This window comes from Coffea arabica, chromosome 3e, assembly GCF_036785885.1.
Source record: "Coffea arabica cultivar ET-39 chromosome 3e, Coffea Arabica ET-39 HiFi, whole genome shotgun sequence".
NCBI lineage: Eukaryota > Viridiplantae > Streptophyta > Magnoliopsida > Gentianales > Rubiaceae > Coffea > Coffea arabica.
The window spans coordinates 20,776,506-20,848,594 of NC_092315.1; the positions used below are offsets into that span (position 1 = coordinate 20,776,506).

At 35.1% G+C, this 72,089-nt stretch overlaps 2 protein-coding genes, 3 long non-coding RNA genes and 1 other non-coding gene across 6 annotated transcripts; 2 read left to right on the forward strand and 4 right to left on the reverse strand.

Annotated features, from left to right (window-relative positions):
• Window positions 1-6,103: 6,103 nt before the first annotated feature.
• LOC113736629 (uncharacterized) lies at window positions 6,104-7,460 on the reverse strand. Its single transcript, XR_011842048.1, has 3 exons — window positions 7,278-7,460; window positions 6,497-7,095; window positions 6,104-6,380 (listed from the first exon to the last, which is right to left on the reverse strand). It is a non-coding gene; the product is annotated as an uncharacterized lncRNA (long non-coding RNA).
• Window positions 7,461-8,179: 719 nt separating this feature from the next.
• On the forward strand, window positions 8,180-10,419 carry LOC113737451 (F-box/kelch-repeat protein At3g23880). Its single transcript, XM_027264681.2, has one exon. The coding sequence runs from the start codon at window positions 8,426-8,428 to the stop codon at window positions 9,581-9,583; it is 1,158 nt and encodes a 385-aa protein (XP_027120482.2). The 5' UTR covers window positions 8,180-8,425; the 3' UTR covers window positions 9,584-10,419.
• A 2,286-nt stretch (window positions 10,420-12,705) lies between these two features.
• LOC140038695 (uncharacterized) lies at window positions 12,706-15,069 on the reverse strand. Its single transcript, XR_011842259.1, has 2 exons — window positions 13,517-15,069; window positions 12,706-12,886 (listed from the first exon to the last, which is right to left on the reverse strand). It is a non-coding gene; the product is annotated as an uncharacterized lncRNA (long non-coding RNA).
• A 3,822-nt stretch (window positions 15,070-18,891) lies between these two features.
• Window positions 18,892-21,449, forward strand: LOC113736630 (F-box protein PP2-B10-like). Its single transcript, XM_027263688.2, has 3 exons — window positions 18,892-19,240; window positions 20,495-20,610; window positions 20,737-21,449. Exons 1-3 carry the CDS (start codon window positions 18,938-18,940, stop codon window positions 21,257-21,259), a joined length of 942 nt encoding a protein of 313 aa, XP_027119489.2. The 5' UTR covers window positions 18,892-18,937; the 3' UTR covers window positions 21,260-21,449.
• A 9,831-nt stretch (window positions 21,450-31,280) lies between these two features.
• LOC113703041 (uncharacterized) lies at window positions 31,281-33,193 on the reverse strand. The gene is made up of 3 exons (XR_011842260.1): window positions 32,925-33,193; window positions 32,706-32,819; window positions 31,281-31,590 (listed from the first exon to the last, which is right to left on the reverse strand). It is a non-coding gene; the product is annotated as an uncharacterized lncRNA (long non-coding RNA).
• A 22,472-nt stretch (window positions 33,194-55,665) lies between these two features.
• LOC113709183 (small nucleolar RNA R71) lies at window positions 55,666-55,772 on the reverse strand. The gene has a single exon (XR_003452604.2). It is a non-coding gene; the product is annotated as a small nucleolar RNA R71 (small nucleolar RNA).
• Window positions 55,773-72,089: the final 16,317 nt, after the last annotated feature.

Here is a 72,089-nt window from a genome sequence, read left to right on the forward strand (position 1 = left end):
TCCGTTTATCTGTGGGGCCCGCTCATCTTGTGGGGTCCTTTCATCCCCCGTGGGGCCCGCTTATCTCGTGGGGTCCGCTCACCCTGTGGGGCCCGCTCACGAGACTTGCATATTTGTTTGGCCAGTTTTTTGAGACAAACTTCACGTTACAGATTTTGTGGCAACAATGACGATAACAAAGACGGTTGTCGAGAAATTCGACAGGAATGTCAACTTCGGAATGTGGCAGCTCAAGATGGAGGCCATTCTTGTTCAAGACGGAGTTGACTTGGCAATTCAAGGAATTGAGAAAAAGCCAGAAGATGTGACAGATGCAAATTTCGCCGATATGGATAAGAAGGCCAGATTCAGCATAATCTTAAATCTCTCCGATGAGATATTGCGTGAGGTAGCAACGGAGACTTCGGCCAAGGCTATGTGGGATAAATTGAAAGCCTTGTATATGAAGAAGACAGTCGAGAATCGGCTATATTTGAAGCAGAGTTTGTACATGCTTCGGATGTCTGAAGGTACATCTATACTCTCCCATCTTGATAAATTTGATTCCATTATTATGGATTTGGGGAATATAGATTCGAAAATTGATGATGAAGATCAAGCCATATTACTTTTGTGTTCCCTTCCCCAATCTTTTAAGCATTTCCGTGATACTATGATTTATGGAAAGGAAACAATCTCGTATCGGGAAATTAAATCTGCATTAAAATCTAAAGAGCAGATAGATAGGGATATTACTGGGGAAACTAGTGGGAGTCAAGCCGATGGCTTGTTTGTTCGGGGTAGATCTGAAAAAAGAAACACAGAAAATAGAAGTAGATCCAAGTCCAGACATAAAAATGTGGTGTGCAATTATTGTAAAAAGAAGGGCCATGTTATCTCTGATTGCTTTAAATTGAAAAATAAAGAAAAGCAAAAAGGGAAATTTGTTGAGAAAAATACTGAATCCGCTGAAGCTAGTATAGCAGCTGATGAGAATGATGGAACCATTTTCTGTGCAACGGAAAATAATTTTAGGTCTAACAATGAGTGGATTTTAGATTCGGGTTGTTCATATCATATGTGTCCCAATAGGGACTGGTTTTCAACATATGAATCAGCTGAAGGTGGAGTTGTCTTAATGGGCAACAACGCTGTTTGTAAAGTTGTTGGCAAAGGCACAATCCGGATTAAAATGTACGATGGTATTGTGAGGACGCTCACAGATGTTAGACATGTTCCAGATTTGAAGAAAAATCTCATCTCTTTGGGCACTCTTGAGTCTATCGGGTGCAGGTATTCAGGTGGAGACGGAGTTCTCAAAATCACTCGAGGAGCTCTTGTTGTTATGAAGGCACACAGATCTGGTACTTTATATATTTTGCAGGGATCTACTGTTACAGGTGTTGCTGCTGTTTCAACATCATCTTTGTCAGATACAGACATCACAAAATTATGGCATATGCGTTTGGGGCACATGAGCGAAAAAGGCTTGGGCATACTAAGCAAAAGAGGACTTCTGTGTGGACAAAGTACCGGTCCATTGGAATTCTGTGAACATTGTATTTTTGGGAAGCAGAAAAGAGTCAGCTTCAGTTCACCAGCAATTCACAAAACAAAAGGTACTCTCGATTACATTCATTCCGATCTATGGGGTCCTTCTCGTGCTCCTTCTAAAGGTGGTGCCAGGTACATGTTGACTTTCATTGATGATTATTCAAGGAAAGTTTGGGTCTATTTTCTTAAGCATAAAAATGATGTTTTCCTAACTTTCAAGCAATGGAAAGTTTTGATTGAGAAGCAAACAGGAAAACACATTAAGCGGTTGAGAACAGATAATGGCATGGAATTTTGTGGAGGTGAATTTAATGAATTCTGCAAGAATGAAGGAATTGTTCGGCATCACACCGTCAGGATGACGCCTCAACAAAATGGTGTGGCCGAACGTATGAACAGAACTCTTTTGGAGAGAGCAAGATGTATGATCTCCAATGCAGGGTTGACAAACGACTTTTGGGTAGAGGCGATCAATATGGCCTGTTATATTGTCAACCGTTCTCCTTCTGCATCTCTTGATTTCAAAACTCCTGAGGAAGTTTGGTCAGGTACTCCTGCTGATTACTCCTATTTAAAAGTTTTTGGGTGTCCAGCATACATGCACGTGAATGATGGAAAATTGGAGCCTAGGGCTAAAAAGTGCATTTTTCTTGGGTATGCTTCTGGGGTGAAAGGATACAGATTATGGTGTTCTGATCCCAAATCCCCAAAATTTGTAATCAGTAGAGATGTTACTTTTGATGAATTGTCTATGTTATCTTCCAAGAAGGAGTCTTCTACTCCTTGTACTACTGATAGTACACAGAAGCAGGTGGAGCTTGATATTGGCAGTTCTGGTCCTTCTCAGACCAAATCTTCTATTCAACAAATGCCAGTAGATGCACCTGAGTCTACTGTGGAAGATAGTTCAGAAGGAGAGGAATATTCCATAGCCAGAGATAGACAAAGGAGAGACATTCGACCACCACAAAGATATGCAAATTTAGTTGCATATGCTTTGTCTATTGCAGAAGAAACTGATGCAGTTGGTGAGCCTTCCACCTATTCAGAAGCAGTTTCTTGTGATGATTCTGCAAAGTGGTTGATTGCGATGAATGAAGAAATTGAATCTCTTCATCGTAATGAAACTTGGGTTCTTGTAAAGCCGCCGTCAGCTAAGAAAATTGTTGGTTGCAAGTGGGTCTTCAAGAAAAAGGAAGGTATTCCAGGGGTTGAAGATGCAAGATATAAAGCACGATTAGTTGCAAAGGGCTATAGTCAGGTACAAGGTGTTGATTTTAATGATATATTCTCACCTGTTGTTAAACATAGCTCTATTCGTGTTTTGCTTGCTTTAGTAGCCATGTATAATTTGGAGTTAGAGCAGCTTGATGTTAAGACAGCTTTCTTACATGGCGAACTTGAAGAACAAATTTATATGAAACAACCCCAGGGTTTTGAGATTGAAGGTAAGGAAGACCATGTTTGCTTATTGAAGAAATCCTTATATGGATTGAAACAGTTTCCAAGACAATGGTATAAAAGGTTTGATTCCTTTATGTTGGGTCATGGTTATTTGAGGAGCATGTATGATAGTTGTGTTTACTTCCGGAAGTTAAATGATGGTTCTTTCATTTATTTGCTGCTTTATGTTGATGACATGCTCATTGCTGCCAAGAACTTGTCAGAAATTCACACTTTGAAACTGCAGTTAAATAGTGAATTTGAAATGAAAGATTTGGGAGCAGCTAAGAAAATTCTTGGCATGGATATCAAACGAGATCGAGGAGTAGGGAAGTTGTTCTTGACCCAGAAAAATTACCTTGAGAAAGTTTTGGAGCGTTTTGGCATGAAAGATGCTAAACCAGTATCTACTCCTCTTGCTAGCCATTTTCGGCTATCTGCTGCTCAATCACCAAAATCAGTTGAAGAGGAAGATTATATGGCACGGGTTCCTTATTCCAGTGCAGTCGGCAGTGTTATGTATGCAATGGTTTGTACTCGTCCAGATATCTCACATGCAGTCAGTGTTGTTAGCAGATATATGTCTTGCCCTGGTAAAGCACATTGGCAGGCTGTGAAATGGATTCTCAGATACTTGCGAGGTACTTCAAATGCATGTTTGGAGTTTGGAAGAACTAATGACACTTTGGTTGGTTTTGTAGACTCAGACTACGCTGGAGATCTTGACAGGAGAAGATCACTTTCAGGCTATGTATTTTGCATTGGCGGTTGTGCTGTTAGTTGGAAAGCTACTCTACAACCTGTCGTAGCTTTGTCTACTACTGAAGCAGAATATATGGCTGTGACCGAGGCAATCAAAGAAGCCTTGTGGTTGAAGAGTTTATTTAGCGAGCTAAGTCTATATCAAGGTGTTATTGATATTCACTGTGATAGTCAAAGTGCCATACACTTGACTAAAGATCAGATGTATCATGAGAGGACGAAGCATATTGATGTGAAGTATCATTTCATTCGGGATATCATTGCTGAGGGAAAAGTCCTTATTCAGAAAATCAATACTAAGGACAATCCAGCCGATATGTTTACGAAACCTCTTCCAGTTTACAAATTCAAGCAGTGCTTGGATTTGATTGGTGTTCATTGTTTGTGATTTACGCCCATTGGGGCTTATGTGGAGAAGGTGGAGAAATTTTACTATTGTCGATAGTGGTACTCAAAATTATGCCAAGGTGGAGATTTGTTAAAGTCCAGCCACAGCAGCAATTCTTGACTTCTTGCTGCAGCCGCAATTCTTGATTCTTGACTGTGGCAGAATTTTGTAATCCCACATCGCCAGAAGCTGAGGGAATAGCCTCCATTGTTTCCTATAAATAGAGAAGGCCTTTGAGAAGTTTAACTCGCACCACTTAAGAGAGTTATATGGGCTATTAGCTTCTTGAATCATTTAGCCCATTTAGTCAAATATTTTAGGCTCTCTTATTTTGAGTTTAGGAATATTTTCTAAACTCTTTTGTAAGTGCCTATTGGCCTAGGAACCACTTTCCTACGGTCTTTTGTATTTCTTCTTCATAGTAGAAATATTGCTCCTCCCTCGCCCGTGGACGTAGGTCAATTTGACCGAACCACGTAAATCTTCTGTGTCTTTTATTTGCTTTGTTATCTGTCTTTATATGGTCGGTTTTACCGCCTAATTATTATATGGCTGGTATCTACCGCCTATCTATTATATGGTCGGTTATACCGCCTACTTTGTGCTAACTTGAGTTTGTCTATTCCTGGCCCGGTCCTAACACGCATCAAAATATCCCTAGATAAGCATGATTGCGCCCATCTTAGGCTCATGTTTAGCAATTGCAGTCCAAGTGTTTGTTTTAAGGACTGTAGTAGTCTCCAGTCTTTACCAACTGAACCGTTCACCAATTTAATTGACACAAAGTTCTCGTCTTTTTGCTTGTGTTATTGTATTGGGTTGATTTTTGTTCTGGAATAGGGATGATTTATACCTTTGGGACCTGTGATTTTTGAAAATAATAGTTAGGATTCTTGTGCACTAGCTTTTGGTAAGTTTGCTAGGTGAGACGCAAAGGTGGCTAATTTTGGGACGAGGGTAAAGTGGTTTACAAGAGGGGTTCGGTTGTACTGCTCAGCCAATGTTTGCTTTAATTTGGTGCTACGTACATTGGTGTCAGGAAAGATACTTATGGAGAGTTCATGCTACCTAATTATGAAAAGGAGGATGGTAGCTGTGTTTCAGCATAGGAGTGTTGGGAGTAACTCGCTGCCTGCTTTAGATAATTATACAAGAAGTCAGATACATTGTTGATTGAGTATAAGATGAAATATTATGGAATGAAGTAATTGTTGTGCGCTATGAAATGGTTCTGGTGTTGAATGTTGGATCCCAGCATTTTGCCTTTTAGATTATGGTGAAGCATGTTTTATCCATTTATAATCCAGATGATGGATCATTCAGGTTTCTGAGATAACAAATTATTGATGTGTTAGGCGGCATATTTGTATTGAAAGCCTAGTTTCCTTTGCGGCTGATTATGGAACAGAGGATTAATTTACCAATGACTGGGTAAGAGAACTACATTAACGTAAGTGATTCCTGTGGCTTGCCCACACATACAACTTTGCTTCCTCTGTTGCATCAAAAGTGCCCTATAACATCAAATATTTCTTTTCGGTCATGAGGTATCAACTTTTTCACCTAAGAATATCTAACTCCAATATGACATGAACATTTGCACTATTATTCCAAAAATTCTCAGCATAGCTTTCTAGGAATTCTGTTGTCAGGAAGGCGATTAGTTGGAATCAGTATATATATCATCTGCTTATGTATAATTGTATCTGAACTACAATTTCTTTGTGCTCTACACTATTCAGTTTAATGTTTGGGTATCAATTATTAACTAACCCCAGGATTGGGCTGCATCAGACTTTGCATATATTCTATGTCTGTTGTTTGGCACGCGTTTGACCTTCTTGGGACTTAATCGCAGAAAGTGATTACCTTCTTGTCAAATTCCTAGTTAATTGATTGGCAGGCATGTTTCAAAAACTTTGCTAATTGCTAAGAGGCTTGTATGTCAATGGATTAAAAAGGAAACAGCATTCAAGAGTATTGAATTGAAGTGGTGCTCATTTTGATAATTCCTTCATTGTTCATTGAGTCACATTTGAATTTTCTTTTCTTCCTTGACCTGCATTTTTAGGGGGGAGTAGGGTGGTGTTAATGGGTACTTTTATGCCTTTGCAGTATTGGATTGAATTGCTGCTCATTTTGAAGATTCCTTCATTGTTCATTGAGTCGCATTTGTATTTTCTTTCCTTCCTTGTCCTGCGTTTTTTGGGGAGGAGTAGGGTGCTGTTAATGGGTACTGCTTTGCCTTGATTCTCTGTTAATATGAAAATAGAAGGGAACATAACACTCTCATTATACTGATAGCACGATTCATTTCCTTAAGTAAAGTCAATCATCGAATATTGAGAGAGAGAGCCATAAACAATTTACCAAGAAAAGGACGTCCAAGCATCCTGGAAGACCCTGAAATGTATTTGCACAAAGTTTATCACATGTTCTGCCTGTGGATTCAAGTCTGGAACTTCTTTTTGCTGAAGTAGTTGCCTTTCCAGTTGGTAAACAATCTGCTGTAGACCAGAACCGAAACACTAGATAAAGTTTATTAAAGGAAACACATCTTCATACTTGCGGAACATTGATGAGTAATAAGCCAAGGAGAACACTAACTGTACAGCGCATGGGATAAGTATTGGTCTATAGTGGGTACTGTGGCCTTGATTTGTATCTACCATCTTCTGCCTACCATCTTTTGCTTGACTAATGATGTTCCACTTATCATGAGAATGGTTTATACAATACCTAATACCTAATCCTAATCCTGGTGGGGAATTGAAGAACGCTAATCTGCTGACTAAGTCGTTTTAGGGGTAAATTGAGTTATGGTACTTCAGGTGCAAGCATGCTTTACAGAATGCCAAATGAGAGAGGTGTAACCAAACAGGAAAAAGAAAGAGATAAAACTCACGAGGGTAGATATGAAAACAGGAGGAAGAAAGGGCTCATAAAGGACTGCAATAAGCCACGCGTTCCTGCATCAAATAGGCTATTTAGTGTTTCCATTTTGAGAATCAAATTGATGGACAGAAAAATTTAAATACAAGATTTTGAAGGAAATGAATGTAAAGAATTTGAAGCATATAATGTAACTTCTGAATGTATTGACTTTTCCAAGATTCAAAGCATTGGCCGAATGTATAATCAATTTCATTACTCTAATATCAGATAGTTCTCTTTAGGTGGATTGAGTAACAATTCTGGTTCATGGCTGCAATTTCTGGATATTTTGCTATTTGACTTTGAATTTCTTCTGTTAAGCATTAGCATCAGCTGTATTTCTATCTACAAAACAAAAAAAAATGGAACATAGTAGACTTGAAATATTAACAGTTAGAATAAGTCTTACAAGAAACTAGTCCAAATTCATTGAGACGTGATTTTGAAGCTGGCATACCATGCTTGCTTGTCATCTTGCACCACCATGGAGATCATGGCGGTTTTACAAATTTATGCTAGAGGCATGAACGAATGTCTCTATACTGGAATCAATCTTCTCATTTCTGTTGGAAGCATCCGGAAAACTTGTATTACATTAAACATGAAATACTTAAAGGCTGCCTCCAGAAAGCTAATTATCTGAACCTCCCTATCTTTTGTATGCAAGAAGGCAGTGGGTGCTAGAACTAGCAGCAGACCCTACTCTATCAGATATTTGTAGCGAGCAGAGGCTTACTTGACGGTATTAATTTACCAGATGCCATGAGGTGGTGCTGAGATCATAAAGTTTGGTTGGCTTGATAGCAAAATTATTGCATTTGCTGGGTTAATACATATGTGAAAAAGTGTGAGCCTGAGAAGTTGTATCCCAGTAAAAAGAATTCAGCATTTTATCTGTTAATGACGTGAATTTATTGTGTATACGAGTAATCACCATGTCTAAGAAATCTATTTTCCAAAAACATGACTCTGTAAGTTGTTTCCACTTATATCTTGTACAGGACCAGGAGACCTCCCCCCAACACCTTACGGATTTCCAAACTTGTAAATCAAATTTTTTTGGAGCATGACATGAAATGATATGATCAACACTAAGTTGATGGATTTTGTTGAAATAAGGGCGTCTTATTCTCTCCTCAACCAGACAAGTGAACATAATATAGGATCTTGAAAGTTTAAAACCAATAATTGAGGTGGCTTAGGAATAAATATGAAGTCAACTAAAGTCAATCATAGACAAAGGGCTGAAGCGATAAACAACCACGTAATATTGGTTTCTGAGATAACATCCAGTACTCACCAAGAGCTCGAGCTATCCTCATCTGGCCTGCTGCTATTGATTGCCTTCGACTTCTTCAAGGTAAGATGAATAACGAAGAAAACCTTGAAGATCAAACTTCAAACGCTACCACGGACAGCCAGGTTGCTAGATCACAAGATTCAGACCAATCCATCCTCCCAAACCTCCCTTTTGAACTCATCACTGAGATCCTCCTAAGGCTACCAGTCAAGTCTCTCTTGAAATTCAGGTGTGTTTCGAAATCTTGGCTTTCTTTGACCTTTAGCTCACGATTCATCAAAGCCCACCTCAAGTTGTCTGATGATGATACGGAATACACTCATCACAAGGTCATTTTACTTGATTTATCACATGCTATTGTCAAGTCTTGTTCTCTTCAATCTTTTCTTGATACACCATCGGCTGATCTTGCAACTGATGTTTCACTCCCAGAGGAATTAGTCAAGCGTTCATTTTGTATGGTGGGCTCTTGTGATGGATTGATTTGCCTTGAGGCTAGGTATGATTTGTACTTGTGGAACCCTTGTACAAGAAAGTGCAAGAAATTGCCTGGGCCTACTTTTGAAGGGAGACCTGGATGGTTTTATTGTGTCTACGGGTTTGGATATGACAAGTCTAGTGATGATTATAAAGTAGTAGCCATCTTAGCAGAGAGATCAAAACTGGATGGTATATACCGTGTCACGCAAGTGAGGATTTACAGTATAAGCACTGATTCCTGGAGGAGTATCGGAAATTTTAGGGAAGGAGTAGAATTGGACAAACCAGGAAAGCTTTTTAATGGGAAGCTGCACTGGGTGGTACGTCCTTGCGTTGTTTCAATTAATTTAGAAAATGAGATGTGTGAGGAATTTGAGCTGCCTTATTACGGAGAACATGGAATTGATCCAGCATTAGGGGAATTCGAAGGAAAGTTTGCCGTGCTCTGTCATCATTACCTTACTGTTGATGTGTGGGTTATGAAGGAGTACGGAGTTAAAGAGTCCTGGACCAAGATCTTTAATGTCATAGATGGAGATGATCTTTGGTATAAATTTTATTCCCCACCACTATTTTTTCAAAAGAAAAATGGTGAAGTTGTTGTCTTACATGGATCGATTCTGATGGTATATGATCTGAAAAATTATCCTGACAATAACCCTCAACTTAATAGATTCCATGGATATGCTGAAGCAAATATGTATGTTGAAAGCTTGGTTCAACCGTGGCTTATGATGGACTAAGAGGATATAGCAGTGACAGTGGTCAAAGAGGCTAATTGAACTATTGAAGTAACTGCTTTAAGCAATCTTAATATGCAAGTAATCATTGTAAGGATCATTCCCACAGAACTAGTTGTTTGTTCAACTCCATAAAGTCGTCTTAGCAATCTGGTAGATAATGCTTCTTGTCCTGATCAGATTCTTCTTCTGGTAGTTTTGGTTGACTTGGCAAGTACATCCTATCTTGTTGCAAATTTCTTTCTTGGTTGTCTTATGTTTACAGGCTAATTTGAGCTATAATTTGGGGCATTCATCGCAACGCATAGATCCGACTTGATGCTCCTCTGTTGCTTGTGTTGTTACTCCCTGATGTAATACGCTACATCGGAGTTAAGAATAAAGTTGCTAGTGGTTAACAATCAGGTCAACAATGTCCCAAGAAGATGGTTAAAGTTCACCTCTGATGCACCTGTGCTGCTGTCTCACACATGGTCTTTTGGGGTATGCTGAATGCAGCATGTCCAACTCAATCTGCACCTTGTACCTGATGATTTCTGTTGGTCACTTGGAGAAGGTGATCAGAGTTTTATTGTATTGAGTTAGATAATTTTGCAATGCAGAAGAAAATGAAATCCCACTTGAGTCATTGTTTCAGTCCCTCAAAGTCTCAACTCTATGATCTTGTAGCTTGATAATCTGCTGGTCCATGTGAAGTTCCTAATACAGAACCCATAATAATGCTTCCAAATTGTTGCTGCAGATTCTTGTGGAGATTCCTGTCTCCAGCTTAAACATTTGTAGTACATTATGGTATCGAAACCATTGGGAATCAAAGATTTTAGTTTGAAGATTGGTAATTGACAGGAAGATACTTCATTGTATCTATTTTATGGTTTGCACATTATTGATATCTTAAATCAGAATTCTCTTTTTTTTTTATCAATGAACAATTATTAATCTTTGATTTATCACAAATTGATTTCCGTTTTTTGCATAATTTGCTAAAGGTTAGGGGAAGGGAATAATGAGGTTAAAATGTTCCACAAGCTCATTGAAATGTTCAATTCACCACATAGGCTAAAGTAGTTAAACAATTACAACCCTGATTTGTTAATAGAAATGAGAAATGATTCACTAGAAGAAATTCATTGCTGTGATCTACTTTTTAATGTGGCTTTGATTCTTAAATTAATTAAGAAATTGGCCAGGATGTAGGCCAGAATAGTACCATAGAATTTAACTATGAATTTTAAAATTCAACTTAAGAAGTAATTAAATGCTTTGAACAGATAAAATTATGCTTACTCTTTTTTATTTTTCAAATTATTGCTGTTGTAATTAAGTTTTTTTTTTTTTTTGACCTTTTTTCGTCTTGCCTTCCTACTGTATACCGGAGTTGGGGAGCTGCATGAAAGCCTAAGAGGAGAAGTTTGGAAGTTTCACAAGTTCGAACGGGAAAAGAGGTATTATTTTTGTGGGCCGATCCTGATTTGCCTGGACGTGTTTGTGCAATAACCATGGGAATGACCTTGGGCTGGCCCAAACATATATTGCTATGTGGAAAATTGAAATCAAGATGGCCTTGTAGTTTTAACAATTGCACCGACTTTTCCTGTTTGTACTATTTCAGTAACAATATAAACCCAGCAGCCTATAATGATCCTTAAAAATCCTAAAATATCCCATATGTTAGTGGGGGAAAAGCCACTCGTCACTTTCATCCTCGCTGCAACCATTGCAAATGGCAGATCCACCACGCTAACCAACTCATCAGCCACTAAAATTGGATTTTCAGATTCCCAAAATTTTTGACAATTCAAAACCATCCATTGTTACCCTAAAACTGCCAATTCAAATCAACTATAACTACTACCTCCAAAACTCAAATTTTGCCAACCACCTAATCCTTAGCCTCGATTTTTTGGCGACTGACATCAAAAGAAACTCTTCTGACATCCTAGAAAATCTTTGTTTTTTCACAAATTTGGATGATAGCGTAACTTCCAATTCCTCTTTCTACTTTTTGCCATCACTTTTGTTTTCTAATCTCTTTTATTATCATCCTTTTATCCGCACCAACAACTTGTAATTTGGGAATTTCAATTTGATAATTTTCCCAATTTATTTATAATGGAGAAGATCTGATGATATGATACAAAGATTGGGATGAAATGCACAATAGTGAAACAAACTGTGGTTATAGCTAAGGAAGGAAAAAATAGAGGAGTAGGAGGAAGAGAGAGCTGCCGTTCGTTAAGGATAGAAGACTGACCGTAGTTGCAAGGCATCAGTTATTCAATTTTTGCTGTATGAGATTATGTAAAAGTAAAGGTTATTGTAGTCATTTTACCGCTTGGAGGGCAGTCAGTGTAATTACTTAAACCTGAGGGCAGCTGAGCGAAATTGTCAAGAACCTTGGGAAAGGTTTCTAAAATTATCCCTTTTAAAATACTTGGGTACCTTTCTATTGAGTCCAATTTGCTCCCGAATAACTAACATTACTTAGTGAACGAATATTGCAATCATAAACCAACTGATTTTTCAATAACTTGAATGTGTATTCTCATTTTTCTTCCTTGTCTTTCTCCCTGAGAATTTGCTTTTTGATTCTGCAAGCTGGTAGACATGTTGATTGTCAAATATTTTTAATTAAGAAACAGAAGGGTTGAATGGAAATAAGATTTTTGGCACCATCGGTACTATTCTGCTGGTTATGATGAGAAGCAACTTCACAAATTCACGGCTTTTTTTGGGATTAGGGGCACAAATGATTGTCAGATCAACTATTTTTTATCAGTTTTGTCAACTTCTACAAGATGTCTATTCATTTCTTTAGGGTGTAATTCACTTTGAATATGAAATAAACATAGAACAAATTTTTGTGAATCTCACACATAACATTCAAAATGATATATATGCAGTGATCTAAGTGTTACATTTTTTCAGAGTTCACCTATAAAAAATGACAATAAATCATGATATTATTAAACGATAGACACTGTGACAGCCCCACCTCCCCCTAAGGCGAACCAGAGGGTTCGGCGGACCGCCTGCCCAACTCTCGCCGGAACTCAGTCGTTCACTTCAGTTCTCAATTAAAATCGAAATAAATCACAGGAATAAATATAACAACAACCTAAAACTTAACGCAAAACTTATGTACATTACTATCTCAAAAGGAAGTACAAACATCGAATATACAAAGGTTCTCAATTCACCACACCTCCAACCCGTGCCAAGCACTAGGGCGAGAACCATTACAAAAGAAACAAAAGAACTATACTGGCTAGTCTATATCGAGTTCACGTCCTTGCTCGCCTTCCCCTGTTAAGGAAAACAAACTAAAGGGGTGAGTTAAAAACTCAATGAGATTCCAAACACATAATCAACAACAAAGCCAATACATTAACCATCGATAATCAATAATTCAAGAAACATTTACAATGGAAAGCGATAATAACACATACATTAAAAGGATACGGGCTCACAGGGAGCCATTTGTTCGTTCATTCGTTCGTTTGTTCTCCTGTCATTCCCCTTATTCCTCCAATCATTTGAAAATGCATTTTTGTAAGTAAAACCCCCGTTTTTCGTTCATTTCATTCACCCCCTCCTGGACGTTGGCCAGGCTCCACCAACCTACAAGGTAATACTCGAGTATACCAACGTTCACACTCAGGGTCACCATATCGCCCGACCGAGTCCGCTTCTGGCTCGAGTCGATCGGTAACGAAGGGCAGGGCCCAGTTCAGCCAAAAAGCTTACATCATGCACAACTAATGTATCAATCATTAAATCGTTGAAAATTTCACGTTTCATTTAGGTCGAGCGCGATAAAATATACGCTCGCCTAGAAAATTCGTTTTGGAAATCATTGGAAACACTTAACACATTATCAAACAATAACAACAAGTCATGAAGTCAAGGAAAATATAACAAACAAGGAACACTCACCTATGTACGCAAAACAACGTGCAAAATATCCTTCCGGATATTATCTTTAATCACCGAGAAAACCTAAGATTAAACGAGAAGGAATATTACAACTCATCTAGCACAAACAATTACGTGAAATCAACGAAACTCGACAAATGATGAGTAGAACGTATAAAAAGACTTTAAAGTGAAACGAGGACATTTGGACCCGTGGACAAAAATAATTAGGGTTTCATAGACCAAACGTAAAACTAAACTCAAAAGGGTTATAAAATTTTTCAATGGAAACACTTGAACCAAAGACAAGTCGGAATCCAACTAGATAGGCTAAGAAATACTATTTTCGGGATCGTTTATATGGTTCAAAATCATCTCATATTCAAGTAGATATTATAGACTAAATGTCTTAATGAAATTCATGTAAAAGGGAGGACAAAATACTCAAGAAAACCCTAAACCACTCCTTTTTATTTGGGTAAGAGTAAGTAAACATTTGGAGTTTCCAATTGAAGAAGGATCATGTTTTAAGATGGAAAACGGTTATAGTATTTGCCAAACGAAAATATACAAGTTCAAATAGAAACTTAGCCCTCGAGCGAAAATTTGGGCAGCACGCCCTTTGTATTTACCTATTTTTTCAGCCATTTATGGCTTCATTGTTTTCCTCAATCAATCCCAAAGTCACACACAATATCATCTCATTTCAATAGCCATTCCATAGGCTCAAAGTCATACAAGTACAAAATCAAGCTAACGACATGTGCGGAAATGAAGTTTAGCAAAAGGACAGATTTGATGTGATTTTGCGTAATGGACATAACCGAGGCTACGCTTATCGGATTGAGGTGTAATTTATACCGTTTGAAGCTAAGACAAAGAGCTATAACTTTGATGAAGACTACTTAGTCCAGTTCTCACCCTAACTAGGTCAAATGTACCAAAACAACTCCAGATTTTCCAGTTCGAGGCTCACTGTGAAATTCAACTAGCAGTCCTGATTCATTCACTCATATCTCAGCACACACAACTCCAATTCAGGTAATTCCAAAGCCATTTGAAAGCTAAGACACAAGGCTATAATTCTTAAGTAGACATCAACAACCAATTCGGTAATATTCCTGGTCAAACTAACCACTTACATAAGCTGATTATCAGTTTCGGACAGAAACAGGGTAGCAGGGGTATTTTGGTCTTTTCACAGGCTACATTGCTCCAATTGAGCTGAAATTTTACAGGAAACTATAAAACATTATTTCCTACAACTTTTATGTTTTGGGCAAGAGCTGATTCGGCCTCCATCATGGCCTAACAGGTCCAGGCAGAACAGGGTAAAAATGAAACCCTAAACTGGAATTCATGCATTCAAGTGCTAATTTTCCACAAAACAACATCTAAAACAACTAAAAACCACTAATAAGCAATTAATTGAAGTAAAGAGGATGTTCTTGGTAAAATATCTTAAAATCACAAGAAAGGTAGGAGCTTAATCTTTCCTCCTCCAAAATAACTCCACCAACACCTTTAACCTTCCCTAATGATCACTTGTATGGTGTAGTTTGTGATTTGGTTGGTTGAGACTCAAGATTTGAGCAAATTTGGAAGCTAGAAATTGAAGAGCTCTCTCTTGTTTTCCTCCTCAAGAGGTTCGGCCAAGACACAAGAAAAATGAGAGAAAATTGAGTCAAAATTGACTTTAGGAAAGTTAAGAAGGTCTTGGTCAAATCCAACATCCAATGGGTTTGTGACACTTGGCACCTTGCTTGCTTAAGCTTATCTCTTTGTCTCTCTAATACTAATCCATATAGGCAACTTCTAATTATCTCTTAGCACCTTGTAAAATAATATCACTTAACCAAACTCCAACAAGTTGTCAAAAATATATCGCATTTACCGCACTAGCGGGTCCCACGTCCATAATACACTTCAAACTCAACGTACACTAATTCATACTAGGAAGATGATTTTAAAACTGTACTTACTTGTAAAAATGCATAGAAAATTTAATATTTCCAAGGAAAGTATAAAATATAGTCAAAGAAATAAAATAATGTTGAGAAAATGTGAAATTTTTTTGGGTCCTCACAGACACAAATATGAAAATCCCTAAAATCAACGAGATGGTTATCTATTAATTTGTTTCTATCTTTTAATTCATACGTCTTTTAATAGAATTTTTCTTTTTTTATTTAACCAATGATGGCTGTAAACCTTGACGGCCACTCTAATGACTGCCCTTGCCCCAAGCCATGATTTGGATTTGGATTTGAATTGACAGAGCATCGTGACTGGTAGGAATTTGAGAATATCTCCCAAAATTTCATTGGGCAAGTGGGAAAGCTATCCTTCAATACCTACCATAGACTTCAAAGCTTAAAATTCATACGTTAAGCACTAACAAGAGTTTTGGATAATCCATACCATGCTAACTAAAGTTTGTCCAAACATATTCACTCAAAAAATGTCTTAGCTATGGATCAGCGCTTTTACAATAAAAGAAAGAAACAAATCAAAAAGGATGCAAAGAACTAAGCTAGAGAATTCTAGTAAGCTAAAATTATATAACGAGCAAAACTATCCATGAATAGTTATCTATATATTACGTACAAACCAAGAAACAGTATGACAAAGAAACAGTGAACTAAGCCACAAAATTTTTCATATCCATACTTACTATTTGATAAACAACTATAATAATAATTTTATCAATATAATAGGATACTTTTGATGGTACTTCATTGTAGATTTAGATTTATAAGATAGAAAAAAAAAATGTTGAAATAATTCATTTAGAGTTTATAAAATTTTCAAATAGTGAAATTATCATAATTTAGTAGTGATTTTGGGTTATTTCTTTTTAATTTATTTTTAATCTTAGTACCAAAAAATAGAAAACAAAGATCAGTAAAAACATTAGATTACATATAAAATTAACTCGTTAAAAAAATCACTAATTCGACATTTGGTTACAATAGAAACTAGAATCAATAGTGGTAGTTCTACAATTTTATCGGCGAAAAATTAAAAAATAGGAATAAGAAGGAAAAAAAATGAAAAAAAATGAAAAAAAAATTTAAAACTCTTTCATTTTTTTTTTGGCGAAACCCCTTTTTACGGGGCCAGGTTGCCAATCCCTAATTTATTAATAAACTTGAAAAATTTACTTCTAAAACTCATTCTAAATATAAGAATACCAAATAAGAGAATTTCATGAAAATATTCAAGGGTAAAATTGTTATTTTAAATGAAAAAGGAGGTATATGTAATTTTTTAAATCTCAAGGGAATTTAGTGAAATTATCGAAAGCCTCAGGGAGGTTTCTGAAATTATCCCATTTTTCTATCATCATACGTGGAAGCTGGATCCGAGTATTCCAGGCTCCAGCAGCCTTCTCTGAGGCGGACCCCAGACGAGAGAAAAGAAAGTAGCGAAGAGAATCAAATCCCGGAAAGATCACAAGACGTGGCATTTTGTTCATCAAGTCATGTGTATGCAGACATTTCCCTTGAGAACGAATTAAATTCAGTCATGGATTACGAATTTCTGATGTGAAACTTTTTTTTTTTTTTTGACATAATCTGATGTGAAACTCAAATCTAAATCTAAGTGTTATTGATAACATTACTTTAGAGTATACGACAAAGCCATACGGTAACAATGACTTGGAAAATATAAATCACCATTGGCAACATTTGTTGTTATAGGTGCTGCTAATGTGTATGACAATTGAAGGCCCTAATATTATTGATAATATTAGCTCTTAATTACTATTACTATTATTATTATTATTATTGATAACATTAATTATTAATTACAAATTACAATGTGACATTTCGAGCACAGACTAATTGCCACCATTGGCAATATTATTTGTTAATTAGAAATTCTTAATGTGTAAGTCAATTCAAAGTCTTAATGTTATTGATGGCATTAGTTATTAATCACCAATATTATTAATAACGTTACAATCTTTTTTTTGTCTTGGAAGAGATTAGATTCCACAACTTTTAAGACATAAAGTTTCGAGTTTAACCATTAAACTAAAACTTTTTTGACATTATTGATAACATTACACATGAATTCGTAATTCATAATTTGACACTTGTACCAAAGAATAGCGTGTTTGGATATGTTTCTATTTGCAAAAAATTATTTGATTGCATCATAAACATCATTTTTAATCACCTTTTTATTTTTTTTAATCATCTTTTTATCTACATACATCGCATTATAAAAATTGCTATGATGTTATGCTAAAAATATGTTTCCAAATAATCTCCAATTTAAAAACTTAGTTTAAACTCACACCTCCCTAATGTGGTTCTCGATTCAAGGTTCGAGCTTTAGTATATTAATATATTACTATGAATTGGTAATTGAATTACGTTTATGCCATATTGGATTACTATCATGTATAGTTGTATACCCATTGGGCAACTAAATGGCACTAAGAAGTTCTAAACTGAAATCAATGTAAAGATTTTTTTTCCATTTGCAACATTTTTTTTTCTTTTTCAAAATAAGTGGAGTCCAGTACTTTTAATTTTGGGATAATTTCAAAAACCCTTTCTTGAGATTTTTAACAATTTCACTGAGCTCCTCTGAGGTTTACCTCCCTTAATTTGATAGTTTTAGTAACAAAACCTAAAATTAATATCGACTTGGTCAAATTTTTAAATGAATATCCAAAAATACCCCTGTGTAATGAGTTTTATTTACTTCCCTATAGAATTATAAGATTATCTAATGTAATTATAAGAAAAAGGTGCCGAATTTTTCCATGTCTATACCTGTTATTTGATAAACAATTATAATAATAATTTTATCACTATGATATGATACTTTTGATGGTATTTTATTATGGATTTAGATTTATAAGATAGGAAATAAAATGTTGAAATAATTGATTCAAAATTTATGAATTTTTTGAATAGTGGGATTATCATAATTTAGTAGTGATTTTGGGCAATTTTTTGATTTATTATTAATTTTAATACCAAAAAATAGAATACAAAAATTAGCAAAAAATATTGGATTATGTATAAAGTTAACTCATCAAAAAAATCACTAGTTCGACGTTTGGTTACAATAGAAACTAGAGATAATAATGGTAATTTTACAATTTTATTAGTGAAAAATTGAAATAAAAAGGAAAAAGAAGGAAAAAGAATGAAAAAAATAACTTTAAAGTCATTGTAAGTATAATTATCCCAAATAAAGGAATTTTATTAAAATATTTAAGAGTGGTATTGTCATTTTAAATAATAAGGGAGGTATGTATAATTTTTCAAATCTTAAGGAAGCTCAATGAAATTATTAAAAAACCTTGGTGAGGTTTCTGAAATTATCCCTTTAATTTTCGGTAGCATCTACCGCTGGATCCATATATACCTTGCCCTATAATATTCATTGTCATTGACATCAAGAAAACAAGAAAAAAAAATGGGTGAAGTTAATGATGGGATGCTTTCCCCTTTCCAATCCTTGCCGGAAGGCTGCAAATCACACATCATCTTTTACACATCTATTCAAGATGCATGCAGTGCATCACTCATTTCTAAGGAGTTCAACTCTGCTTCTAAGTCTGATACTGTTTGGGGAAAATTTCTTCCTCCAGATCTCAAAGAGATCATCTCAAATTTAGTTCCCTGGTTGAGCTCTAAAACGAAGAAAGAGCTCTACCGTTTGCTTTGTCACTTTTCAAACCCGATCGACAAGGGAATCCTGATCAACAAGGGAAACCGGGTAATCTCTCAACTCCTCATTTTTTTTATACAAAAAAAAAATTTATTTTTAAAAATTGTTGTTTTTCCTTTTTCTTGTTTTCATCTTTTCTTTTCTGGGCAATTTGGATTCACTATATGGAAAGAGAGTTATCTTTTGTCTCACCGATTCTCCCTCCCCTTTTTCCCTTCTAATGGAAATATTGGCAAATCAATGTTAACAAAATCAAGGAGTTGGTCTTACAGGTTGTAATGAAACTGTAGAATCTCCAAAAACGTTACATAAGTAAGTTACTTATGAAAAGGGGGATCTTGATTCACAGTTGATCACTGAAAGGATCAGGATCTAGGGTCTTGAATCGTTGTACACTGTACGATCTTTTAACCCAAAATGTTAGTACTAGTTATTATGCCATGAATTAGCTGAATCTGAATCTCTGTCAAGATTTCCACAGAGAGTAGGCTTGGCAGGTTTTTCCAAGAAGTTTTAATAGGAGAGGTTAGAAAAGGGGCGTTTGATTGCTATTTTTAAGAATTTTTGTTAAAAAAATGTACCATAACAGTATGACGTATGTAAAGTAAAAAAATGATTATAAAATATTTTCAAGAAAATATAAAAATTTGTCTGTACAAGACCACGATCCAAACAAGTTAGTGTTCCTGGACCTACTGGTACATGTTATTGTTTGTTATTGTACCAAATTTCAGCCCCTTGCCTATAAATGGGCTGCAAATTGAATCCACACTGTTGAAGATTCAATTTGAGAGCTCGTGGAGCTTTTTGGCCTGGACATATTGAATAGTCGGGATGGTTAATTTGTCGAATTGTTTTTGAGTGATGGACTTAGGATGAAGAAATACATGATGCATCTTACAGCCTTGGCATACTACGTGAATCTTATAATAGCAGAGACTAGAGCGTGACTGCTATTTTTTTTTTATTTTCCGCTATTCTAGTTCAAGAACATTTATTTGTCAGATTAACTTACTTTAATGCTGGCCTGACAATTCAAATCGCTTTGTTCATAGCATTTCCAACCTGTAACTTTTAATTTGTCTCATGATTTTCAGCGTTGCTTTCTAAATGTCTCTCTTTTTGTTGATGATACATTTCTCATGTTGACATTACCGGGATGCTTATGAAGTAGGCATAATCATAATTTTTCACAACCTTGTCTCTACGAAAAAAACAAATTAAAATCCGTCAAATGCTCTTTCCATATTGATCTCAAGCATATTATTGATTAACATAAAAGATGCGTCTGCTGTTGGACAGCGCTTCTGGCTAACTAAGTGCTCGAAAAAATGTTATATGCTGAGCGCGTGGGAGCTCTCCATTCATAAGAAAGAAGATCCTGAGTGCTGGAAGTGGTATGAGTTATCTGGATCAAGGTATGCATAAAAGGCTGAGACACCCTGCCTGAAATTTCAGTCTAATCTTGGCCAATCTGGATGAAAGCTCTATTCTTTGTGTTTCTTTGCTCATTGATTAATCTGGAAAAGAAATGATATATTCAGGTTTTCTGAGGTGGCTGAGCTGCAGCGAGTAGATATCCTTGATATACGAGTAAAAATGCCAGCTCGATCACTGTCACTGAAGACTAATTATGCGGCTTACCTTGTGTTCAAAACTAATAAAGAGTATTCCTATGGACTTGAAACTGTTGCCAAGGCTTCTGTTAGCTTTGCTGCTACTGCTGGCACTAGTGGTCTCTCTGAGCCTATGGAAGGCGACTCTGTCTACCTAAAAATACCTACAGACGTACATTATCTAACACCTACAGATGAATATGAAGATCTAAGATATGGATGGTGGGAGCCTGATATGCAGCGACGATTTGTTCGGGTGCCTCGGCCTGAGCATGAAATTGATGGCCGGGTTCCACGTGAGAGAAACGATGGATGGCAGGAGATTATGCTGGGAGAATTTTTTAACGATGAAGGTGTTGGCGATGTCGAGATAAAAATTTCAGAAATTCTCGATTGGAAAAAAGGCCTCATTCTCGAGGGAATTGAGCTTCGACCCAAGGAAGAAGCGTGATACTCTGAGTCAGTACTAAAACTTTGCGACTAATGATGCTACTTGGCAAGGATCGTTCTGTTAAGTCGTGAGGTGTGTTATATTAAACTAATGGCAGTTGATTGGGAACAGCCGGTTTGTTTTGCTACATTTCCAACTGAATTGATAAGATTGTTGTCTAATAAAATAATAAATTTCATAAGTTAATCCATATTCGTTCCTTGCCTTTTTCTCCACTGCTGTTTGTTTTTCTTAATTCCCTAGTAGTTCTTCTGGTTTCATTTTTGGTGGGGAGAAAGAATTTTGCTCTTGATGGGAAGAAACAACAGGAGGAGAACAACCCCTAACCAACGTTCAAATCGAGGATATTAAATGAGGGGAGAGAGAGAGACGGTCAGCAACCTTGTTCACCAGAAGAGTGTATGTTTGAAATATGATAGTCACATTAGGAAAAATATGCACACGAGATATTTTGTACCTTTGTGCCCGATTTAACGTGGGGCCATAAAGGAAAAAATGAAAAAAAAATTGTAATGAGGAACATTTTGGATGTTGATAGGGTGCATTTTGTTAGTAGTTTTGTGGATATTTTTTCCTTGAATTTTTATCAAATATTGTATTAATTAATAGATTTTAGTTATATTTAATTAATAGCGTTAATTGTAGAAAAGTAGATTAAAAAGTGGTTAAAGAGGCAATTTTACAGGAGATTGTGAACCAGTTTGATGTGAACGCGTTCAGGAATTGCTGTCAAATCCGAAAGACTCATCAGGATTTTTCTGTGCACGGAGGTTTCCTAGTTTGGGCTGAAGTTTTAAAAGCTATTTATTAGTAGAGTATTTAGTTAAGAAACAAAGGATGTTTCTTTTGTACTTTCCTGTTCCACTTGGAAGTTTATTTTTAATAGCTACAATTTAGGAGATAAAATAGGTAGACAAAGTACGGTTGCCTTTATTAGTAGTACTTTCGAGGGAAAACAATTTGGATCATCGTATCTTTTGTTTGCAAAGAAAGACAACTTTTGTTCTTCCTTCTTAACGATGTGTCTTTTGAGATGTTCCGTACTTTTGCGTCGGGAATTTTCTCAACAATGAACAACTAACTTTTTTATTCTAGGCTAGCCAAGGGATAAACGAAGGATTTGGTTCAATTATAACAGTGAGATTTAATTATTTTTATCTTCTTTTATTTGTTAGTATTTGTATATTTTCTAATTTAATTTCTTATGGTTGTTTTGTTGTTTGAATATCAAAGTCTGATATTTTAATTCAACCTAATAATCTAATGCCAATTAAGATAGTTAAATCCGTAATTGTTTAATTATTTTAAATTAGTGATAAATAACGTGATTGATTTTATATTAGGAAAATGCATGATCTAATTAAAATAAACCCTGGTAGTGAATATTATTGATTAGAACAGGATTTTTCCGAAATTTAATGCAAACGTGATTGGTTTCATGCTAGGGAAGTGTCTTATCTAATTTAAATAAACCCTGATAGTGAATTCTGATTGTGTGTTTATTGATTAGAACATGATTTTTCTAGATTTTAATGCTATCAAGAAATTAAATTTTATGGGCATACCTAGGGTTATTTCTTAGTTAGATGAGTAGTTAACAGGCGTAAAACTGATTATCGTCGCTTGTTTAGTAATTATAACATGTTTGTTAACAAATAGATGAAATTATTATTGTATCAATAAACAGTTGTATGAACCACTTCCGGAGTTTTTTCTTTGATTAGACTCATGTATTATTGATTTAATTTTAATTTTCTTCCATTTGATTATTTTTATTTATTTATGTCGATTATTTATTTTAATATTAATTTTTCAAAACCCCCCAGTTAATTCTCACTTGGAAAGGAGCAAATTACCTTTAATCCCTACGGAGAAAACCTTACTCACCGTTATATTCATCTTTATATTTTTGTGAATAAGAATTTATTATTGCATAGAATTGACACCTATCAAACATCATACACTGGAAGCAAAGGAAAAAGGACATGTTCAAGGAACAAGGTATAGCCTGATAGTAGTATTTTTGGCCAATACCCAATCAAATATATAAAAATTTCCCAATAGTTCAACTGATGCAAATAGATTATTAAGAAACTATAATGCAATGAAATTTAAATGCTTAAATATTGATATTAGATATTGATACACAATAAAATCTTTATAAATTAATATTTAATAAATTAATAATCTTTACTAAATAATAAATTTTTTGATCCTGACTTGGACAAATGAGTTCAATTAATAAGTTTCATGAAATTATAAGATAATAATTTTTTTTAAAACCTTACATAACTCTTTGGTCCCATTCATATCATAAATTAATAATTCACTAAAATTACATGTCATATTTTTCTAAAATAGGAGTTAATTAATGTTTTTCTTAAAATTTAAATATACCTGAAGTTTATTCATAATTTTTCTTATTGCATCTAAAAGTTTTGGACTCGAATTCTCATATTGCAATAAGAAATTATGAGGAGTTATTAGATGGTTTGAGTGCTTCCTTCCGCATAACTGGCTCTAGAACTACTATAGCATCCTTAGCTTCATCATTAGCAGATTTTTCAATGATGTTAGCAACAATTTCTTTAAATTTGAGACCTATAAACTTATGTCAATTTTACCCGAATAATCCAACAGGTAATTTATATTCATTTTATTATGGTAACCTAAATCATTGATTATTATCTGAAGTCATCGATATCTTCTTCATTTAAGGGATCATTTAAGTTTTATGAGCCCATTTCTTTCACAAAAAGAATTTTGGAAAAGGATATCAGTTACATACGTAAATATTCCTTAGAACTTTAGCTTCCTTTTATTAATAGCATAATTTATATTTCTATAAAACAAATAAATTTTTAATTAAATGAATGTTTCTTTGAATTGTAGATATGATTGATAAATTATTAAATTATTAAATTATCGAGCAATTAATATTTCTTTAAATTAATAGAATTTGTATATTCCTAAAGTTATTAATTTATAGAGATTTTACATCTAAGATTTCTTATTCTTTTCGTTCTTGACATTCATTAAACATATGGTATGGAATTTATTTAATAATAATCATACTAGATCTTCCAAAGGCCATAAGATTAGGTTGGTCAATAAAAAAAGAATAGAGAATAACTTACCTACCTTGACATTATGTATATAAGAAGAGACCTTCAACTACTCAAATATTACGATAGAAATTATTGTCAAGTTTTAGATGTTGTGAACATTTGTTTCTTATAGTTAGGAGTTTGTCAAGGAAAAAAAAAAAGATATGAAAAGGAAAAGAAAAACAAAAAGTAGAAAGATACAGAGGAAATTTGGGAAGAGATCCAAAGGGGATAGACAAGCAAAGCTTGCTTCTTTTTTCGGACGTGGTTGATAGGGAGTCTATGTGGAAAATTTTAAAAAAAAATTAGAAAAGCAATAAAATTTGAAATTGCATCAACTTGGGTGTATTTTTACAAAAGAGTATTATTTTGGAAATAAGCTCCAAAAACTTGTATATTGGTACTATCATTTAAACGGCAAATTTAGTGTTCATTTACAGATACAGAGAGAAAGCAATTTTAAGAAAGGGTTAATTACAAAAAAAAAACTCCTCATTTAGCATAGTCAATTTTGCAATTTCTACTCTGACATTATTTTTGTCTCATTTTATTCCCTAAACCGTTAGTCAAATGATGTGTGGTATAATGGAAATCAAAAAGACATTGATACCTGTAAGAGTTAAGTACAATAAAGTCACTTACAGTATAGTTTGTTTTGCGTTCCATCCTCTACATATACAAAATATCGGAGTTGACTAATGATTTTGGAAACAAGCAGACAAATAGAGAGAAAACTAATATTAGGTGATAAAGTGCAAAATGCACTATACCTTTCTGACATTCCCCCCCTCCCCCTGCCCCCCCAAAAGCAAAGTAAATCTCAACTAACGGTTTAGAGGGTAAAGTGAGAGAAAATTAATGCTAAGGGATAAAATGGAAAAGTGGTATAATCCTACCTTCAGTCATCTTGGAAGTAATAGGATTAAATTATAGGTAGGATCATAAGATCGTAGATCTTACTAAAGATCCAAAAAATTGACATATTATTTTATGTATGAGCTTATTAACACCAAAAACATATATATACTATATATAAAGGGGGAGCATTGGTTTTGTGTAAACTTTTTTGTCATCTTTTTAAATTTTCAACTTTATCCTCACAATCATTTAATCATATCTTTATCATTTGATTACATGGTGTCCATATAGCCAATTAGTGTAACCACAACCAAATTCCACCTGTGACCATCTACAAACATTGTAACTACCAATTTAATTAAAATTCTATTCAAACACTTTTAAAAGATTAAAGTTAATATTTTTTCCTTATGAAATTTTTTCATGTAAAAAGAGATTGTTCCTAAATAGCACACATATTGCGTGTGCCTTGTCACTGGTGTAAATAGATACAGACTCTATAAGGATTTAGACTTTTTTTCAAAAACTATTTTTGTATTTGAAATCTACGGTAATACTCCAAAAACACATGCAATTTCAAATATAATTTACAAAAATACCAAAAGAAATAAAAAACAAACCCTACCACATTTTCTTTTTCCATCCATCACCATCACTTGCCACGCACCACCACCCACAACCACCACCACCATCCCCCACCCCTCTCTCTTCCCCCTTCCTTCTTTCTCCTCCTTTTCCCTCCCTTTCCATTCCTTCTCCCACCTCCCCCCTCCCCCCATCTCTTACCCTGATACTCACAATGAAATAGAGATAAGATTCTGGGATAGATCCTCCACTTTATATGCATTGCCGGACTGACAAGTTGGATTCTTTGTGCCCTGCTGAAGCTTAAATGAGTAAATAATGTAGGAAAATCTCAAATATTTCCAAGAGGCCTCATCTGATCTCTTCTAATTCAATTGATTGGACTATAATGAAGAGAAAGTATTCATATTTCATACTGAATGATCTCCATATAGTTAATGAAATTGTTCTTTGGATTAGTTAGATGTATAATATAAGATGTTCGTTGGATCACTTAGATGTATGGTATACGTTGTTGTTTGCTAGTTGAATCGGTTAGATGCACAGGTGAGTTCACTCCGCGGGTCAAAGAAATTTGGGCAAAACTTAGAAAAGTCCCTTGAAGTTATACGAACATATAGAAAAACCCCTTCCAGTTTCAAAACATACACTTCGAACCTCATGGTTTGGACTAATTTAAAAAAATGACAAAAATCGTTTGAATTAACGAGTTTGAAATACACGCGCTTCTTTTGCAAGTATTTGTATTGGAAATAAACAAATTTTTAATTGATATATCTATTATACCCTTAGAGTTATAATACAGAAAAGCCCCCATAGTTAAACAAACATACAGAAAAAGTCCTTATAGTTTCAAATCATACAATCCAGTATCTCATGGTTTGAATTAATGTGAAAAATTGACAAAAATCATTCAAATTAATGAATTTGAGGTTGCTTGACGTTAAAAATAATTTTTTTAATTCAAAATTTTAGTTAATATACCTATTAAACTCCTTAGAACTCATAAAATTTTTAAAACAATCCAAAACTCCCAAATACAACTCACCTTATTTCTATACATAAAATAAATAAATAAAAATTTCCAAATAAAACTTACCTTATCTCTATACATAAAATACATAAATAAAAACTTCCAAATTCAAGTTATCTTATCCGTAAGTACAAAATAAATAAACAAAAGCAACATGTAACCATAAGGAGCTATTCGATAGGTTGACCTAACCATTGGAGATTTTTCCGTAAGTTTGCTTAATAGGATGGTTGTTAGAAGGTCTTTTATTACTTATATATATTAGGACAATTGTATTATTCGTCTGCCACCGTTAGTTTTGACAACTTTCGTTGATGTTTTAAATTAATTCAAATCATGAGGGTCTGAAATGTATAATTTGAAATTATAAGGGACTTTTCGTAAGTTGGTTTAATCAAAGGGGATTTTTTATACTTTACCCAAGAAATTTTAATTCAAATTTCAGGATGGACGGCCAAAATTACCTTGAGGTAAGAGGGAAAAATTGAAAATTGAAAATTGAATTCAATAGCCGTATCTGTATTTCTAATTGAAAGTCTGATATGTTCGGCTATATGGCCCCACATGTCTGAAAAAGCAGCTAGTAATCCTCGATCGATCACGTGTCAAAAGAGTACAGCGGTCCACGTGTGAAATTCAACCCAACCTGATAACATTATCCTATCCATTGCAAAACATCTGTATAATTGGATACATAGAGGTAAATTCTGTAGTGTATTCAGCTAATCCAAAACAGGTGTGGAAAGGTAAAGAATATGGCAAAGAAGCAGGAACGTGGAAAGGTAAAGAATATGGCAAAGAACCTGACATGTATGGAGGATGAAGGGAATATTTCTACAAAAGCAAGTGGTGACCTATAAACCCGTTGGGGGATGGGGAAATATTGCATACTGTAGAAGCTGGAAATGTATTGGGGTGTGACGGAATTAACATAAATATAATGGGTCTACGAATAAAACACCGAAAAGGAAGCGTAAGCAGTACTAAACACAGCCATACTTGACTTTGAAGCAACATATGGTCATTATTGAATAACGAGTTGAGAGCCTTTAAGAAGTGAAACTTAAGAAAATAAATGTTTAAAATATTAAGTTTTTTAATTATCTAATTTATTTTGATTATAGACGTTCTAATATATAGTCATTTAAAGGACTTCTAAAGCTGAAGTACTGAATCCTTTTTGGACTTTTAATAAATTTGAGTTATTTTTCTTTTGATTTCTCACTTTTCTAACAACTTTTATCTAACCTACTAAATTTGAATTATTAAAATTGATTTTAATTGTTATATTAGTAAAATATTAACATTTGTGAAAACTGGGTTTGTGGGAAGACAGATTGTTGCCTGTTTCACATTTAATTGAATACAAATATCTCTACTTTACATAAAGCGTCCAAGATTGAGGAACAGTGAATTCCAATTGATTCTCCCGATTATGGGCATTACATCAACAAAATACTATCTATTTATGGGCATTTTACTTTGAATCATTACATTTATGTAAAATACATAAATATTTATAACTAAAATTGAAAAACTGTTACACTAATATTTTTACGAAAGGAAAATTGGTTGTCCTGTATTTAACATAAACTAATTTTTGTGAAAGTAAAAAACATATTGCCCATAACATACCCCCTCTTTATGATTTTTTTGCATTACATCAACAAAATACTAGTTATTTATGGGCATTTTACTCTGAATCATTATATTTATGTAAAATACATAAATGTTTGTAACTAAAATTGAAAATGTGTTACACTAATATTTTTATGAAAGGGAAACTAGTAAATTTTGTATTTAACAAATTTTAAATATGTGAAAGTAAAAAAGTTTTGCCCATAACATACCAGCTCTTTATGAGTTTTTTGCATTACATCAACAAAATACTAACTATTTATGGGTATTTTACTCTGAATCATTACATTTATGTAAAATACATAAATGTTTGTAACTAAAATTGAAAAAGTATTATACTTATATTTTTACGAAAGGAAAACTAGTAGATTTTGCATTTAACAAATTTTAAATATGTGAAAGTAAAAAAGATTGCGCCGATAACATACCAGCTCTTTATGGATTTGTTTGCATTACATCAACAAAATACTAGTTATTTATGAGCATTTTACTTTGAATCACTACATTTATGTAAAATACATAAATGTTTGTAACTAAAATTGAAAAAGTTATACACTTATATTTTTACAAAAGAGAAACTGGTAAAATTTGTATTTAACATAAATTAAATATGTTAAAGCAATATTAAAGGTGATTTTATTAGTTACTTAATTTGTTGGTAAGAAACAAGGTTTCTTTTGCAAAATTTGTTCATTAGATTTTTTTAAATAATTAGGATATAAAGGTAAATTTTCACAATCTTTTGTTAGCAATAGACCCCAATTTCCTCCTAGGCAATGACGAAGCCAAGATTTTTTCCTTGGAGGGAGGGCCAAAATGATTGACAAATAAAATTATTTTAATATGTTATGTTCAAAATAATTTTCATCTATTTAAATATATGGCATCTTAAATATCAAATATTAACTTTAATTATAAAGGTATGTCTATTTAATAAATATGTAGTATAGTCATAACTAAAATTAAGACAAGAAATAACATTTCATTAAATATCTTATAGGAAAAAATGCACTTTTCATCCTCAAAGTTTGGGTGATTGGCCAATTTTATCCTCAAAGTTTCACCCCAAACATATTGCATCCTCAAAGTTTCGTAATTTTGGCCAATTAAGCACAATTAACGAGAAATGAAGAATTGATCGTTAGAACCAACGATTTTACCCAACAAAAAATGGGTAAAACCGAATGGAGCCATTTTTAATGGAATAATTGCAACGGACAAAAAGCTTAATTCTTCTCCTTCTTCCCTCTGCCTTTCTGCAACCCCAAAATTTTTTTTGCCAATCTCTGGAGTTTTAACTACTGTTATACAACTTTCAAAACAAATAAATTCATTCTAAATTTTTATTTGGGATTATTTCATAAACCAAATCGTGGTCACTTTCCGTAAAGTATCACTTTCCCATAAAGGCTAGCTCTTTATGGCTTTTCTCCATTATAAGAACAGAGTACCCATTTTTTCATAATTAAATTTATTTATCGAATAAAATAAAAATAAATTCATTTTCTAATAAAAGACCAGCTCTTTATGATTTTCCTCCATTATAAGAACAGAGTACCCATTTTCTCATAAATAAATTTATTTATCAGATAAAATAAAAATAAATCTATTTTTCAATAAAAGACCAACTCTTTATGGCTTTCCTCCATTATAAGAATAAAGTACCCATTTTCCCATAAATAAATTTATTTATCGAATAAAATAAAAATAAACCCTTTTTTTAATAAAAGACCAGCTCTTTATGACTTTCCTCCATTTTAAGAACAGAGTACCCATTTTTTCATAAACAAATTTATTTATCAGATAAAATAAAAATAAACCCGTTTTTTCAATAAAACACCAGCTCTTTATGACTTTCCTCCATTATAAGAACAGAGTACTCATTTTGAAGGCAAAAAGGAATTTGTTTATCGGATAAAATAAAAATAAACTCATTTTTCAATAAAACACTAACTCTTTATGGCTTTTCTCCATTATAAGAAAAGAGTGTCTATTTTGTCATAAACAAATTTATTTATCGAATAAAATAAAAGTATACCCATTTTTCTATAAACAACAGCTCTTTATGGCTTTCTTTCATTTTAAGAAAAAAACACGGTTCTATGGGCATGCAAGAGAGAAGGTTATTGTGTAAAGTTCTTATAGGAGAGGCTACGGTGCATGGACATACAACAAATGGAGGAGCTGACGGTGCAAGGATTCAGTGATTTGAATCAACTGCTGCTGGATTAATTTAGATTATGGTTAACAAACTCAATGATTTAGTCCGTCTAACTTAGAGGGAAAGTGGGTGATAGTTGGATGGTGTTCCGATAATGATAAGATTGGCGCCAGTGATTCTTGTTGGAGAAGATGCATCACTTGTACCTTTCTGTTCAGTTGGACGCTACTTCCACAGGTATTGAATGGTGTTGCTTCAATGGTGGCCCACATCTCAATGTGATTTTCAATGGTATAAGATTTGCACGGTACATGTAGCAAATTGTCATGGCCCCTGTTCCTTCACATGTGTGTAGGGGCGGTAATTGTTATGGATTGCTTACAACTTATTCCCTCCAAACCTTTTTTCATAATGGAGTTTCTGATTTTATCCAAGTAATAAATTACTTCAGTGAAAAAAGGAAAAATAGAAAATTTATAGAGGAAAGTCACAAAGAATTGGTGTTTTATTGGAAACCATCGACCCCTTAGCAAAGACGATCAAATGCAGCTAAATGATTTTCTTGCAAGAAAGTTGCCGAAAGCAGCTTTGTGACTGTAGTTGCTACTTTTTTTTTAACCATTTTTTTAGCAAGAAGTATCATTAATGTCAATATTGAGATATAGCAAAATTTGTATACGAAATAACAAACCAATTTTTCATTACAAATACAAAACGAGCAACAATATATTACAACCAATACTATCAATAGTACAAAGCACAAAGATACTCAAATCAAATCCTAATTAGGCTTTAATATGTATAACCAAAATTGCTAGGGATAAAAAATGCTAAGATAGACCCTGTGCCGATATACAATGAGCATCATGTTTGCATTAATTGGCGAAGTCCATAATCGAAGTAGCTTGTAAGAGCTTCATAGCCAGGTTTACTACAATCCACCATCAACCTACAAAGTCCAATGGAAAAAAAAATTATTAAACAGAAATTTACATTGGTAGTTAGATAAATTAAACCTGCATTAGCCTACATATATCAACTAAGACATTGATCCTCATATTGTTGCATGAAAAGAAATGAAAATGAGGGACTTTAAAAGAAATGCTAAGGATCACTTTTATTAACCACAAGTACAAAATGTGAACTGAATTTTAAACTACAAGTTGGTAGCATGTACTTAAAATGAATAAATCATTATGACCCCAATTGACAAGAAACCAATTGTAAAGTAACGCCAAGGCTGTTTCCTTTAACACAAAAAAAGAAATGCATTCACCCATTGCAGCTCATTCAAAATTGAGAAGTAGCTAAGTAACATTCGGACTTGGAAAGCATGAAATGAACTTGGAAAAAGGAATTAGATTTTACTGCCAACAAGGCTTCCAAGGTGCAAATAGCCAATGAGATCTTTTTTTTCTAATCCTTATTATTTTTGTCCAGTATGTTCACTTAAAAGAAAACTATATTCTATTTACTAGATCTTTAGTTAAGAAATAAACAAAAAATTAAATCATCAAAAAGCAAAAAGACCAAAGGCATTAAAACTTGCACAAACATTCAGGAGGAGGAGAAGTTATCACCTAAAAGAATCACATGCAGCGCAATGAAAGCATTAGAATTAGCCCAAAGGAAGGGAAAAAATATGCTTCAAGAATGGTCCTACAACACCGAAACACAAAACAATAGATAATGATGAACCATCACAAACCAGTCCAAAGACAAGCAAAATCACCTACACCATCAATCCTAATCACCAACCGGAGTAGAAAATCATCCAAAATTTCAGTTAAGTCACCGAATAAATAAGGCTTAAATCTTAGAACATGTCATAATTAGTGTTTAGCATTCAAAAATTATGTAAGATACAGGGGGTTTGGAACAACAAAAGGGGACAACTAGGGCTGGGCAACGAGAGGTACAGAGGAATGGGAGCGAGAGTGGTAAAGAGAGGAGATTGAACAATACGACAAAGCAGGGGAAAAATCAAATCATGGAAGGAAGAATTGGGGAAAAATCAAATCGTGGAAGGAAGAATTCTAGTATGAAAATATGTTTGGAGACTACCTGAAATCTTAGATCTGAAATTTTGACGGCCCGTTTTCATTTTGCCTTCCAGTAAGACCCCTTTCTCTACTCCAACTGAGATGCCCATTCACTCTAATCCACTGAAGTAGAAGCCTACAATTTCAAAAAGTTTATCTTGCGATTGTTAAATTGACCAAAAATGCAAAAAAAAAGGCAATTGACAAAACAGAGATGAAAATAACATATTTAAAAACCTACACCATCGCTTTTCCTTGAAGTCTGCCATTGCATCGGAAGGGTTTTTAAAGTGTGTCCTTGATTGTATAAATTCAGATCTGGATGCCAGAGAGGAAGAGGGGAACCATATGTCTACGGGAACTGAAAATTGATAGAGAAGGAAAGAGAGATAGAAGGAGAAAGGTGCAGGGGAGGTTGCGATTGAACTTTCGAGGGCTCTGATCTGAGAACAATATTTGGGAAAGTAGCCTTGCAAGTATGGAAGGTTTGGAATTCATGTGGTGCTAGGCTTGACAAGTGCTGTGCCGGGAATGGTTAAAAAATTTTCAATGCGCGACTCTGCTAAAAATTGGAAGGGAGCAAAATTTTGAAATTTTCACAAAAAAGCACCCATGATTTCTCACCAATAACATAGAAACTTTGGCCCACTAGAATCAGTATTTGGAGGGAAGCTTTCCCGCGCTCCTTTTGGCGAGAATTTTAAGTGAGAAAAGTACTTGCCCTCGCAGAGTATATGATGGTTCCAATTTTTGGTGAGGTATTGTCCTTTTCCTTGCTATAAGCCTCTTAAGAGCGTCAAGCTTTCTACTTCTTGCTAAAATTGTTGTCGCTAATACTCTTTTTTGTTGTAGTGAACGGAGGAAAACCATAAAGAACTGGTGTTTTATTGAAAAATATATTTATTTTTTCATCCGATAAATAAATTTATTTATGAAAAAATGGGTACTGTGTTCTTATAATAGAGGAAAACTATAAAAAACTTGTGTTTTATTGAAAAACGGGTTCATTTTTATTTTATTCGATAAATAATATTTTTTTTAGAAAAATGGGTACTATATTCTTATAATGGAGGAAAGTCATAAAGAACTGGTTTTTTTATTGAAAAAAGAGTTTATTTTTATTTTATTCGATAAACAAATTTGTTTATGGCAAAATGGATACTCTTTTCTTATAAGGGAGGAAAGCCATAAAGAGCTGATGTTTTATTGAGAAACGGGTTCATTTTTATTTTTTTGATAAATAAATTTTTTTATCCGATAAATAAATTTGTTTATGGCAAAATGGGTACACGGTTCTTATAATAGAAGAAAGGCATAAAGAGTTAGGATTTTATTGAAAAATGAGTTTATTTTTATTTTATCTGATAAACAATTATTTTTTAGGAAAATGGTACTCTGTTCTTATAATGGAGAAAAGTCATAAAGAGTTCATTTTTTTTATTGAAAAACGAGTTTATTACAATTTTATTCCAGCCAACTGTGACCCATTTTCCCACTAACCTAAGTTAGACGGACTAAATCATTGAGTTTGTTAACTACAGTCAAAATTAACACAGAAGTAGCTGACTCAAATCACTCAATCCTTTATGGCTTATACCAAATGAATACTAGGAAGCTTATTTGAAATAACAATAAAATATTTTATAAATGATTAAAATTTAGTACATTAGTTAATAAGTACTCGTAACGTACTTGTATAATGCATGATTATATGTATAATTTAATATTCTTTTGTACTTATATATTTTAAAATATTTTGTGAAAAATATTTTGACCTTTCACATAACCTTAGAAAATAATAAAATTTTATCGTATTATAAAATAATAATTTTATCTTATTATATTCATAGGTGTTAAGTTATAAAAATTGTGATATAGAAACAAGTGACATTCTACATGTAACTAGGAAGATTTGTTGTTATTGTTATCCAAACTTTCAAATTTTTCAAAAATTGAAAATGATTACAAACTTACTTTTCTACAATTAGTATAATTTGTTAATTAGCCAAAATTCTAGCAAAAGGCAAGCAAATACAACTTGTAATCAATTCATTCTGATGCATGTAAAAATAAGGTAGCATTGTGCAAATAAATAAAAAAATCCACTATATATAGTTCGTTGTGACAACCAGGCTTATTTCCACATTTGTTTGAGTTTTGACTACAATGGATATAACCTATTCCCTCCAAACCCCAAATTTTGAATTATAACATTCAACCAAAACATGCTCAAACTCTCAGGTTCGGTCATACAAGGACAACTAATGTGAATATCCGTGCTACGCACGGTGCTTACATTATTAAAATAAATTAAAAAATTATACCATTTTAATTTGAAAAAAATTATACCAACATAATTAAAATTTAAGATTTGTCTAACAATAGTTCAAAATATGACAAAAACTATAAATCATTCAAGAATTGTGTTTTTACGGAAGATGGATCTTAAAATAATAATAATAATTTATATTAGAAAATGAATAATATATGGATAGAAATAAATGTAATTGCATGTTTTATTTGATTTTAAAATGAAATACTTACCAACATTATGCATTCGATTTGATAATCTTGTACAAAGGTGCGAACATTTTTTATACCAATCAACTTTTAGTATAAAAATTAATATTGGTGGTTTAATTAATTCTATTGAATTTTGAAGAATTCGTACTACAAAAAAAGTTCAACAAGACTTGTATTTTTTTTGAAGTAAACTTGCTGAATCTTTTTAAAAGATTTCATTGGGATCACTATGGTGTGAGATTCGCTTTGTGATTAGTTATTTTTTTTCTTTGTAATCTTGTAGGTTTGAAATTAAGATGCCATTGAAATCAATAATGGAACCAATAGGGGCTTATGGAGGTCATAGCCCTCCTCCCCAAGTTTTAAAAATTTTAATTCATATTATATAAATATTTGTGTAAAATAAAACAGGTCCTCCAAATTTATTATAATTTTAGTTTATATTATGAGAATATATATAAGTATATATGTGTGGGTGTGTGCGTGAAATAACTACATTTGGGTGGGATCACCATAGTGTAAAATTCATTTTGTGATCAGTTATTTTCTCTTTTGTAATCTTGCAGGTTTGGAACTAAGACGCTATTGAAATTTGTTTGGATAGAGTGTTGTTTAAAATATTATTTGAAATAATTACAATAGTACTTTTTGTGATATGATGTATGTGAGATAAAAAGGTGGGTTGAAAAATGTGTTTATGATGTAAACAAAATATTATTTGAAAAAATCTGCTATCCAAACACTCCCAAACTAATAGGGGCTAATCGGGGCCATAGGTCCCTTCTTCCCAAAGTTTTAAAAATTTTAATTCATATTGTGTAAATATTTGTGTAAAAAAAAGTTAGCCCTCCTAATTTTTTTTATAATTTTAGTTTATATTATGAGAATATATATATGTATATATGTATGCGTGTGTGTGTGAATTAACTACTTTTGAATTAATTTTTTATTAAAAAATTATTTATTTTCTAATCCCTTTATACTTTGTAAATGATTGTGAGAGTAAAATATATTATGACAATAAGGTACGTTGAATTGTGAAAATTGTAATTTAAACAGGCTACTAAATTTTGGATATTTGACTTTTGTAGTTGCAAATTTCTTAAATTAACGATTAGTTATTGTCGCGCCCCACTTTTTGAAATGGTGTGTGAAAGTAGTGTGTGGTATGTGAACATGTATGAAAATAAAAGGCCGTGGGACTTGAAAATTCGACGGTTTGGCCAAACAAAGTTCAAAAAGGGTTTTGAATGGAAAATGGAGTCGCCACTTGATATAGAGTTAGGGTGTACCAAGTCACCCAAAAAGTGATTTTTTGGAAAAAAGTAAACAAACCCCTTTTTAAAGAACTTTTAGGTCTACGTAACCAAAGAAAGGGATCGGGGGTCACATTTGATAAGGGAGAAGGCAAAGGCAAAGCCTAAGGCACTCCCTTACCCTGGGCAAAGCTAGTTGCGTGACTTAGCTCCTCTTTTCCTAATTTTTCTATCCAAAACATGCGTTGCATGTTGGATATGACTAATGAGTATGAAAAAGAAATGCAATCCTAAATCTAAAATGTCTCTTACGAGGCTTTTTGGTCCCAACCACATGAGTTGTGGTGGCCAATAAGAAAAAGTCCTCATAGAGGTCGCGAATGATGCAAATGAAGACTCAAATATGAGTGCAAGTGTGAAAATGTAAGAAAACGTGCATGTGTGCGAATGTAAGACAAGTGCATGTGTGTAAATTGGAAAAATAAAGGTGTTTGTGTGCAAATGGATGAAAATATAATAGTAAATACATATAAGTGCAATTGGGTGTAATTTGTGAGGTAGAAAATAAATAAGTGATAGGGAAAGTGTGTGAACATGGCATGTGGATTGCGAAAAACATAAGTAGTGAAAAAAATGTGAATAAAAAATGAAAAAAGTGATATGATAAGATGAAGATGCATGAACCTAGAGGAATGCATCAAGTCGGGTACGGGAATGACTCCTAATTTCACGACTTTGATTTTCCCTTTGATTAGAAGGAAAAACTAGCGTGCTAAGGCTATTTTGTAGCCACACTCGCTCGTTTCCCTTACCAAAAGGGGACCCTCAAGCAAATGTACCCTATAACTAGCATGAAGATGCAAAAGTCTAAAATGAAGGGGAAAGGGTTGGCGGGGCATGCCAAATGTTTGAAAACTAAGAAAAATGCATGAAATGTAGTGAAACATGCAAGTATGAACTACCGAGGGCAATCCCTAAGGGTCTAGCGTTGGACTAAAATTCTGGAAAGGCAAAAATTCTAGAAATTATTCATGCAAAATGCATGCAACCCACGTAGGAAACTTGTTTCTGCAACTAAAACATGAAGGCTACTGCAAACTACCATTTCCGCAAGTACATGTCAACTTGAACACCAATCTTGATCAAAAACCTTTCAACCAAACCTCCAAAACTAATCTAAGCATCATAACACACAATTTCAACATTCAAACAAACCAAAACATAGAAGAAAAATCATGCCAAGGCTGGAAAATTCTGTGCAAAAGGTTTGGCAAGCCTGGCTTGCTCTTTTCCAGCAAGCATTTGAACATGATTTAAACATTTCAGCCCCTAACATACACACCCAACATCAAATCATTCCATTTCTTCCCTTCAACCTAAGATTAAGCATGCAACTTAAGTGTAAAGATTCATTGAACAGCCATGGAAAAGAAGACAGCAATAAGAATGCAACAGCTTTTTACTTTGCTACGAATTCTGCAGCTTCAAACTCACGCAAATGAAATGCCAAACGCACACTGATCAAACATGGTTGCCTACCCCTACTCCCAGCCGAGAACAATAAAGAAAATGCAGCAAAAGAAACTCACTTTCACTCGGCCAAAATAGACTTAAGACTCGACTAGAAAACAAGGAAAGAACAGGTTCTGCACACATGCTTTAATCGAAGTTTTCTTGATCTAATCTTCAATCTTTAAACTAACAACACAAAGCAGTAATTTGGCGTTCAAAGAAACAAAACACATAAGGAAATCATGCAAATAAAACACGAAGGAACTCATGCATTCTGCAAATTCCAGCCTGCTATGACCCTGTACCTTACAGCGGATGATACTCGAACAGCCAAACAAAAACCAGAAAGGCTCATGAATTCATCATGAATTCATCCTTGCTTGTTTAACCCTTGACTTTTCCTCATGAATTCATCAAAACGGTCAAGGCGCTTGAGCAACTTCATATCTATAGGAGCAGAAGATTCTCCTACTTCTGGTTTAGCTTGGACAGTGTGGTCTGGTAGGAAAGGCTCTGCAGTGGCGTGATAAAAGGCATGCGGCTCGGGGGGTATATTCGAAGTGATTTGTGGTTGTGGGCCTTGCATGTGAGTAGGGAAAAATGAAGAATTAGGAGGGTAAGTGTATGGCAAATTTATGGTGGGGTAGGTGAAAGTTCCTTCGGGTGGAATAGGGAAGGATGGAGTAATAGTGGTTTGAGTCGGAGGGATGACAAATGGCTCTTGTTCTGGCTGCCTGACGGGTACAGGTTCAGGTTGAACTCCGTTGCTAATCAGCTCGTCAATCAATTTCCTTTGGGCCGCCATCTCGGTAGCCATCTCACCGAACTTAGTAAGCATTTCAGTCAGCTGAACCCCCAAACTCGTAGTCTCAGGTTGGACGATAGTAGCAGACCTATCTGATTGCTCCGGTTGCGAGCTCATGTTTACACGATTCCTCTGGGCTCGACTACGGGATCGCGTTATGATGGAGTTTCGACGAGAAGCTATGTTTAAATATTCCCTGAGAATTTTGAAAGGAATTGCCTTTAGATTTAGCCTTTGCTTAGCTATTCCAACAAAAATAAAGAAAAGGAAAAGAAAAAGACACGAGTTAGTAAATATCCAAAAAATTCGGATGCATGTCCTATGGGGGAGCCCTTTTTGTGCCAAGGGTAGGCCTAGAATGATGTAATCCTCTGAGGTAGGCACGATACCATACCTGATGGATCCGATCAACTTATCGACATTTGATTAGAAAGTAATTTGGAAATTTTGGACCAATTGAACAGCGGGAGCTCTCCAACAAAATGAGGACAACTCCGAAAGAATGATTGATTTTGATTGGCACAAGAATTAATTTAACCTTGACGAGTTTGAAATTTCCTAACACAGATTAAAACCCTAATTTATCCAAATCAAATAAAAATGCAATGGGTGATCTTCTTAAAACAACTAGGTGTTTCAATCTGAAATTTGACATTAAAACCCTAGTTAGTAGACTAGGTTGGATGAAATTGATGATTTATTCAAAAATTGACCGAATCACCTTAAAAAGGGGTAAAATGGTCAAATGCATTGAATGAAATTTGATTATTTATTCAAAATTGAATGGATAACCCTAAGAATGAATTAAACTAATCAAATGAATTGAATGAAATCAGTTGATCAAACCGATCGAGTGAAAGGATGAATTATTCAAAAACGACCGAGTTGCCCTAAAATTGATAAAATGGACTGGATGAAATTGATGAATAAAATAGTCCAATGGATTGAATGGAATTGACGGCTTATTGGTAGTTTCAAAAATTTATTGCGATGCATTAGTCTATGAGCCTTCTAATATCAGATTTTGGCATCAATTTATTTATCGTCTCATCAGTGATGAAATATTGGTGAATTTGTTCCAATTAATGTCCTTTACGCCAGGGATTTTTACCAATTTTGATAAAGTGGCCAAGAAGTGATTATTAGACGCTCATATTCCAAAGATCGCTCTATAAAAATGATCGGATCCTACCTTACCTTGTGCACTACCCCTTTGGATGGTACAAAATGTAAACGTGCAAGTCTCCTTGGATTAAGTATCCGAAACACAAGGTGGCTTATTCCTAACACGGGATCCCCTAAATGGCATTCCCTTTCTATGATTTATGCATGATGCAATTTTATCAAAGCGCGTAAATACGCAATTGAAATGAAACATGACCTAAGGGACCCTTTATTTGCCAGGGTGAGCCTAAAATGACGTGACATTATTAATTTATGAACGAAATATACCAAAATTTCTTAAACGTGCAATAGCCTGTCTACAAGGGTAGGTTCTAAAAGAAGGTCATGCCAGACCTCTTATTTGCTAGAGTTTGTGAATGCAATGGGGACACAAAACCAAGAAAAGTTAGTTCAGCCAGATAAATACACATATTACATTGTAGCAACGAAATCAATACAAAGAAATAAAGCAATAAAGGGAGAAAAAGGTTGGACCCCTCCCCTTGTGAATAGTGTCCCTAATAGGGCAAGACAGACTCTACCCTAGGCAAGCTATCATGGATGCATGAGGTATTGGCTCACTAATACAGCTAGACTCGATAGGTTTTAGGTCCCCGAGCCTTCAGACTTGGAAACCAAGGGTCATCAATCCCAAGGTTCTTTGTCGGTGGCTCGAGCGATTCCCCAGACATTGCTACGCACACGTCGTGTCACGGCTACATGTCTGAGTGAATCTATAAAAAATCATCAACCTTCGACTAAAAGCTAAAGGCTATCAACCCAAAGCTTAAAGTGGAAGATTGAGTGACCCCTCGGATCGTGCTACGCACATGTCGTGTCACGATCACACGTCCAAGTGGGTCGCCTAAAATCCTAACAGGGTGGAGTGGCGTGACAAGCCACTAAAAGGAAAAAAAATGAGGGGTAAAAATTAAAGCGTATGCACGTATGCTTGTGCTCGTTTGGAGGGGAGGGATCAAGAACCAACGCGAGGCTCTAGGGTAATATCCCCCTCCCAAATGCAATGCAAAGCGCGGAATCACATATATAAACCATCCATCCATCAAAACAAACGTACGCAAATGTGTGAGGGAGTGAGTTGATACGCGCGAAATGCAAAAATCCTAAAAAGGGAAAAATGCAACCCTAATATCCAAATGCTATGCATAAGAAGGGTAGAAAAAGGAAAAGAATAGCTAAATCAAATGCTTGGACCCACTTAGGAAGTCCCCAGTGGAGTCGCCAACTGTCGCGCCCCACTTTTTGAAATGGTGTGTGAAAGTAATGTGTGGTATGTGAACATGTATGAAAATAAAAGGCTGTGGGACTTGAAAATGCGACGGTTTGGCCAAACAAAGTTCAAAAAGGGTTTTGAATGGAAAATGGAGTCGCCACTTGATATAGAGTTAGGGTGTACCAAATCATCCAAAAAGTGATTTTTTGGAAAAAAAAAAGTAAACAAACCCCTTTTTAAAGAACTTTTAGGTCTACGTAACCAAAGAAAGGGATCGGGGGTCACATTTGATAAGGGAGAAGGCAAAGGCAAAACCTAAGGCACTCCCTTACCCTAGCCAAAGCTAGTTGCGTGACTTAGCCCCTCTTTTCCTAATTTTTCTACCCAAAATATGCATTGCATGTTGGATATGACTAATGAGTATGAAAAAGAAATGCAATCCTAAATCTAAAATGTCTCTTACGAGGCTTTTTGGTCCCAACCACATGAGTTGTGGTGGCCAATAAGAAAAAGTCCTCATAGAGGTCGCGAATGATGCAAATGAAGACTCAAATATGAGTGCAAGTGTGAAAATGTAAGAAAACGTGCATGTGTGCGAATGTAAGACAAGTGCATGTGTGTAAATTGGAAAAATAAAGGTGTTTGTGTGCAAATGGATGAAAATATAATAGTAAATACATATAAGTGCAATTGGGTGTAATTTGTGAGGTAGAAAATAAATAAGTGATAGGGAAAGTGTGTGAACATGGCATGTGGATTGCGAAAAACATAAGTAGTGAAAAAAATGTGGATAAAAAATGAAAAAAGTGATATGATAAGATGAAGATGCATGAACCTAGAGGAATGCATCAAGTCGGGTACGGGAATGACTCCTAATTTCACGACTTTGATTTTCCCTTTGATTAGAAGGAAAAACTAGCGTGCTAAGCCTATTTTGTAGCCACACTCGCTCGTTTCCCTTACCAAAAGGGGACCCTCAAGCAAATGTACCCTATAACTAGCATGAAGATGCAAAAGTCTAAAATGAAGGGGAAAGGGTTGGAGGGGCATGCCAAATGTTTGAAAACTAAGAAAAATGCATGAAATGTAGTGAAACATGCAAGTATGAACTACCGAGGGCAATCCCTAAGGGTCTAGCGTTGGACTAACCCATATCTATGAATTCCTACTAGCGTTGGACTAGCGGAAATCGGAACAAAGAACCACAACTAGCACTGGACTAGAGTGGTGACGGGAAAGGGATCACATCTAGCATTGGACTAGTGTGATAACATGCATTTATTACATTCTAAGAAACCAGATAAAGCATAATAAAGCAAATAAGTACATAAATCACATAAGACACATAACACATAGGCATGATATCTAGATGCACGTCCTAAGAAAGCAAGTAACACGTAGCACACAAGCATGCAAATCACACTAATGAACCTATTACATTGGCTAGCTAAAACAAATGGGGAAAGGGAAAATGGACAAAAATGCTCGCCAGGCCCTATCTATTACAAGCCAAGAGGTGTACACATACCCCACAAATAAGTAAAAGAGAGACTTAATAAAAAAAAGCAAAAGTAATAGAATTAAGGAAAAGCAAGGAAATCAAGTAAAGTAGTCATGCAATTCTCACTTAGCACGTTGGATCACATAGGGTCAAAATAAGGAATAGAGTGTACCTCCCTTGAATCGATGCCCTAACGAAACGAACTTACTAATTTACCCTCCAAAATAATAAAAAGGTCAAGGTACCACTTTAGTTATCAAATAATCACATGAAACAAAAATTAAACACAAAAATGGTGATTAAGCACGAAATGAAAATTAAACATGGAATAAACCATGCATGTGTAGGCAAAACTCGGTCCCAGGTAAAAAGTTTCAAGAGTCTAAAATGGAGTACTAAATTGAATGGCTTAAGGTGGAATCCATCACAATCAAATGCAGAAATCACAAAAGAAGAATGGAAAATTATTTATTATGGTTAAATAACAAAATTAGCTAAGAAAAATTAAATCAAACGAAACCAAGACTATAAATTCTTCCAAGTTATTAAGCTTTCATGATTTTATCCTAGAAATCCATTGAAATTTGTCCACAATTCACGTGAAAACATATCAAGGCAAATTATCATGTAAAAGGGATCCAATGGCAAACATTAATCAGTCATGTGAGTCCAATTAGAACATTTAAGCACTTCGAAAGTCCCAAAAATAATAAGAGGCCAAATAACGGTTCAAGTTGCAATCAATTTAGGACTTAATTGCAAGAGATTGGAATGTAATTGGGCCATAGTGCAACAAAGGGAGACTTGGGGGGTTAAAAGACAAAAATTCTGGAAATTATTCATGCAAAATGCATGCAACCCACGTAGGAAACTTGTTTCTGCAACTAAAACATGAAGGCTACTGCAAACTACCATTTCCGCAAGTACATGTCAACTTGAACACCAATCTTGATCAAAAAACCTTTCAACCAAACCTCCAAAACTAATCTAAGCATCATAACACACAATTTCAACATTCAAACAAACCAAAACATAGAAGAAAAATCATGCCAAGGCTGGAAAATTCTGTGCAAAAGGTTTGGCAAGCCTGGCTTGCTCTTTTCCAGCAAGCATTTGAACATGATTTAAACATTTCAGCCCCTAACATACACACCCAACACCAAATCATTCCATTTCTTCCCTTCAACCTAAGATTAAGCATGCAACTTAAGTGTAAAGATTCATTGAACAGCCATGGAAAAGAAGACAGCAATAAGAATGCAACAGCTTTTTACTTTGCTACGAATTCTGCAGCTTCAAACTCACGCAAATGAAATGCCAAACGCACACTGATCAAACATGGTTGCCTACCCCTACTCCCAGCCGAGAACAATAAAGAAAATGCAGCAAAAGAAACTCACTTTCACTCGGCCAAAATAGACTTAAGACTCGACCAGAAAACAAGGAAAGAACAGGCTCTGCACACATGCTTTAATCGAAGTTTTCTTGATCTAATCTTCAATCTTTAAACTAACAACACAAAGCAGTAATTTGGCGTTCAAAGAAACAAAACACAGAAGGAAATCATGCAAATAAAACACGAAGGAACTCATGCATTCTGCAAATTCCAGCCTGCTATGACCCTGTACCTTACAGCGGATGATACTCGAACAGCCAAACAAAAACCAGAAAATTAGACAAACCAGAAATTCATATGATCAAGCAATGCACTCGGCAAATGGATACCAGGGCAACATCATTAACATAGCATACAAACCAAACGCTTGAAAGTCAGAGCTTCAGCAACCAAAACAATGGGATAAAAACGCAGTGCAGAAAGAGCGAGCTTGCTGCAAGCATGATTCATGCAGAGATTTTAAGGCAACTTTGATGCAGCTTTTGCAATTGTTTTCATGCAAATTTCACAGGCATGATTTTTTTTGTTCTTGCGGAAGCTAACAATAGCGGAAAAAGACTGAAATCCCAGATTCGAAATGAAACCCAACATTCGAAACAGAGGCAGACAAACTCAAAGACAAAAAAAACGCAAACCCTTTTCTGTACAACCTATCCAGAATTTCGGCAAAAACCAACCCTGTAAATACCCTCCCCCTTCAAAGCTAGCATCTTGACATTAAATTACAACCCATGAACAAACACTAAGCGAACCCCAAACTGAACGTGCAAGATGACAGCAAACAAAAAGATGACAGCTTTAATGCAAAAGGTAAAAGCGTGGGGCTCCAATCACGCACATACAGGCTTGGAAAATTTAAGGGATTAGCATCTGAAAAAGACAGAGTTTTCATGAGAGAATGGCTTACAGTGGCCTTCCTTTTGTTGAAGATCCGGACTGAAAATAGCAGAAGGCGGTGGTAGCAGCTTCTCGCTTCGGTTAGCAATTCCAGTAACACTTCCTAGCTTGGCCCTCTTGCTTTTCTTTCTGCCGTTGTTTCGCTCTTTCTTACCCCAGTGCTGCCCCTTTTCCTTTCCCAACCGTGAACAACCCCCAACCCGTTTACTCCCTCAATCTCTTCTCACAGCTTTCCCTCGGTTTCCTGGTTCTCTCCGCCGCCTCTCTTTCTCTCTAGCCGTCAACCTCTGGTTTCCTGTTCCGCCGTCACTCTCTCTGTTTTTTCCTTCTAGCCACTTTTGATTTTCAGTTGTCACGGACTCTCTCCCCTTTCCTACTCTCGCTCAGCCATCCTAAAATCCTCCCTCGGCCGTTAACTCTCCAAAACTCCCCTTCTCTGCTATTTTTTTTCCTTTTTATATGGAACCCAAGGCTCCTAAACCCTCACCCCAATGGTGAGGATGAAAGGCTTGCTCTACCTTAAAATCCAGCCCTCCGATGGGGCATGCGTGACTGTCCTTGCAAGCTGCGTTTCCGCAGCTTGCATGTATAATTTTTTTTTTAAAATTTAACAAAATTGATAATAATAAAAATAAGTAACAAAAATAACAATTTAAGTAAATCAATCAATAATTTAAATCATTTTTCATTTTCATCATTTTTCTTTTTTTCTTTCAAGAAAACATTGAATTTAAAAAAAAACAACTAAATTATATTTTTTGAATGCCTTTCTTTTCCTTTTCTTTTTTCCTCTTTTTTCTTTCCGAGAAATTCTATGCTAAAATTTACAAATAAAAATAATATAAAAACTAAAAAAACAAAAACTAAAAGTGAATAAAACTAGCACGACAAATAAAAACTAAATAGTAAATGAAATTTCACTGAAAATTTGGTGTCTACAGTTATTACTATCAGTGATATGATAAGTGTCAGTAATAAACGTGAGATGTGAATTAAAATTTGCATATATCATTTTACAGGGGTGGTTATTATCTGTTAGTTAAAGTTTAGGAGTTTGAATTTTATGGGGTAGTGGAAAAAACGTGAGGAAAATGTGGGAAAAATATGAGCATGATTATAGGATTTGTAGGAGCGGTTACAAGATTAGTTAAGAGATAAACATTTTTTAATTATAAAAATGTAAAATTCTATTAAAATAGCATTCAAACTTTTGACAATTTTGGAAGCTCCTTATCCAAAACCCCCTCAGCAATACATATAGATATACTAAACGGTAGTTATAGTAGCGAAATAGTTTTTACCTAATATAACATGTTGTTGCACTTTTAGCGATTATTTGATTTATTGTTGGACCTATTCATCTAAATAGAATAACACCTAAAATTATGGAAGTAAGTTTCCTATCTAAAATAGTAAATTAAGCCTAATAAATTAGTAACTTTTATACCTCAAAAGGTAAATTGGAATAAATATTAAACTTAATTTTTAAATAAATAGATTACTGCTTTATATCCCAAACTTACTTTTAAAAGAGTAAGTTTAGTTCAAATAACAGTAAGTTTTTATACATAAATAGTAATTCTTACTAATAACATGGTAATAAAAATGATTAAGGATCAAAATTTACCATTTTTTGGAATACATGTACAATTTTTACATTAAAACCTTATCTCAAAGTAGTATTAGGAAGTTTATTTGAAATAATAATAAGATATTTTATTAATGATTAAAACTTAGTACCTTAGTTAGTAAGCACTCATAATATACCTGTATAATAAATAACTATGGGTATCATTTAACAAACCAGATTTACGGGTCTTATTTAAAATAAAGTAATAGTTTATTCATTATAAATTTAATGCTTAAATTTATTAAATTCTTCATTTTATATGCTTACAGTATTTAAGTTCTCCGCCAAGCTTTGCGCCTTTTTTGCTGCCCTTACTTTCACTTACGACCCTCTCACTTTGACAATTGCTTATTTTAGGCACTTCACATTTCACCTTTACACTTTGGAATTCCCTCAACTTTTCCTATCCCTTTTCCACTTAACTTCAATGCCCAATAAGTCTTCAGGTTCCAGGTCACAAAAGACCTTTACACGTGTCTATCTAACACGCTTTCCCTACTATTTGTGGCCACAATCATACCACAGCAACATCCATAGATAGAATGGGTAAAGGTTTTTATTATTTTCTTGAATGATCCTATTTTTGAACATTTTATAATATTACAAAGACGTTGGACGGACGCAATGAATAAGGGAATCACATGTCATCCATTCGACTGGAAAGTCAGGATTACCTCTATACTGACATCACTCAACTGAATGCAAACTATCCCTACATCTCTGTCACGTTTGTCAAGCTTCATTTCGCATGTTCGATTTATCATGAAAGTTGGGTCCGAGAATTCCAACAGCCTTCTCTGACGCTTAGGCGCCGACCCTGGGCGAGAGCCAGGAAAGTAGTGAAGAGAATCAAATCCAGAAAAGATCAGACGATGTGGCATTTTGTCGACTGACACAACAGACGAGCAAATTTCATCCACTCACCGGACAGCAACATCTATTGGATGGTTGCTTCTATGCTGGAAAGTGGTTGACCTACCCACCGTAGGTAGAAAGACTGCTAGAAGGACAGCTCAGCACAAGCATCTCTATCCATATTTTTGGGGCTCAGTTGAAAGAAGGTGACCGGCAAAGCCTATTATCATCAGAAGGAGCTAAGAGCAAATACTAATATAAATTGGGTTAGGTGGTTAAATAAATTAGTGAAACTATAGATGCTATACTAGAATAACAATAAGAGCCAAGTTTGTCCTTTGTGAATTTGTTATCATCAGAGGCGGAGGAAACAGAAGGTGGGATAAAAAATTTTCACATTAAATTAAATTGTTTTTTTAAAACTAAGCAACTAATTTTTATTTACATTGTAATTGTTTTTTTACATAATTGGGTTTCACCTTTTTACTTTATCATCAATTGCATTTTTTGCTTGCTTAGTTCAATGGATTTACTATCATTAGATAATCCTATCACAACAAAATCTTTTAATTCAACACTTACTTTTAAGTGTAAATTTTGATTTTTACTATGATTTGATTATCCTTATCATTAGATCATTTTAATATTTAAAATTTCTCAAATTTTGACACTAATTTACTGGTTAAATTTGTGATTTATAGTTTGTTATGTCCAGTATAACTAGTTGCAGAGTTAGAATTTAAATTCATAACCATCTAGTTATTTCAATAGTTCAAACGTTCAATCTTTGAAACTTTTGTATTATGTGATTTATGTTTATGATTATTTTATCTACAATCTCAATTCTAGTTTCTTGGTGTATTATGTTGATTATATTTATGATTACTCATCTACAAATTTGATATTGATTTGAAAGTCACCATGTTACGTATAAGATTACTTATCTAATTTCTAAATTAAAATTAAAATCTACCAGGTCAATTATGTCACGATTCTGGTTTTTTGTAACACTATGTTAATTATGTTTCTAATTATTCATCTACAATTTTGATTCCAATTAAAAAATCACTATCTATGAGGACTTAGTTAGAGGGATCGCTGTTAGTATAAACTTTTTAATATCATTTTCGAAACTTTCAATTTTATCCTTAGGAAAAAACTTTTAATTTTTGCTCTAATTGCTTAATCACATTTTGCCAATATAACTACCCTAAGTATTGTAATTACCAAATTACTATAACCTTATGAACCAAAATTCTTCAATAAATTATTGTTAAAAATAAAATTTTTATAAAATTAATTCCTTTTAATTATTTATCTATATAATTACTCATCTACGTGAACTAACAATTAAATTTAATCCTTAAGATTTGAGTACACATAAATACATTTATGGGCTTTTAACTTACCAAAATTGCCCTTCAAATTTTGTCCTTCGCCAATTTGGCCTGGGAGCTGCTCCCCAGCTGATGCCAAATTTTGGGTGCAAACAAGTGCTCATAAGTTGTTGAGGGGCTTGCTTTTTATTTCTCATTGAAATAGAAGGGGACCACATAATCAATCGCTTTTGCCCGGTGTCCAGTAGTTCATTTAATAGCTAGCTCTTGCCCGGCTCCACAATGATGTCTTCGCCAAATTTCGCTTGCTCTTCCCACCATGCACAGATGAGTCAGCTTTCCACCATAGACGGAACCTCCATTGGATTGCTGTTTTTATTTGACTTCCGTGAACAATTACTAAGGCTAGGCACCAGTGTTATCGTGCTTGTCCAGGTACCATTATTGGTGGTGAAGAGTCCAAAGTTTACTTGTGCTTTGACTTGTAATTGGCATGTAAAGCACTTCCTCATTCCATTGAAAGTATAATATTTTTTATTTTAAAATATTTTAAAATAATTATCATATTAAAAAAATTAAAATACATTTTAGTTTCTCTTTCTAATATAATCTTTTTTTCTAATCACATGCATATTATCATTCAAATTTAAATTTTAAATTTTATAAAAGTAAAATTAAAAAAAAATACAAACATTACAATCAAATTATTTTTTAAAAAAGTTGAATTATTCAAATATGACTAAATAAATGGGACGAAGGGAGCATCAGTAAGTGCTAGTAATGAATGATGACTTTTGCTGCATGTTAGGTTATATGCTAAAAGGCCATATTCATTGGTCTTCCTTGCTCTAATATAGAAGCGCCCTTTATTTTACTGGGCAAGGTTTTCCCTTCTAATTGCAAATGCAATCGTGCTTCCATCTCTTACTGTGTTCGTGAGTTCTTCCCTATTCTTCTCCACTGTTATTTATTATTGTTAATGGCTTTTGCCATTTTGCTCAGGATTTTTAGATTTTTAAACTTCTGACCGTTAATTAAATGTTTAGATTAAGGTAGTCTTTCCATGATTTTTTGGGTAGTATTTAATGATATTTTTGCCATTTGAATCTGATGGTATTTTAATATACGTACAAGTTAAAAAAAAAAATTACACCCATCCACTGCAAGTATACAGGTCAACTAGTAGTTTAGGATATATATCAGGTCGATCTCACAGGGAAGAGTAAACAATTACCGGTATTACTAAAGTTTCTCTATTATTTAGACTATTACATTGTGGTATCTCTAACTACTCATGCAAGTGCTATATTTGGATCATTGAGTACTACATCTAGGCTAGTTATGGTGTAATTTCCTTATGCATTTGAATCCTACTTTCGTAGTGAATCAATTATACTTATAACTAATCCATACCTATTCTCATGGTTAAGAAATTAGCTACAAGTTCATTTCTTTAATGAAATTACATGAAATGAATCACTAAAAACCACATAGGTGCACTTCTACTTTCGTGAGTGTACTCCCTATGTTTAGCACTTCTTGAACTAGTGTTAAATCTCAATTTTCATTGCAGAAACAACACCTTAGATAATCACAATCAATGGTACCAGATTAATCATGATTTAAAGGGCCAAAGTGCTAAATAACTTGCTCAAATCATAGCAATCAAATAACCAAATAATAAACACTAATAATTATAGAAAGTTCAACCAAACCCAAGGCATAAACTTTAGAGACACATATTGAACACAAAATCCATAACTTGCATATCAACTAAACTTAGAATCCAATACAAAAGATAAAGAGTTGGAAAAGACATAACCCTTGTCACATGAGCTTCAACTTCTCCTTCTTCATCTCCATTATCATCATAATCTAGCTAATATACAAGAATGGAAGAGTTACACTATTCTAAACTAAACTATCCTACTATTCAGAAAGTGCAAGAGCTACATCTCTGCACTCCAAGTTTCTCCCGTATGTCTCTCTCTATATCTCCCTTCAATCTTGCAAGTTTTGGCTATATAAAGATGAAAAAAGTCAAGAAAATGAGGCCTACACCACCTTTTTACAGCTGCAAAGTAGTTCTCACATGTCTGGCATTGCATGTGACTTGTTGGAGGTGAAAATAAGTTTTCCGCATAAAGAACAGCCTTCTCTGATCACAATCCGGCCAGAAATCCGGCCAAGTTCCAGCGGGATTGCTACAGTAACATTTTGGTGCACTTTTGTTCAATTTCCAGCTCTACTCCGATTTTGCGTCAACTTCAACTGAACTTTTCTTGATGATAAAAGCTGATTTAGCTCTTGACCAAAACATAAAACTTGTAGCCCTTTGAGTTAGCTTTCCAATGCATTAAGAATCACCTCATTTGGATCTGTGTAGGCTGAGAAATAACCAAAATACCCTTGACTGCTCACTGCCCTGTTTCAGCTTCGACCAATAAAAATTAGCTACTGTAATTCAGCTTTTTGACTTGGAAAACCTTCAAACTGGATTCAGATGTCTTCACCAAAGTTGTAGATCTATCTCTTATCTTCAAATTGATTTAAGAATCATCTCAATTTGATCATTGTAACTCAAGTTATAGCCGAAATATGAAAATGTGTCAAAACTGTCAAAATACACAAAATCCAAGTAAAAAGTGATAAAAACCTCATTTAACCACTTAAAAGCATTTTTCACCAATTATAGCCAAAATGATTCATTTTCTTCCAATAATATAACCAAAGTGACTAAAAATAATATAAAATATCATACAATTATTACGTAAATTAGTCACTTATCAGAATCATTCTACTTCTGCTAATTTTTAATGCTGTTTGTTAACTTGGTCCGGTGAGGATTTATTGCTTAGTATAGCATTTACTTTTCCTTCACTTTTCCAGCTATCGTTGTTGGTGGCGAAGAGTCCAAAGCTCACATGTGCTTCTGAATGTAATTGGCATAGCATTTTTCCTTTTTTCAAAAAAAAAAAGAAAAAAGAGAAAAGAAAATGGCATAGGTAATCATTTTTCAATGTAATTTAAAAAGTAAACAAAGTGGACATTAATTTTAAAGGGATAATTTCTGAAACTTCCCTTGAGTTTTTTGACAATTTCACTGAGCTCCCCTAAGATTTGGAAAATTACACTTACCTTCCTTGATTTAATAGTTTGAGTGATAAAACCTTAAAATAATATAGATTTGGTTAAATTTTTAAATGAATATCCAAAAATGCCCTTGTTTAATGAATTTTGATTTATTTTTCTATACAATTATAAGATTATCTAGTTTAATTATAAGCAAAAGGCGCCAAATTTTTCATACCCATACCTACTATTTGATAAACAACAATAATAGTAATTTTATTACTATAATAAGATACTTTTGATGGTAGTTGATTATGGATTTAGATTTATAAGTTAGAAAAGAAAATGTTAAAATAATTCATTTACAATTTATGAATTTTTTGAGTAGTGGGATTATTATAATTTAGTAGTGATTTTGGGTCATTTTTTATTTATTGTTAATTTTAATACCAAAAAATAGAAACAAAGATCACTAAAAATATTGGATTACATATAAGTTAACTCATCAAAAAAATCACTAGTTTGTCATTTGGTTACAATAAAAACTAGAGTTAATAGTGGCAGTTCAATAGTTTATTGGCAAAATTAAAAAAAAAAAGAAATAAGAAGGAAAAATAATGAAAAAGTAATTTTAAAAGTCATTATAAGTATAAGCATACCAAACAAGGGAATGTTATTAAAATATTAAGGGTAGTATTGTCATTGTAAATGACAAGGGAGGTATGTGTAATTTTTAAAATCTCAAGAGAGCTAAATGAAATTGTTAAAAACCTCAAGGGAGGTTTCTAAAATTATCCCTAATCTTAAAGTCGTGAGCTAACATCCAGTCCTAATCCTAACTATTATGAAGCACCCATTGCGTCGATTAATGCTTTTAATCTATGAAATAATTAGAACACGTAGCAAAGTGTAGGGACAATTTTGTCCACCACTTGCGTGATTTAGAGCAAAATTATGTCACGTATCGTGCTTATTTCATAGATTAAGATTATTAACCGACGCAATGGTTATGAGTGTACAGATTAGTTAATTTATTGGCTAATTTATGACAAAAATTGGTTTAGTGACCAAAACTTGATTCGACCAAATATGTAGTAGTCGTTGAGATTTTTTGTCCTCCTTTATTTTGTCCAACCCATTTTTGTCCTTTCCCTTACTTTTCAACAATGCTTGAAAATCAACCAACTTAACGGGGGATCCACTAAACTCCACTGTCCAGGCAATTGCTGACTGGAAGGGGAGCTCAATGGACCTTAAGGGGGGGATCTCTCACACTCTCAAATCGATATGGGAAAGGGGAGAGGAAAACACTCAGACTGACTTTGCATGGGGTTTGTTGGTACGAAGACAGAGCCATTGTAAACTTATCGCTTGCGTTAGCTACTCATTTATGTTTGCTCCGCTCTTCTCATTCTTTATTTATTGTTCATCTTTTTTTTTTTTTTGCCAAACACTGTAACAGATCTTGCATTAAAAAAGCAATTGTACAAAGTTCAGAAATCTGGAGCAACTGCTCCTACATCTTCTTTGACTAAAGTAACTAGCCAAACTGGGAAGGAAGACCTCCACTCAATCTCACCTATTATGTGATAGAGCAGTTATTTGGCACATTTTGCATTGTCATCTTGTCCTAATTTTGGCTATTCATGGTGCTAAGAAATGGAATTTCACTCATATTTGATATTTGTGTGAATTGTAGGTGGTTAGCATTAAAAATGATATCTTGAGGTAAATTTCCAGAAGACCTTTCATTTCAGGGCGTGGCCACGCCAGACAAGGTAGACGTTACCGAAAAGCCGGACCCCGGTCCACGTGAACCTGAAGCGTGGGATCAGCGCCCCTTAGGCAAAAGCCTCCTCCTGGGAGGAATACTACTGACGGCGGCTATAAAAAGGAGGAAAAAGCAAGATTCGGGGGGATCACTTCTTTTAGCTTTAGTTTTACTTTTTGCAATTTTCGGGTTAGACACTTTTCTTTTGTATCTTCTGCGGTTTTGGGTCAGACATTGGAGACTTTCTTCTTTTCTGTAGTTTTTGCTTTATGCGACTCTGACTCTTGAATTCGTTCTTTTCGCCTTTGACAATTCTCCGTTGGCTTTTGCTTTGTAATTGCGGCTCCAATACAAGACGAAGCCAGGTTTTTCGTTGATTGTTTCTTCGATTAATTCATCCTCCCCAATTTCTGGGCAATTGATTCTTGGGTAATTATGCGGATGATGTCAATTGAATCACGTGAAATTGATACAATGAGGAGCGGCTAATTTCCTCCTCTACCCAAAGGTTGACGCGAGGGCGCGGTCCATAATATCTGTGAGATCTAATCGAATCTTCATTATTTCTTCCAATTTATTGCTATTCATGCGTTTCCTGAATTAATTGTTCATGGGTATTTTATTAATTGAATATCAACGGCCGGGTATTTGATTTAATTTAATAGCCTACTGCCACGTTAATTAAATAGAATCCGTAATTGTTCATTTAGTTAACACCTCGTGGCAACCACATAATTGGCTTTACGATGGGGAAGCGTAAGATCTAACTTAAATAAACCCTCTTAGCGTGTTTATTGGTTAGGGTTGAGTTTTTCTAGTTTTAATGCAATTGGGTAATTAAATTCCTACGGTCGTACCTAGGGTTGTTATCTGGTTAGGGAAGCAGTCAATGGTCGTACCTTGATTGCCAAAAAAGTAAGGAAGAACTGGTTGTCAGAGCTTATTGATAACTATAACCAACCTAGTGACGAATGGATGAATTATCTTTGCATCGATGATCATTTAATTGGACCGTGCCTGAGCAGTTGATCCTTTGGGTAGAATTTTATTAATTGCTACTTTTAGTAACTTGTGCTTTGTGAATTAGTTTTGAATTTAGTTTGCTTTATTTTTATTCTTATTTTTCATTTACCTCCCATTAAAAATTCCCCAATTTATTCTATTGGTTTGGAAAGAAACAATTTCCTACCCGCTCCCTGTGGAATCGACCCTACTTGCCATTGTACGCAAAATTAATATTTGTATAGACAAATCTGGTATATCGGATCAAGTAAACTCTTCGGAAACAGGGTGAATCAAGTAACCCATTGCACACCTAGGGTCCCTGCTCCAGTACTTGGATTTGCTCTATAATTAATTGTGGTAGTAATTAGGACTTTTTAGTAATTATTATTGCACAGGTTTGGCACCTGTCAATTTTTGGCGATGTTGCCAGGGAGCTGGCGTTTGGATTATTTGTTTCTTTTCAAATTCAGTTTTAATTTTATTTTATTTTTCTTGGTATTTTTGATAGTTTATGCCCCGTTCTTCTCGCACAGGTGAATTGATATACGACCCTGAGGTTGAGAAGGCAGCGCGTAGACGGAGGCAAAAGACCAAGAGACGAAAAGAAGGGCACTCATTTATTGCAAACGAGTCAGTAGAAGACGAAGTAAGCATAGCCAACACCCAAACATTAAGGGAGCTGGCTGCCCCGGAGCTGACTCACCAGCCCTTATGCATCACATTCCCCACTTTGGCTGAGAATACTGCTTTCGAACTGAAGTCGGGATTGATCCACCTCTTACCTTCTTTCCATGGTCTCTCTGGTGAAGAACCCCACAAACACGTCAAGGAGTTCGAGGTGGTTTGCTCTAGTATGAGACCTCCTGGGGTCACCGAAGAGCAAATTAGACTGAGAGCCTTTCCGTTCTCTCTCAAGGATGCAGCTAAACATTGGCTGTACTATCTACCAGCAGGTAGTATTACCACATGGGCACAGTTGAAAAAGAAGTTTTTGGAAAAATTCTTCCCTGCATCTCGGGCTGCAAGTTTGAGGAAGGAAATTTGCAGCATTAAGCAGTATCCCGGGGAGTCCCTATATGATTATTGGGAAAGGTTCAATAAGTTGTACACTAGATGCCCACAGCATCAAATTAGTGAACAACTATTGATCCAATATTTTTATGAGGGACTCCAGTCGTCCGACAGGAGTATCATTGATGCTGCAAGTGGAGGAGCACTGGCAAATAAGACCCCGAGGGAAGCATGGCTGCTCATTGAAGCTATGGCAGAGAATTCTCAACAGTTTGGCTTCCGTGAGAGTAACCTTGCCCGCAGGGTTAACGAAGTGGAGTCGACATCTATTCAGCAACAGTTATTGGAGCTAACATCCGTTGTTCGGCAATTAGTTGTGGGGAATGTGCCCCAAGTAAAGGCTTGTGAAATCTGCACAAATGTGGGCCACCCTACTGACTTATGCCCTATGTTGCAAGAGGATGAGGTTGAACAAGTGAACATGGCTGGAGGTGTGCCCGCGCCTCGTAGACAGTACGATCCGTACTCTAACACGTACAATTCGGATTGGGGAGATCTCCCCAATTTCAGCTATAGTAATAGGCCACAAAATGCATTCTCCAATCGTCCACAAGGGTTTCAGTAACCATGGCAACCGAAACCCCAACTTTCATCCTCCAACACAGGGAGTTCTTTGGAGGATATTGTCAAAAGTCTGGCCACTACTACCTCCCAGATCCAGCAAGAGACAAGACAGCTCCAGCAGGAGACCAGATTATTGATCTCGAATATGACTCAGTTCCAGCAGGACACCAAAGCAGGCATGAAAGACATGGAGACTCGCATGAGTCAATTGGCAACTGCCATTAATCGCCTGGAGTCCCACGTCTATGGGAAATTGCCATCGCAACCTGAGGCAAACCCCAGAAATGTAAATGCCATGACATTAAGGAGTGGCAAAGAGGTGGAGGGACCTAAGTTGGTAAATTTGAAAAGCAAAAGTGAGGAGGAGATAGAAAAGGAGATTGAAGAGAAAGGGCGCATTCGCGAAGACCCTAAGGTAACATCTATTCCTTCGATTCCTATTAAATCTAATCTAGCTCCTTTTCCTTGCAGGTTGGAAAAGACAAAGAGGGCAGAAAAGGAAAAAAAAATCCTGGATGTGTTTCGCAAAGTTCAAGTAAACATCCCCCTATTGGACGTGATCAAGCAGGTACCCAAATACGCAAAGTTCTTGAAAGACTTGTGCGTTAACAAAAGAAAGCTAAGGGGTGATGAGAGAGTTATGGTAGGAGAGAATGTATCAGCTGTACTTCAAATGAAACTTTCACCCAAATGCGGGGATCCAGGTATGTTTACTATTCCCTGTAAGATTGGACATTCTAATATCAAAAATGCCATGATAGATTTAGGGGCTTCTATTAATGTGATGCCTAAATCAATCTATGATTCCCTAAATTTAGGACTATTAAAAGAAACGGGGATAATAATTCAATTGGCTGATCGTACATGTGCTTATCCGAATGGGATAATTGAGGATGTTTTAGTGCAAGTAGATGGATTAATTTTTTCTGCCGATTTTTATGTGCTTTACATGGATGATAGAAGTGCCCCAAATACATCACCCATTACATTAGGAAGACCATTTTTGAGTACTGCCCAGACTAAAATTGATGTTAGTAAGGGTATTCTCACGATGGAATTTGATGGAGAAATAGTTCATTTCAATATTTTTGATACAATGAAACATCCTGTTAACTCTCATTCTGTGTTTGCTATTTATGCCACTAATCCCTCTGTGCAAGAATTTTCTAAATTTGCTTGTAGGGGTAAATTCAAGATTGCTGCGAACAAGTCCTATAGGATGAAAGCAATTCATGAGGTGAAAATGGAGAGAAAATTTAGGAAAAAGGTTGCACTCAATGGCCACGTGGATCCCGGAGGAGGGCCACCAATTACAAGAAAAATTCAATTACATCCAAACTAAAGAGTGATGATATGTCTAGCCAAAGACATTAAAGAAAAGCGCTGCTTGGGAGGCAACCCAAGGCTTCTTTTGTTTTAGTTTTCTTATATTTTTGAAGTTTTTGTTAAGTGTTAGTGTCATTTAGTGGGTTGTTATTTTGTGACAGGAAGTTGGCAGTTAGACATACCCACGCTAGGTCATTACACCTTAGGAATGGAGCTTTGGAATTGACGGTCAAAAGACTATAACTTCCAAGGCGTGCCCACGCCTTCCAACCCTTCCGAAAACGAAAGTCAAAAAGAAAAAAAAATTTTCTCCTAACCACACTTTTCTACTTTTTTTTATCCTGTCTTGTCTAATCCCTTTTCACTTTGTTTTAGCTTCAGTCTTCTCCTTCCTGTTCGTGTTGCGTCCATCGCCGCCTCACCCTCCTCCGCCTTAATGTCTCGCTTTCCTTCCCCGGTGGTCAGGGAAGTTTCTCTTCTTTTCTCCTAATATTTCATTTATCTTTGCTATATTGAGGACAATGTAGGTTTTAAGTGTGGGGGGGACGGCTTTTATTATTTGTTTTTGCTTTGTAAAAAAAAAAACAAAAAACAAAAAACAAAAAAAAAATGAAAAAAAAGGAGGAAAAGGAAAAGAGTGTAGTTAGTTGACTTTTTGTTTGCTATGACGAATTTTGCAATCACAGTGCTTGGGTGTGTGGTTAATAATACTAGCTATGCATTTTTGTCTTCCCTTGACTGTGTTGTTAGATATTGAGTATACGGGACTTGACCAATTCTTGGAAACTCTTGTGAGCTTTTGAGCCATGCATGAGCACACTATTCTTATTTGCTCTATTTTTGTTTGATTGAGTGGGTATCACACATGGTATTGGCATTCTAGAACTTGCTAGTTTATACATGTCGAGACCACATTTTTGTTGAATTGGATGCATTTGAAATGATAAGGGCATTTAGGATTTAACCTCCTTTAACTTTCTAAAAATCATGCATTCATCTTGTCTCCCAATAGTAAACCAACTTGAGCTTCTATCCTTCGTTTTCGGTTGTTAGCCGTGTTTGATAACCCATGACCTTTCTTTTTTTTAGACTTTCTTGTTCAACCTTGAGTCATAAAGAGATGTCTGAAATTCATTACTTATACAAGGCAAATAAATCTATGGTCGCAAGTGTTTTCAGAGTAGATGCTGTATGGTGCTGTTTCTGTATATCTGAGATCGAAAGAAAAAAAAATTTAGTTAAAGGGGGGCTCGTGAACAAAAGACTCCAGCCTACAAGGCGTGCCCACGCCTTGCGAGCCGTCTAAAAAAAAAAAAAATTTCGACACTTGCACAGTGTGTATAGCAAATGAAAACTGATTTGTTTGTGAAACTCCTCCGGTAAAGCACTGTGGTTATATGGTGGGTTTCGGACATTCTCTTGACTCATTATCTCATATTTTTACCTTCTTACTCCGCATTTCACCTGAACCCCATTACAACCCTATCGAAGTCCCTTTGATTTATGTATTTAGTTCACTTTTGAGTGGTGGAGACGTGATAAATGTGCAAGCCTATGGTAATGACATTCCGTGATGTTGATTTGAGCGTTCCTAGTATTCATATATTTTCTTTGACTTAAAACCTATTCGGTGTATTCTCATTTTGGCGACACGGTTAGGGATCTGAGGTGCTTGTGTTAGTATAGCTTATTGCATGACCTTTGCTCTCTCGGTTGCACTTCTGAGCTCCGAAATGCTTGAGGGCAAGCATTGTCTAGGTGTGGGGGGATTTGATAGAGCAGTTATTTGGCACATTTTGCATTATCATCTTGTCCTAATTTTGGCTATTCATGGTGCTAAGAAATGGAATTTCACTCATATTTGATATTTGTGTGAATTGTAGGTGGTTAGCATTAAAAATGATATCTTGAGGTAAATTTCCAGAAGACCTTTCATTTCAGGGCGTGACCACGCCAGACAAGGTAGACGTTACCGAAAAGCCGGACCACGGTCCACGTGAACCTGAAGCGTGGGATCAGCGCCCCTTAGGCAAAAGCCTCCTCCTGGGAGGAATACTACTGACGGCGGCTATAAAAAGGAGGAAAAAGCAAGATTCGGGGGGATCACTTCTTTTAGCTTTAGTTTTACTTTTTGCAATTTTCGGGTTAGACGCTTTTCTTTTGTTTCTTCTGCGGCTTTGGGTCAGACATTGGAGACTTTCTTCTTTTCCGTAGTTTTTGCTTTATGCGACTCTGACTCTTGAATTCGTTCTTTTCGCCTTTGACAATTCTCCGTTGGCTTTTGCTTTGTAATTGCGGCTCCAATACAAGACGAAGCCAAGTTTTTCGTTCATTGTTTCTTCGATTAATTCATCCTCCCCAATTTCTGGGAAATTGATTCTTGGGTAATTGTGCGGATGATGTCAATTGAATCACGTGAAATTGATACGATGAGGAGCGGCTAATTTCCTCCTCTACCCAAAGGTTGACGCGAGGGCGCGGTCCATAATATCTGTGAGATCTAATCGAATCTTCATTATTTCTTCCAATTTATTGCTATTCGTGCGTTTCCTGAATTAATTGTTCATGGGTATTTTATTAATTGAATATCAACGGCCGGGTATTTGATTTAATTTAATAGCCTACTGCCACGTTAATTAAATAGAATCCGTAATTGTTCATTTAGTTAACACCTCGTGGCAACCACCATAATTGGCTTTATGATGGGGAAGCGTAAGATCTAGTTTAAATAAACCCTCTTAGCGTGTTTATTGGTTAAGGTTGGGTTCTTCTAGTTTTAATGCAATTGGGTAATTAAATTCCTACGGTCGTACCTAGGGTTGTTATCTGATTAGGGAAGCAGTCAATGGTCGTACCTTGATTGCCAAAAAGGTAAGGAAGAACTGGTTGTCAGAGCTTATTGATAACTATAACCAACCTAGTGACGAATGGATGAAATATCTTTGCATCGATGATCATTTAATTGGACCGTGCCTGAGCAGTTGATCCTTTGGGTAGAATTTTATTAATTGCTACTTTTAGTAACTTGTGCTTTGTGAATTAGTTTTGAATTTAGTTTGCTTTATTTTTATTCTTATTTTTCATTTACCTCCCATTAAAAATCCCCCAATTTATTCTATTGGTTTGGAAAGAAATAATTTCCTACCCGCTCCCTGTGGAATCGACCCTACTTGCCATTGTACGCAAAATTAATATTTGTATAGACAAATCTGGTATATCGGATCAAGCAAACTCTTCGGGAACAGGGTGAATCAAGTAACCCATTGCACACCTAGGGTCCCTGCTCCAGTACTTGGATTTGCTCTATAATTAATTGTGGTGGTAATTAGGACTTTTTAGTAATTATTATTGCACAGGTTCGGCACCTGTCATTATGGTAATGGCAAATTTTGCCAAGTTATGACTAACCCCATTTCCCTCTCTATGCTTAAAGGAAAATAAACAGTTACCAAATCCTTACTCAACTTTAGTACGTCGTCAAGAAGTACTCCCACCATTGGATCACCTGCATTTTCTTCAATAAGCTTATCCACAACCCTTTTGCAATCAGATTGAATGATTATATTGTTCCACTGCCTTTGCTGTGCCTTCAAGAGTGCCAACCTGATCGCAGTAGCTTCTTCTACCACTGGTTCACCACATCTGTCACAACTTCCAGCCCAAGCTTCTACCAGTTCCCCTTTCTTGTCCCTAGCAACCACTCCCCAGCCCACTCTCCGCCTTTTTACATCCAATGCAGCATCAGTGTTTAGGCAAACGAATCCTTGGGGAGATGGGTACCATCGACTTTCTTTCCTATCAGATTTTCCATCTTTTTGTTCTTCAGTCCCTCCATTAGAATTAGCTTCATTGTCCTCTATCCATTCTCCTACTGATTTGTTAATGGTAAATCCTGGGCAGCTTGTGATAACTCGAGAAAATCTTGAATAGACTTAGCCATTATTACCCTTATTTCGTCATTTGAAATATTATAGATAACAAATAATTGGTCAAATTCAATGATTAAATTTAATTATTCTAGAAATTGAGAATTTAGAAATATCTTAGAATGATGTCAAAAATAATAATAATAATAATAAATTAAATTAAAATTTAAAATTTAAAAAAAAATTATATGAATCAAATAAACATATGATATGTGTACCGTAATTTGTGTGATTTGAATATATTATAGTTGAACGAGCTACATGTCTAGTTAATTTCCTATAAAACCAAATGTGTGAGAATCTAATGGATTAAGGAAATACAAATGAGGTTGGGAGTTAATGTGCGAGTTGATAAAAACCACAGCTCCCTATGAAGTAGTTAAATTGGTACCAAATGACATAAGTAACCTTGAGTCTTGACCAAATCACCATGCGGCCAACAAACTACCAGAATGTAGCAATAAATCTGAGTGGAGAGGAAGTGAGTGCTTGGTTCCTGGGAGTTATCGACTGAGAGAGAGAGTGAGAGAGGGCTCTGCATTCTCCTTAGACAGCAGCCGAGAGAGGAAAACTGAAGGCAACCGAACAGTTTTCCATTTCTGCACCTTTTAACCACCCAAAGCCGAGAGCTAAGAGGAGAAACCAGTCTGCAACTTCGAGTATCAGCTACATCAGTGAGGAGAAAAGGATAGAGGATGCAAGAGTGGGAGAAACCAGAGTTGAGAGAAGAGAGTAATCTGTGATTGTCGAGCTTTAGGAGGAAAAGGTAAGGAACTTCAACAATCTTGTGCTTATTTATCTGGTATAACTGAATATTTGGGCTGCATATGAGTTTTTAGCAAAGAAAATGAGTTTAGCTAAGGTAGAAATCTATTTTTCGGAGGAGGGTACTGTCGGACAGAATGGAGGGAACCGAGAGCTGCGGTTTGAGTTGTAGCTCATGAATGAAGTAAATTTGCTGTACTAACCTCTTAGTCATTCAGTACACTTGCATATTAAAGTCGTATGTTGGTTTTCAGCTAAGCAAAACTAAGTTTGGGTGAGGGAAAATCTGGTTGAGAGATTGGTTACTTGCTGGAAATTTTTCCAGTTCATCCAAAAGAAAAAAAAAACTGAATGCGCCGTACTAACTGGATGTATGGAGTAACTTTCTGCTAGAAGCTCAAACCATGTGTTATTTCCTTGTCTTATCTGAGTAACTAGTGCAGAGTTGTTAGCTTGAGTGAAGAATTTGCAAGAATTAACCGGTGGTTCTGTCTAGCTAGCCGAAAAATGAAGTCAGGAAATTTTCCAATTTCCTTGACAGATTTTAGGGTCCAAATTCCTAAGTTGAACTTAATACCTTGGATAACAATGTAGTCTCAGCGTGCATGCAGGATCCGTGGGAGAAATGAAGTAGTTAAAGGAGAAGTTTAAAAGAAAAATTGATTGCTGCCAGAAACTTTACTTGGCCGAGAGGAAGAGTTAAACTTCTAATTGGTTTCTCTATCGAATTTAACAGGAAACTTCCATGTGTGCTGGTTAATACTGTTTTGCAACTTGATAAACATATTTTGCATGTTAAGTTGAAGTAAAAATTGAAGAAAATTACGGACAAAGCACTATAAGTTAAACTGTTATACTGCTGGAAATTGTAATGTGTTGCTGGCCGAATTAGTTGAGACTTTTGGTGGGATTATGTTCTGGAATTGTGTGTTATTTGTTCTACTTTGGGTGGGCAAATTATGAGCTACGTGTTTAGTGTTTCAAGCAAGTAAAAGATGGAGATTTGTTGAACAATTTGAATGATATTGCTGGAAATTATACTTGTTGGCTGAAACAGGGAAGAGATGAACTTTCCTTGAAGTTTTTGAACAAAAGCCTAAGATAGTTTGTTGTAACTATACATACATATATATATCCATTTGTAGCATCTTAACCTTGTTTTGAATACTTTAAAGAATTTAAAACTTGAAGGGCTAGCGAAGTGGAACAAATAAGAATAACATGCAAACTAGAGTCTAGTTCAGTCTAAAAGGGAAGAAATAAAAGTTCCATCAGCTTTAATTATTAAGATTAGAATGAAATGATTTAATCTTAGCTCAAATATTTTATAAGATCTTAAAATTTATATATGTATGTTAACCTTGTTTTAGAGCTACCAAACCTAATGGATTTTGAAGTAATATGGCTGAATTATGTTGAATGGTTGAATTGGTAATGAGATGAAGACTTATATACTGTTTTAGAAACTCTAAGGTAATTTGTTATGGCTATATACACGAAATGGCTCCTAATCGCTTAAATTAGTTTTTATAATATTTAAGAGACTATAAAACTTGAGAAGTTAAGGTTGTGAAACAAAATTTAATTCATAAACAACCTAGAGCTTAGTTAGTCTTAAAAGGGAAAATGGAGTATCTATAAGCCATAATTAATACTGGATTGAGAAAGTATATTAGTTTAAACATTATACAAGTTTATAAACTTGGAATATATGTATATTTCTTTGGTTTCTATTGAAATTTGATGTTTAAATTATGTTAAAATTGCTGGTATAAGTGTCATACTTAAATGTATGGATGGTTTGAATAAAAGTCTTGTGGTTTTAAAAGAGAAAAAGGAGTTTTTCACAAGTGAAAAATGAGTTTCCAGATTTTCGGATTTCACTGACCAGTCTCAGTAAAATGCTTATATCTAGGTGTAGGAAAATCTGATTGAGGTGCCGTCAGTGGCATTTGAAACTAGAATCATGGCCCTTTGTTCTGTAAAAATTTCATATTTTTCCTCCGTGTATGCTGCTGTCCGTGACTCCTTAAAGTAGGCTGTCCTGCTTGAATGTCATGTTTCTTCAGGAAAATGAATTTTTGACTTGGATCGAATATTTGGCCTATTTGTGATTTGAATCTCTGAAAAGTGCCTTCTGGGATGTGATAGTACTAAAAATCTATTTTACAACAGTATAACTTTCATAATTGTTTGATTTGTGGAACTCGAGTTGCGAATTTTTAAAGTTCACTGTTACTATTCATCTCCGTAGATTCCTGAAGCATAGAAACGGGTTTCTTGACTTTAAAACCTCAGACGGCCTACTTCCAACCTCTCACCTTGATTTTTTTTCCACTTCCTTGACATCAAATATATCCCTATTGAACTTCTCTCGCTAATCTATCTCTCATTTCCTCAAAATTTTACTCTTTTAACAAGTTACCTTAATTAAAGCGGTCAAGACTTGTACTTAGCTTTTAGCCACCATTTCCGAATTTCCAAGTGAAGCTTACATGCTAAAAATTGTCTTGTGTGTGGATGACATTGAGCCTAGTGAAAGGCTATTGTGGTAAGATTATTTGTGTGTGATTTTAGGGCTGAATTGAGAAAAATAATGAAGCCATAAATGGCTGGAAAATAGCTAAATACAAAGGGGTATGCTGCCCAAATTTTCACTCGAAAATGAGACGTGTATACTCGCAGTTTGAGCTAAGATTTGAGGTCGAATTGAACTCGAATCGTCTAGGGTATTCAAGTCTTCGCTCATAGAGGTATATAAATTAGGATTCGGCCGAACCTTGTAACCTTGGAAAAATGAAAGTAACGACTAATAGAAATACGTTTTCCTCCTCTCTTTGACTCAAATGAGAATTTCAAAGTTTAATCGTTTCAAAGTTTCAAAGTTTTAAGAGCGAGCATGAGTTTTACGAATATTCCCCAAATGAGTTTGAATTACTTGATTTTCTTTAAAAGAAACTTGAACCCTAATTGATTTCAAGTTCTTAAATGACGTTTTATCGCAGAGTTGAACTCCACACAAGGAGTAATACCTGACCGTGATCCGTAAAGGCACTACATTTTTTGTGAGTGTCCATGCTTGTTCTATGACTAATGTGTTAAAGTGCTTTCTTGACTTGTTACGTGATAATTGGAAAGTGGATTTCCTGATCCATCGAAATAGGTAGTGTGTACTTTATCGCACTAGCCTTTCGAGTGGTGAATTATTTGAAATGTTTTTCTTGAATATCTTGCTCGCACCAGTTAAGTATTAAGTAGGGGAATGTACCACACCTGAGGGTGGGAGTGCCTCTTATCCTATCTCAAGTATTAAAACCTTGAACTTGTTGACTGGAGCGTGGACTCGTCAACTAATCCACCAGGCAGGGGAATGTACCACACCTTAGGGTGGGAGGGCCTCTTATCCTGACCTGGTAACCACTTGTTGTGACGTCGTTGGGTGAATCCCTCGACTAGTTTATAAAAAGGTATACTCGAGTAATACCAAACTACTGTTTGTGGCGTGCGGGCCCGGTAGGGGGTTGATTGGTGGACGGAGATTGGTGAAAGCGGTATTCTACGGACTTGCATTTTATGAATACAAAAGTTGACGGAGGGTCAAGTGCAGTTAATTTTGATCAAGTTCGTGGAGAATGGCTCCTGAGAGCCCTGTATCCTACTTTGTGATGTTAAACGCTTTCCTACTTGTTGAATTTAAGCTTGGAGTTATTATTTACTATTTGTTTTATATGATTGCATGTTTGGGGCACCACTGAGTTTTAGCTCACCCCACAATATTTGTCTTCCTTAACAGGTTCTGGTATTCGAGAGTTTTGAAGTCTGCTTTTAGCTTTTGTAACTGTTGTGTTGAATCGATTATGTATCTTTTGTTTTGGGTTGTCACTTGAAGCTGGAAAAGTGCAAACCCTAAGTTTTGGCTTGTATGAATTTATTTGACCTTTATGAGTTTATTGTGGGATTTGTAATGTATATTTGTAGTTTTGTGTTGAACTGGTCGGAGATGTACTTAAGAGTGAACGTTCAGATGTCCAATGGCAATGTTATCTCTGAAGTTAATGTGTTTTAGTATCCCGGTCATTTAAAGGTTTGGCTTGTTCAGGTGACGAATTTTGTTTTGGTTTAAGTTATACGTGGAAAGGGTTTAGTTGGTTTCCTTGCGTGAGTCCTGGCGAGAGTTAGGCAGGCAACCCGCCAACCCTCTGGTTCGCCTTAGGGAGAAGTGAGGCCGTCACACAGCTCCCCTCTTTTTGGAATTGCATCTTATTCCTAGATTTCCAAATTTGCCAAAGAATGTTGATGGTCAAGGCTATGTGCTCTCTTCCTGCAGCTCTTCATTTTTCCTCCATTAAACCATTCCACCACAGCCAGAAATTGTTCTTGAAATCATTCAAACCATCCCACTGAAATGGAGCTGCTTTCCATATCTGCTCTGCGTGTTTACAAAAGAAAAACATGTGTTCCAGTGTTTCTGTTTCTTTTCCACAACAGCAGCATTTATCTTCCCCCTTACCTGTTCTAGGCTTAATGACTTCATTAACAGGTAGAATACCATGTAGACACTGCCAAATAAAATGTTTGAGTTTCTGCTTAATGTCCAAACTCCATATAAACTTCCAAGCCTCACTATTTCCAGTAACTCTACTACTACCCTCCTCCTTTTTAACTTATTCCCTCTCCTTTTGCATTTCTTTTGCTACCACATACCTCGTTTTAACACTGTACTCCCCAGAGGTTGTATAAGGCCACACTAACCTATTGTAGACACCAAATTTTTATCAAAATTTTAACGTTTTCTTGAATTTTTTCTATTTAGTAATTTATTTATTTTCTTACATTTTAATGTGCATTTTTCTTATTTTTGCAAGTTTGTTTAAAAAAATAATAAAACAAAAAAAGAGAAAATCAAGAAATCAAATCATTCTAATCATTTTTTTCCACCAAGTGCACTTAACCCATTCCTACACTCAATTTTCTTCACCTTTCTTGTCATTTGGTAAAATCATGATTTTTGACCAACCTAACATTGATTCTCCCTCACTCTTCACTCGGCTCCTTTCCGGGACTCAATAGAGAAGCCACAAAAGAAAATTTTTCCCTCCCTCTCTCGGCTGACTCTGAACGGACAAAAGGAAGAAAAAAAAAGGGGGACACTCTCTCGGCCTTTTCTTTTGCTCTCAACAAAACCAAGACTCCAATTTTTTCCTCTCTCAATACATCTCTCGGACCTCCTCTCTCCCAATATTTCCACAACACCCTTGCAGACAACAAAAGGGAGGCAGCGACTGGTTGGGCTATTGGAGCTTGGCAATCTCATCAAAAATTTTGGCCAAGGGACCAAGGTCTTCATTGAGGTATTTTTTGTCCTTTTTTCCAGCTTTTCTTTTTTTATTTAACTAGATTAAATGTATGTGTGATTGCTTGTGTGTTGTTTTATTTTGCTGGTTTTGTTGTTATTGCATCGGTGAAATTTTGGGAAGGTCATAAACCAGATTTAGGAAAAGGAAATGTTTCTTGTGAATGCACGTTAATTGTTTGAAAAAATGCCAAAATGAAAAAAAATTAATTTTAGGGACTGTTTTGCCTTAATGTAGTCTTTTGTTGTTGTTTTCTTGTTAGCTAAGATTATAGTTGTAAATGTAGAGATTATAAGAAGTATTGTAATATTAATTTTATGATTTTTGGTGAAGATTTGAGTGTTTAAAAAATATAAAAAATTGGACTGTATTTTGGCATTTTGGCCACTTTCGAGTCTTTTTTTGTTAAAACTAAGTCCAAAAATGGAATCTACGCAAAAAATCGAGTGAGAGAGTGTATTTTGAGAAATTTTGGCGACCAGAGAGATCGCCTGTGACCGGCGGTGGCGCCGCCGGCGACCGCCATAGCCGCCAGCCGGAAGGGAGCTTCAGCTCCTCGGTAGAGAAGAAGGAGAAAGCAGAAGCAGAAAGAAGGGAAAAAGAAAGAAAAGAAAAGAAAGGAAAGCAAAGAGAGAAAACGGTTTGGGCTAATGTTTATTTTTTCTGATGGGCCAAGAGTTAGTTTTGGTTGGGTTTTGGAAATGGGTTTTGTTCTATTTCTTTTGGGTTTCGGTTGGGCTAGAAGGTAAGAGCCCATGCATTTTTTGATTGGGCTTGAGTGACAAAAAGATGGGCTGGCCTGCTCGTTTGTCTTGGACTTTCGGCTGGGCTTAGGAATATTTGGCCCAAAGAATTAAAAATGATGGCCCAGTGACCTGATTTGTTAAGGAATAAGAAAAAGTTTTTGCATATCAGTTCCTATGCTTTCAAGTATTTTCATTTCTCCCAGAACATTTGAAATCTCTTTCACTTAGGTCCTTAAGTTAATTGCACTTTGATCCTTGAATTTTATCTTTCATTTAATTTTGACCCTAAACTTTGGAAAAATATAATTTCTGTCCCCAAAAGTTTTTTAATTTTGCAATTCAGTCCCTAGTGAATTTTGACCCTCTTTTATTATGATTGTTTCTTTTCTTTAATAGCTAATTATGTTACTTTTGAGTATATTTAACTTGTAATTTTTAGATGTTCTTAAATTTATTTACATTTGACATGTTAAGGTGAATTTGGTACTTTTATTATTATTATTTTTCAATTAAATTGGTGCCATGATTCTTTTGTTCATTTTGAGTATAAATGGGGCAATTTGACTCCATTTGGTCACCACTTTAAAAGGGAGGTACCCCTATTATTATTATTATTTCAGTGCCAATTACGTGCTCTTATGTGCTCCTACGTGTTTATATATTTTTGTATGCTTTGTTTATTTGATTTGAATGTTCATTTAAATTTTCTTATGTTTGTTTAGTTAATTTTATAATTATTTGAGAGGCATTTAATTGCCTCAAAAATGTAATAGATAGGATAATTAGATTTGTTTTATTTTATTTCCCCTTTTAGATTGTAGTTAGGCGCTCCCCGATATAATAGGTAGGTTGTGTGTTTTTATGACTTATGTGTTACGTGCCTTACTCGCTTTCTTTAGGATTTTTGCATCTAAATATTATGCTTATGTGTTACGTGCTACGTGCTCTTATGTGTTTATTTGTTTTAATTTATGCCTACTTGTCTTATTATGTATTAAAATGCATGACGTTACTACACTAGTCCAATGCTAGTTGTGGCTTTTCCCCTCCGTTTATTTGCTAGTCCAACGCTAGTAAGGATTTTTAGAAATGGGCTAGTCCAATGCTAGACCCTTTAGGCTGTCCTGCGCTAGATTTATCTTTGTGTGATAATTCACTATATTTTCATGCATATTTTCATTTTTAGGATCTTTTCTCATTTGCATGATAATCCCTATTATATTATCCCCTATCCTCTATATGTGTTAATCATATCACTTAGAGTTGCATTTCATTTAAGAAATTGTATGATAAGTAGGTTCATTTGCTTGTTCATATTAGGGGAATTATTTTTTCAAACATGGAAAATGGGTTATAATAACTTTTTAGTTTAAATACCCCATTAATCCCTGTATAAGAAAATTATGTCACGAGTTTTTGCCTCCCTTACCCTTTGTGTTGCATTCATTTTTCTTTGACCACTTATATCTATGTATATAATTTATTTTCTTTTATTTTCTTTTAATTTCATTATTCGCATATTCGTGACACTTTCGAGGAATCATTTTGGCCTTCGCAATTAATGCGATTGGTTCAATTAAATCCTTGTAAGAGCATTTTGTCCCTTGCGATATTTTTATAAATTTAGATTTGCATCCATGTAGGAAACATCCAAACATGATAAAATTAAGGGTTAGATTAGGAAAATTTTGACTAAATCTCGCAACTAACTTAGACTAGGTTGAAAAGGTGCCTTAGGTTTGAGTTGATCGAACTTTTACCTTCCCTTTCTTCAACCGTGACTCCCGAATCCATTTTCTCTTGTTTTTCAAAGACCTGGAGTTGTCAAAAAGGGTTTTGTTTTATTTTATTTTTATCAAAAATATTTTCTTTGGGGTGATTTGGTACACCCAAACTCAATACCAAGTGGCGACTCCTATTTTTCTTAAAAACTCTTTTAGACTGAATTTTGGACCCAAATTGTCGCATTTTTTAAAAGTCCCATTTTAGGTTCTTTTTCATTTATTATTAATAAATCACATATTTTATAAAACTCATTATATTTTCATCGCGAAAAATGGGGCGCGACAACTTGGCGACTCCCCTGGGGACTTCCTAAGTGGGTCCGAGCACTTGATTTAGTTATTCTTTTCCTCTTCTATCCTTTTCATGTATCGCATTTGGATGTCTAGGGTTGCACTTTTTCTTTTTAGGATTTTTGCATCTCACGTATATCAACTCACTCCCTCACCCATTTGCGTACGTTTGATTTGATGGATGGATGATTCATTTATATTATTCCGCGCTTTGCATTGCATTTGGGTAGGGGGATATTACCCTAAAACCTCGCGTTGATTCTCGATCCCTCCCCTCCAAACGGAGCACTAGCATACGTGTATACGCTTTATTTTTTATCCCTCATTTATTTTTCTTTTAGTGGCTTGTCACGTCACTCTTCCCTATTAGGATTAGGTGACCCACTTGGACGTGTGATCGCGACACGATGTGTGCGTAGCATGATCCGAGGGGTCACTCAATCTTCCATTTTAAGTTTTGGGTTGATAGCCTTTAGATTTTAGTCGAAGGTTGAGGATTTTTGATAGATTCACTCAAACACGTAGCCGTGACACGATATGTGCGTAGCGGTGTTTGGGGAATCGCTCGAACTACCGACAAAGGGCCTTGGAATTGATAACCATTGGCCACGAGTCTTAAGGCTTGGGGACCTGAGTTTATCGAGTCTAGATGCATTAGTGAATCAATACCTCATGCATCCATGATCGTTTACGTGGGGTAGAGGCAATCTTACCTAAATAGGGATACGATTCACGAGGGGAGGGACCACACCTCTTTTTCATTATTTATTTAAAGTTTTGTATTGCTTCTATGTGTTATGTGTTTATTTGATTGAATTAACCTTTTTTTGTTTCTTTTTATTGCATTCATAAGCCCTAGAAAAATAAGAGTCCTGGCACGGTACTCTCTAGGAGCCTACCCTATCTGATATGACGCGTTTAAATTCAATGCTTCACATTTGTAGCATGAATACATTTCATTTTCGGTTCACCCCGACATACAAAAGGGGTTCCTTTAGGTCATGCTTCATTTGTGTATTGCATGTTTACTTGCTTTGATAAAATGGCATCATGCATAAACCCTAGAAAGGGAATGCCATTTAGGGAATCCCGTGTTAGGAATAAATCGCCTGGTGTCTCGGATATATAATCCAATGAGACTTGTACATTTACCCTTCTTGTACTGTCCGAAGGGATAGTGCACAAGTTAAGGTAGGATCCGGTCATTTTCATAGAGCGATCTTTCGAATATGAGCATCTAGCAATCATCTTTTGGTCATTTTAACATAATTGGTAAAAATCCCTTGTTTAAAGGACATTAACTTGAAGAAATTTTGCAAATAATTCCTCATCATTGAGATGGTAAATATATTGAGGCCAAATCTTGATTTTAGAAGGTTTATAGGCTAATGCATTGCAATGAATTTTTTGAAACCACCAATCGGTAGACAATTCAATCGATTTTTGAATAAATCATTAATTTCATTTGGCCAATTTACCCTCTTTTAAGACAATCCAACCAATTTTGAATAAATTTTCAATTTCATTCAATCCATTTGATCCGTTCATTCACTTTTAGGGTAATTCAGGTAATTTTGAATAAATCATTAGTTCCATCCAATTCGTTATTCTTTTTTAGGAC

Coding starts and splice junctions, on each gene's coding strand:
- LOC113736630 (XM_027263688.2), top strand. CDS start 18,938: ATGGGTGAAGTTAATGATGGGATGCTTTCCCCTTTCCAATCCTTGCCG. Junction 19,241..20,494: donor TGATCAACAAGGGAAACCGG/GTAATCTCTCAA, acceptor GCTGTTGGACAG/CGCTTCTGGCTAACTAAGTG. Junction 20,611..20,736: donor TATGAGTTATCTGGATCAAG/GTATGCATAAAA, acceptor TGATATATTCAG/GTTTTCTGAGGTGGCTGAGC.
- LOC113737451 (XM_027264681.2), top strand. CDS start 8,426: ATGAATAACGAAGAAAACCTTGAAGATCAAACTTCAAACGCTACCACG.